This window comes from Emys orbicularis, chromosome 3 (genome assembly GCF_028017835.1).
Source record: "Emys orbicularis isolate rEmyOrb1 chromosome 3, rEmyOrb1.hap1, whole genome shotgun sequence".
NCBI classification, from domain to species: Eukaryota; Metazoa; Chordata; order Testudines; family Emydidae; genus Emys; species Emys orbicularis.
The window spans coordinates 103,785,179-103,837,199 of NC_088685.1; the positions used below are offsets into that span (position 1 = coordinate 103,785,179).

Below are 52,021 nucleotides of genomic sequence, written 5' to 3' on the forward strand. Positions count from 1 at the left end.
GTGCTGGCTTATTTTTGCTCCCATTAAAAGTCAATGGGAGTTTTACCTCCAGTTTAAAAAGTAGCAGGATTGGGTCCTTGATCTCTTTGGTTGGGTTTTTCAAAGGAGCCTAAGAGAGTTAAACATCTATCTCCCTTTGAAATTCAATTTTCTTATCCATTAAATGAGGATAATAATATCCATTCCATATGGATGTTGGGGGACTTAATTCAGTAGTATATGTAAATAATTTGAATACCCATAGGCTGAGAGTAATATAAATATTAATATTTTATACTTATATGTTACTGATTTGGTAAATGATACCATATAGGTTTTAAAGCGATGGAAAAACATTTCTGTTTCGAGTATTGTTAGTACTTCCTAACACACAGAGATGAATTTCACTGAAAAAAATATATTTTTGATCTTTCTTTTTTTGCCTTTGTTTAATTCTGGAGGGCCATTTTATCTTCTAAGTAACACAATTACAACCAATGGACATTGCTTTATTATTATTTCATAGCATAATCTAGTATTAAATTAACAGTCTCTGTAAATAAATTGTCTTGATATGATGTGATAAACCAGTTTTTCACAATGATAAAAAGTTATACAAAGTATAAAATCAAGATGACAATATTTCATCCAGAAAAAGAAATACACAGCCAGATTTTATGAACAGGGCAATGACTGTGAAGTGTGAGGTGAGTAGCTCTGTGCAGGATTGGATAGGTTTTCAGTTTGGAAATAAATTCATTGTTGAACAGTCAAGCCGGAGCATTTTGAAGCTCACAATCACTTTCATTGCTTTTCGAAACCAAGGATAAAAGAGAGAGTAAATCAAAGGATTAATGGCTGAGTTGGAATAAGTGAACCAAACCATAATGTCAAAGAGAAGGGGTGGAGTTATGAAGTTAAGAAAAGCATCAATTATTACACTTATAAAAAACGGTGACCAACATACCAAAAAAGCAATTGCAGCTATACCCAGGGTTTTAGCAGCTTTCCTCTCTCTTTTCCTACCTCCGTCACTGTAATTACCAGATGACTGGATGTTGTTGCTCATCATCTCTATCATTCTAGCTTGTCGTTTAGCCACAGCAAAGATTTTGCTGTAAAGTGCTATCATTGTAAAAAAAGGTATTAGATAAAGGAGAGCGGATACAACCACCCATGTTTTGTTGAAGACAAGTTGACAGCTCCCTACACAGGAGGGGGCATTTACTAATTCTTGTATCCCTTTGTCATTAGCCCCACTGAAGACAACAGAAAAACTGTATACTAATGAAAATATCCAGGCAATAGCTATGAACATGCCTGAAATTGGCACTGTGAACTTGAGAGGGTAAATTAAAGGATCAGTAACAGCAACGTAGCGATCAACAGAGATGAAGCACAAGTGAAATATTGATGAATAACAAAAGGATGCATCTAAACAACTGTGAAATCTACAGAATGTTTCCCCAAAATACCAGCATGTTTCAACAGATCTTATACTGCTGAAGGGCAGCACAGTCAGACCCAAACAAAAATCAGCACATGCCAAGGAGGCGAGCAAGATATTTGTAGGAGAGTGAAGCTGTTTGAAATAAGCAATTGAAATCATTACCATTAGGTTTCCACCTAGTGTAAGAATTGTCAGAAAACCAAGCACAACATACAAAGTTATCCGGATTCCAGAAGACCATGATGTTTTATGGCAAGATCCATTAATATTCTCAAAGCAATATTGTGCTTCTTCATTCTGAAGAAGCGCTGAAGTCATGTTGTGCTTTTGTTGTTAACTATTCTGAACTTTTTAGTTTTTGCGTTTGTATACCAATGGTGATGGTGTGGCACGATTGGTGAAGCTCTTCAGTTTTTAAGTCTTTCTGAAAAAGAGAATTAAAGTAGACATGAGTGAGAGTACAATAATTCCAAAGTGTTCTATTATGTCCATCAATATATTAAAAGTGTATATGTAAATAGGAAGTAAATAAAACATTGCAAAATATCTCTTGTAACTACAGCTTTCAATGGCATTTTGAAATAAAAAAGTAAGAAAAATACTTTATTATTGAAAAGTTTCTCCTGTGCTATAACATAGAGTTTAGTTTTACCTATTTATATTTATTTAAATTTCCTCGATGCCTGATCTTTCTATTAAGTGAATTGCAAAACTCCCATTGACTTCACTGTAATTGGATGGACTCCTAATGCCTTACCTTTTGAGAAGCTTTTCGTCAGATATAATCCTGGATTAAAATGTCAATAGAAGGCAGGAAGAGATGCATGTTTCAGTAGTGCTTTATCCTCCGAGTTGTTTTAGCAAAGTTAATGAGAAAGTACTTGCATGCTGTTCTCTGAAAAATGAGGGATGGGGTGAGGGGAAAAACAGGAAACACAAGGGAAATTTAGTAATCATCCCATAAATTGAAATCCCTCTAGTAAAGGGTGTAAACACTGACAGATACTTAGTCTGAAAAAATCCCATCATTAAGCAATCTACTTTGATTTATCACAAGACAGTCCTTTATTTAAGTATATACTGTCATGCATATGTTTGAACTAAGTCTCATTAGAAGATTGTTCCTTTATTTTTTGAAGGCAAATTTAACTGGTTCCCACAGCTACCAGGTGTTATCTAAGTATTATTACTCTAAATTGCTTTGTCAGGAATACTGACTGAGGAATCTGAGGTCATAGATAATGGTATGTGTGTTAAAGAAAATCTATCCCACCTTTATTAATCTTGCAGTGGGGTATTTTTATTTCTCTCTCTCTCTCTCTCGCTGTCTCTCATATTTTGGCCATTTTTCTACACTGTGGGCCAAACTCTTTCCAGTGCTAAGAATGGAGGAACGATTGAGGCAGCTTGTGTCATCCTGATGTGTCTGCTGTGGTCCAGTCTAGCCCACCGTACAAATTGGGGCAGCCCTAAATTGCACTATAGTTGCCATGGATTCTATGGGCCTTCTGGTACCCTAGCTACACCTGACTAGGTTGCCAATATACCCCCTCCCTCCTCTGGCCTATCCCCAGTGTGCCACAGAAGTTCCCCTGCCCCATGGATTTCTGCAAGTGTAGAGTTGGTGGAACAAGCTCTGATCTTCTCTGGAGGCCACTCGCTGGAGGACTGTGCATCTGCTGTGCTGGTGAGGGCAAAGGAGCTGCGGTCCATATATGATTTAGGTCCTGTCTTCTTTCATGAGTTTGAGTAAGTGGAGAAGTATGGTTGAGATGGCGCTTCCATTCCAAACCTATATTTTCCATGGCTTATAAATTCCTCAAAAATGTAGGTCGATCCTTTAGTAGTGTTCATGCCCTTAGGCCTGGTGTATATTACGAACTTATGTCGGTATAATTTCATCGCTATGGGGTATAAAAATCCACACCCCTGAGCTCTACCTCAGTTAAAGCAATCTCACCTCCAGTGTGGACAGCACTAGGTCGATGGAGAATTCTCTCATCAGCCTAGCTACCGCATCTTGGGGAGGTGGGTTACCTATGCCAATGGGACAACTGCTCCCATCTGCGGAGGTAGCGTCTTCTCTGAAGCCTTACTTTTGCCCCATCCCCCCACCCCCGCTAGCAGGAGGATGTGCTGTCTTTAGCCTCCTTCTGCTAGCCAGGAGGGGGACTCACTGTTTTTACCCAACCCCGCTGGGAGGGGGACATGCTGTTTTCACTCACACACACACACACACACACATCTCTGCCCAAGGAGGGGTTCAAGGTTGCAAACTCATTCCAGGGCTCAGTAGGGAGCTTAGCTGATGCTGAATCCTGGCCTGGAGTGTCAGCTGCTAGATCTGGAGCCCAAACTGTGCTTTGTTCAGAGTTAGAAACATTTCAGAGTTACGGACAGCCTCCATTCTCAAGGTGTCCGTAACTCTGAGATTGTACTGTTCTGCCACCTATCTAGTTTTTCTGCATTTGTTAGTTGTGCATTTGATTTTTTTTCCTTTCTAAGTTAAATACTTTGCACTCGTCTTTATTGAATTTCATCTTGTTGAATTCAGACCGAGTCTCCAATTTGTCAGTCATTTTGAATTTTAATACTGTCCTCCAAAGTGCTTGCAATCCCTCGTAGCTTGGTGTCATCAGCAAATTTTATAAGAATATCCTCCACTCCCTTTTTCAAGTCATTAATGAAAATGGTGAATAGTACTGGACCGAGGCCTAACCCTTACGGGACCCCACTAGATATACCCTCCCAGTTTGACAGCAAACCATTGATAACTACTCTTTGAGTAGGGCCTTTCAACTAGTTATTCACCCACTGTATAGTAATTTCATGTACACTTCATTTTCCTAGTTTGTTTAAGAGAACGTCATGTGGGACTGTGTCAAAAGTCTTATTAAGATGTTTAAAAAAAAGAAAAGAAAAAGTGAACAGAGTTTGAGCATAGAAGTTTCTGGTTATCAGGGAATAACGTACAGATTATCGAGGGTACAAAGTTTGGTTTAAGATCAGGTGGCATAAGGAATACATAATCTGCAATATCCCCAATTGGGGGTAAAGGGTTGATGGGTCAAAGTACAGGCATTGAGATATGAGGGTACTAAAATCAAAACATATCATGTCCACTGCTTCCCCCTTATCCAGTAGGCCAAAGAAGGAAATTAGATTGGTTTGGCATGCTTTGTTCTTGACAAATCCATTTTGCCTATTCCTTATCACCTTATTATCCTCTAGGAGCTTACAAATTGATTGTTTGCTAATTTGTACTAGGGCTGTCAAGCAATTAAAAAACTTATTCTTGATCAATTGCACAATTAATTGCACCATTAAACAATAATAGAATACCATTTTAAAAAAATATTTGTGGATGTTTTCTACATTTTCAAATATATTGATTTCAGTTACAACACAGAATACAAAGTGTACACTGCTCACTTTATATTTATTTTTGATTTCAAATATTTGCACTGTAAAAAACAAAAGAAATAGTATTTTTCATTTCATCTCATACAAGTACTGTAGTGCAATCTCTTTGTCATGAAAGTTGAACTTACAAATGTAGAATTATGTAGAAAAAGTAACTGCATTCAAAAATAATACAATGTAAAACTTTAGAGCCTACAAGTCCGCTCAGTGCTACCTCAGCCAATCTCTCAGACAAACAAGATTGGTGACAATTTGCAGGAGCTAATGCTGCCCGCTTCTTGTTCACAATGTCACCTGAAAGTGAGAACAGGTATTCTCACGGCACTGTTGTAGCTGACGTTGCAAGATATTTTCATGCCAGATGCACTGAAGATTCATAAGTCCCTTCATCTTCAACCACCATTCCATAGGACATGTGTCCATGCTGATGATGGGTTCTGCTCGGTAACGATCCAAAGCAGAGCGGACCTATGCATGTTCATTTTAATCATCTGAGTCAGATGCCACCAGTAGAAAGTTGATTTTCTTTTTTGGTGGTTCGGGTTCTGTAGTTTCCACATCTGAGTGTTACTCTTTTAAAACTTACGAAAGCATGTGCCACACCTCATCCCTCTCAGATTTTAGACTGCACTTCAGATTCTTAAACCTTGGGTCGAGTGCTGTAGCTATCCTTAGGAATCTCAGATTGGTACCTTCTTTGTGTTTTGTCAAATCTGCTGTGAAAATGTTCTTAAAATGAACATGTGCTGGGTCATCATCTGAAACTGCTATAACATGAATATATGGCAGAATGAGGGTAAAACAGAAGAGGAGACATACAATTCTCCCCCAAGGAGTTCAGTCACAAATCTAATTAACGCATTATTTTTTTAACGAACGTCATCAGCATGGAAGCATCTCCTCTGGAATGGTGGCTGAAGCATGAAGGGACAAACGAATGTTTAGCATATCTGGCACATAAATACCTTGCAACGCCGGCTACAAAAGTGCCATGCAAACACCTGTTCTCACTTTCAGGTGATGTAAATAAGAAGCAGGCAGAAGTATCTTCCATAAATGTAAACAAACTTGTTTGTCTTAGCGATTGGATGAACAAGAAGTAGGACTGAGTGGACTTGTAGGCTCCAAAGTTTTACATTGTTTTGTATTTTAGTGCAGTTATTTAACAAAAAAAATCTACATTTGTAAGTTACACCTTCACGATAAAGAGATTGCACTACAGTACTTGTATGAGGTGATTTGAAAAATACTATTTCTTTTGTTTATCATTTTTACAGTGCAAATATTTGTAATAAAAATCATAATATAAAGTGAGCACTGTACACTTTGTATGCTGTGTTGAAATAGAAGTTAATATATTTAAAAATGTAGAATAACATCCAAAATATTTAATAAATTTCAATTGGTATTCTATTGTTTAACAGTGCGACTAACTAAAAAAAAATTAATCGTGATTAAAAAATTAATCATGATTAATCACAGCTAACGCACGCGATTAATCGACAGCCCTAGTTTGTACCAATATCTTTCCAGGTATCAGAGTTAGACTGACTGGTCTATAATTCCCTGGGTCCTCTTTGTTCCCCACTTTAAAGATAGATACTATGTTTGCCCTTCTCCAGTTTTCTGGGACCTCACTCATCTTCCAGGATTTCTCAAAGATAATTGTGAATGGTTCTGAGATTGCTTCAGCTACTTCCTTAAGTATCTAAGATGAACTTGAGTACATCTAACTTATCTAAATATTCTTTAACCTCTGTTCTCGCGGGATGGACTTCACCTGAGTAGGGAAGGAAATAGACTTCTGGGAGGGAGGCTGGCTCATCTCATCAAAAGGGCTTTAAACTAGGAACTTGGGGGAGAAGGTTGGGAGATGTCCAGTTAATCTCCACGCCAGATTCCAACACTGATAATGAGGGAAAAGAGATAAGCACAGATATAGATAGGGGTAGGGAATTGGACATTAGAAGGAGGGGGCGGATGGACACTAGGGGGTCCGTACCAAAGTGCATAACTAATGGGAGAAAGGATAGACAGCATACGGTAAGATGTTTATACACCAATGCGAGAAGCCTAGGTAACAAAATGGAGGAACTGGAGCTCCTGGTCCAAGAAATGAAACCTGATATCGTAGGAATAACCGAAACATGGTGGAACGGTAGTCATGACTGGAGTACAGGTATGGAAGGGTATGTGCTGTTTAGGAATGACCGGAAAAAAGGTAAAGGTGGGGGTGTGGCACTGTATGTGAATAATGAACTAAAATGTAAAGAAATAATAAGTGATGGAATGGATAAGACAGAGACTGTCTGGGCAATGATTACACTGGGTAAAAGAACTACTAGAGCCTCCTCTGAGATACTGCTTGGGGTGTGTTATAGACCGCCGGGATCTAGCCTGGATGCGGACAAAGAACTATTTAATGTTTTTAAGGAAGTAAAAACTAATAAGAGCTGTGTGATCATGGGGGACTTTAACTTCCCGGACATAGATTGGGGAACAAATGCTAGTAACAATAATAGGGCTCAGATGTTCCTAGACGTGCTAGCAGATGAATTCCTTCAGCAAGTAGTAGCTGAACCGACGAGGGGGGATGCCATTTTAGATTTGGTGCTGGTGAGTAGTGAGGACCTAGTTGAGGAAATGATAGTAGGGGACAACCTTGGCTCGAGTGACCATGAGCTGATTCGGTTTAAACTAAATGGAAGGATTAACAGAAATAAAACTGTGACTAAGGTTTACGATTTCAAAAAGGCCAACTTTAATAAATTAAGGCAACTACTTAGGGAAATGGATTGGGCTAACATACTTAGAGAGCTAAAGGCAGATGAGGCCTGGGATTATTTCAAGCTGAAGTTGCACGAGCTGTCCGAGGCCTGGATCCCGAGAAAGGGGAAACGGTTAGTGGGCAGGAGAATTAGACCTAGCTGGATGAGCGGGCGTCTCAAAGGGGCGATTAAGAAAAAACAGAAAGCGTACAAAGAATGGAAGAGGGGGCAGATCGGCAAGGAAACCTACCTTATTGAGGTCAGAGCATGTAGGGATGCGGTGAGAAAGGCCAAAAGCCGTGTAGAGTTGGACCTCGCAAGGGGAATTAAATCCAATAGTAAGAGGTTTTATAGCCATATAAATAGGAAGAAAACAAAGAAAGAGGAAGTGGGACCGCTGAAGCATGTAAATGGAGTGGAGATTAAGGATAATCTAGGCATGGCACAATATCTAAATGAATATTTTGCGTCGGTGTTTAATAAGGCTAATGAAGGGCTTAGGAATAGAGGGAGCGGGACACAGGGGAATAAAGGAGGGGCGATTGACATTACAGTATCAGAGGTGGAAGCCAAACTTGACCAGCTAAATGGGACTAAATCGGGCGGACCGGATGATCTCCATCCTAGAATATTGAAGGAGCTGGCGCGAGAAATTGCAAGCCCCTTGGCGATAATTTTTAATAAATCTGTAAACTCGGGGGTGGTACCGAAGGACTGGAAAATAGCTAATGTGGTTCCTATTTTTAAGAAGGGGAAAAAAAGTGACCCGGGTAACTACAGACCTGTTAGTTTAACTTCTGTAGTATGCAAGGTCTTGGAAAAAATTTTGAAGGAAAAAGTAGTTAAGGACCTTGAGGTGAATGGCAATTGGGACAAATTACAACATGGGTTTACGAAAGGCAGATCGTGCCAAACCAACTTGATCTCCTTCTTTGAGAAAGTAACAGACCTTCTAGATAAAGGAAATGCGGTGGATCTAATTTACCTCGATTTTAGTAAAGCGTTTGATACTGTGCCGCACGAGGAATTATTGGTTAAATTGGAAAAGATGGGGATCGATATGAAATTCCAGAGGTGGATAAAAAACTGGTTAAAGGGGAGACTGCAGTGGGTAGTACTGAAAGGTGAACTGTCGGGTTGGACGGAGGTCACCAGTGGGGTTCCTCAAGGTTCGGTTTTGGGTCCGATTTTATTTAATCTATTCGTTACTGACCTCGGAACCGAATGTAGGAGTGGGCTGATAAAGTTTGCGGATGACACAAAGTTGGGAGGTATTGCCAATTCGGAGAAGGATCGGGATATTCTGCAGAGAGACTTGGATGACCTTGTAAATTGGAGTAAAAATAATAGGATGAGATTTAATAGTGAGAAGTGTAAGGTGATGCATTTAGGGATGACTAATAAGAATTTTAGTTATAAGTTAGGGACGCATAGGTTGGAAGTGACGGAGGAGGAGAAGGACCTCGGAGTCCTGGTTGATCGCAGGATGACTATGAGTCGGCAATGTGACGTGGCTGTGAAAAAAGCTAATGCGATTTTGGGATGCGTTAGGCGAGGTATTTCTAGTAGGGACAGGGAGGTGCTCCTTCCGTTATACAAGGCGCTGGTGAGACCTCATTTGGAATACTGTGTGCAGTTCTGGTCTCCTATGTTTAAAAAGGATGAACTCAAACTGGAACGGGTACAGAGAAGGGCCACTAGGATGATCCGAGGAATGGAAAACCTTTCCTATGAAAGGAGACTCGAGGAGCTCGGTTTGTTTAGCCTAACCAAAAGAAGGCTGAGGGGGGATATGATTGCTATCTTTAAATATATCAAAGGGATTAATACCAAGGAGGGAGAGGAATTATTTCAGCTCAGTAGTAATGTGGACACGAGAACGAATGGATATAAACTGGCCGTGGGGAAGTTTAGGCTTGAAATTAGAAGAAGGTTTCTAACCGTCAGAGGGGTGAAAATTTGGAACAGCTTTCCGAGGGAAACGGTGGGGGCGAAAGACCTTTCTGGCTTCAAGATTAGGCTTGATAAGTTTATGGAGGGAATGGTTTGAAGGGATAACGTGATTACAGTCAATTAGGCATTAACGTGCAATCGCGGGTAAAATGAGGGTCCGGCTGTAGAATCTTGCCTGTATGCTCGGGGTACTGCTGATCGCCATATTTGGGGTCGGGAAGGAATTTTCCTCCAGGGTAGATTGGCAGAGGCCCTGGAGGTTTTTCGCCTTCCTCCGCAGCATAGGGCAGGGGTCGCAGGCTGGAAGATTCTGTTGTGGGTGGGTCAGCTTTTGTGGCCTGCATCATGCGTGAGGTCAGACTAGATGACCGTATTGGTCCCTTCTGACCTTAAAGTCTATGAGTCTATGAGTCTATGAGTACTTTGGCTTGTGTTCCTTCCCTCTTGTTGATAATATTAATTGAGATGAGTATCTGGTCACTATTAACCTGTTTAGTGAAGTCTGATGCAAAATAGGCATTAAATACCTCAGTTTTCTGGATGTCATCAGTTATTATCTCTCCTTCCCCGCTAAGTAGAAGACCAACACTTTCCTTCATCCTTCTGGCACTGGCTGACAGTAATATACAAGTATAAAATATTAATATTTATATTACTGATTTGGTAAATAATGATACGATATAGGTTTTAAAGGGATGGAAAAACATTTCCCTTTCCAGTATTGTTAGTACTTCCTAACAAATGGAGATGAGTTTCACTGAATAACTAATTTTTGATCTTTCTTTGTTTGCCTTTCTTTAATTCTGGAGGACCATTTTATTTTCTCCGTCACAAAATTACAACCAATGGACATTGCTCTATTATTGTTTCATAGCATAATCTAGTATTAAATTAATAGTGTCTGTTCTCTCAGAAAGCACAAGAAAGCAGGTGGAGTATTCACCATTCCAGTCTTGCACTCCTCTTCCTTACTGTGGAGTTGTGACTGCAGAGCATGAACCTGGGAACCCTGGGTGCTGAAGCCTGGTAGTCCTGTCTTTTCAATATTGTTGTTTCCACCCATTGTCTTCTTTTCCGAGTCATCTTAGGCTTCTAGGCAGTTCTACAATTTTATTATTGTTTCCTAGTCGGGATATCAAGAACCTTAACATTCTCATCACTGCCTTTTTATTTTTAGAATAGTTAAAGTGTTCATTCACAGTCTGAAATTAGAGTCTAATGTCCGTTGTATAAAAAAAAATAAGAAAAGAGAAAAACCCTTCCAAATATATGTTATGCTTATGTAAATATAACAGATGTTACTTAACCTCTGAGTTCTTCAGGGCAGAGACTGGTTTTTGTTATGTATTTGTGCATAGCACTGTGAAGCCATGATCCCTGCTTGGAGCCCTTAGGTTCTATCACAATAGAATACTGTATACACAATACAATACACAACACAATACAATACACAATTGCAAATACATAAAAGGTTGTTACAAGAAGGAGGGAGAAAAATTGTTCTTCTTAACCTCTGAGGATAGGACAAGAAGCAAAAGGACTGTCAGAATGGTTAAACACTGGAATAAGTTGCCTAGGGAGGTTGTGGAATTTCCATCATTGGGGATTTGTAAGAGCAGGTTAGACAAACACCTGTCAGGGATGGTCTAGATAATACTTAGTCCTGCCTTGAGTGCAGGGGACTGGACTAGATGACCTCTCGAGGTCCCTTCCAGTTCTATGATTCTACGAATAATACTAAGAGGAAGTTCAAAAATTTAGAAGAAGAAAAACCCAAACAAACAAAAAAAACATTAGCTGAAGTTCTGATGTCAATACTCATTCCACATCACTCTTCCATCTCGTTGACTGTTTCAGACCCGGTGCCCTCTCTTCAATTCATTTAAATAATGTGATAGTGTTTAGTCATACAGTAACTTCTCACTTAACGTTGTAGTTATGTTCCTGAAAAATGTGACTCTGAAACGATGTTAAGAATCCAATTTCCCCATAAGAATTAATGTAAATGGGGGGGTTAGGTTCCAGGGAATTTTTTTTTTTGCCAGACAAAAGGCATTATATACATTTTAAACAAGCAATTTAATACAGGTATAAGTTTTAAACAATTTTAAAGAAACAATTTAATACTACAATCATCACTGCTGAGTATGAAGCTTGGTTGAGGTGGTGGAGTCAGAGAGTGGAAGAGGATGGATTGTCCGGCTGCTCCTCTTGCTCTTCTTGCAAACACAGGCACTGACTTTGCCGGGGGCAGGGGGCTCAACCCTCGGCCCATCCACTCCACCCCTTCCCCCAAGCTCCCACCCTTGACCCGCCTCTTCTCCCCCCCACCTCCTCCCCCTTTACTTCGCACGCTGCGTCCTCGCTCCTCCCCCCTCTCTCCCCTCCCTTCTGAACCCTGCAAGCCAGCTGATTGCCACAGGCAGGAGGCAGGGGAGAGAGGGGGGAGGCATGCCGAGTCCTCGTTCCTCCCCCCTCCCTTCTGCCTGGGGCAATCAGCTGGCTTGTGGCATTTAGGGGACAGGGGGGAGGAGCAAGGACTTGGCGCGCAGGCTCCCGCTCCCTCCCCCCTAGGTTGATCAGATAGCAAGTGTGAAAAATCGGGACGGGGTGGGGGGGAATAGGTGTCTATGTAAGAAAAAGCTCCAAAAATCGGGACTGTCCCTATAAAATCGGGACATCTGGTCACCCTACTCCCCCCCCCCCCCCGCTTCCTGCCCGGGGCAATCAGCTGGTTTGCGGTGTTCAGGAGGCAAGGGAGGGAGGCGGAGCCTGCGCACCAAGTCCTCACTCCTCCCCCCTCTCTCCTGCCCCCTACATGCCACAAGCCAACTGATTGCCACAGGCAGGAGGCGGGGGGAGGAGGGGGAAGGCGCTGATCCGCAGGGTCCACCAGCGGGTGGGAGGCGCTTTGGAGAGGAGGGGTAGGGAGGCTGGCAGCTGTGGAGAAAGCAGGCAGCCAAACAACGTAATAGTGGAGCATTGCACAACTTTAAATGAGCATGTTCCCTAATTGATCAGCAACGTAACAACGTTAACCGGGACGACTTTAAGTGACGAGTTACTGTATTTATTAAAGCATGCCAGAGGGAAATCATCCTAGAGGTGGAACAAAGTAGATTAGCAGGGTTTAGGTGAGGTCTTTATGCCAGCTATTTGGAATTCAGTTGAGCAGGGATAGGTGCTTTTTGATATTTTTTTACATAAAGAGTAATAAAAATAGCGTGTGATAGCATTCCCATGTATCTGTGCTATCACATGCTACATAAATTCTGTATGCATGCTGATTGTGGGTTTAATATTTCATTTTGATTAGCCATTATTTTTATGCTGCTATTTGTATTGCTTTGTTTTTCTTACAGTTGAACTATTCAGGATAACCCAGTATTACCCACTAGATGGCACAACAGTGACATTATCCTGCTCTCCTCTGCTAGCTGAAGATTTTGGGCTTGATTTTGATCTCACATTGGTTTTACACCAATATAACTCTACTGATTTCAGTACAGTCACTCCTGATTTACAGAGACTCAGCTGAGATCAGAATCAACCCTTTCTCTCAAAGCAATATACGTACCAGTATTTTGTTCTGGATTTGTCCTTTTCAGAGATGACTCTTTGTCTGGAACTTGGGGGACAGTTTACTTTGATTCACAGCATATGGACAGCTCTGTCTACATTTCAGAACTGGAAACAGAGTAATGTGCTTTTGAACTGATCAGACCCTGCTGCACGGGCTCGTCATGAAAAGTTTCATTGAACATTCTGCAATATAAAACTCTGTTGAGTGCTTGTTAGAGGTCTCACAATTCATCAGTCACAGCCCTCTTCTCCAAGGAGGGCTGTCATTGGCCCATAAATACTGAAGTATCACATAAGGGTGTGTGGCCCATCCTCTTCCACCTCCCCCACATTCTACAGTCTCCTGCCCTCCAAGAAGACTGGCAGCCCTTTCTGTAGTACATATGGTTCACAGCCGTCTGCCCACATTCTTATTGAACACCTTCTTTTTAGAGCTTAAGTGGTACAGAGGCCTTGTGTACCAGGGTGAATTCTATCCTCTAACATCAAACATTTGATTACACTTCTTTTATCTTCAGTTTTGAACAATAAAATTAATGATACATGCATGAAATGATAAACTGTATAGCAGATGTTTCCAAGGCAGTTTTTATTAGTATGCCTGATCAGAATGAATAACAATAATTTATAATTATATGCATTTATTTATTTATTTGTACTAAAGTAGTGCCTAATAAATTCTCAGCCTTCAGTGTTGTAGGGTCTGTACAAACATATGGTGGAAGCTGGTCCCTGGCACAAACAGTTTACAAGCTAATTACATGTATTGCGAAACCACTTAAACAAATTTACACTTCATAGTGTTTTGCATATTATTTAGAGTGGGACATAATCTTCAACAGAAGCAGAGTTAGGCCAGTGTTGGGTGCTTTTGAAAATCTCACACTACATTCTTAAATCTGTGCTCAAGTATCCTTCAATCTCCCTACCTTGCCCATCCTCTAGTTTGTCTCATCCATCTGTTATATCATATCTATTAAAACAACTTCTTTGGGGGGCAGGGACTGTCACTTATTGTTTGACTGTATATTGCCTAGCACAATGCAGCCCCACTCTGTCTCTTAATCATGCTACAAAATCACTACGACTTGATATTTCAAATTTTACATTATTTCACCTAAAAAAACAACTACACACAGTTTTAGAAAAGATGAAGAGTAGAAATGTGCCCCTCGGGTAACTGGCAGACAAGGATTTAGATGTTGTGCAAACACAGTATCTAGGCAGATTTTCAGTCTGAAATAAATTCGGTTTTCCACAATCACCAGTTATTTAAATTTTTGGACTTATTTGTACTGCATCTTAAGCAAAGATAAAAGCTGGCATAAATCACAGGGTTCACAGAGAATTTATAATTAACAAAATTACCAGCCCACAAGCATGAGCAGGATTATTAGATCAAGAAAAATCATGTATTACAGACATGGGCAAACTATGGCCCGTGGACCACATCCGGCCTATGGACCGTCCTGCCCGGCCCCTGAGCTCCGGGCTAGGGAACCTAGTCCCTGGCCCCTCCCCCGCTGTGCCCCTTCCCCTGCAGCCGGGCCGCGCTCTGGCATGCCGCTCCCACCGGGCAGCGTGGGGAGCACAGCTGGCTCTGGCCATGTGTCGCGGCTGCGAGCTCCTGCTGCTGCTAAGGGGGCGGGGAGCACGGTGGTTGGGTAAGGGAGCAGAGGGACCTGGGGGGCAGTTAGGGAGGAGGGGGAGGTTGGATGGGGCGGAGGTTCTTGGGAGGTGGTCAGGGGATGGGGAACAGGGAGGGTTGGGAGTGAGAGTCCTGGGGGTCCTGTTGGGGTTCCTGTCAGGGGGCAGGGATGTGGATAGGGGTCGGGAGGGCAGTCAGGGGACAGGGAGCAGGGGGGTGGGATCCCAGGGGGCAGTTAGGGACAGGGGGTTCCGGGAGGGGGTGGTCAGCGGATGAGGAGGAGAGGGCGGTTGGATAGGGGGTGGGAGTCCTGTGGGGGGGCTGTCAGGGGGCGGGGGTGTGGATAGAGGTTGGGGCAGTTAGGGGACAGGGAGCAGGGGGATGGATAGGGGGTGGGGATCGCGGATAGGGCGGTTAGGGGACAAGAAGTGGGGAGGGGGTTGGATGGGTTGGGAGCTCTGAGGGGGGCAGTCAGGGGGCGGGAAGTGGGAGGGGGCGGATAGGGGGCGGGGCCAGGCTGTTTGGGGAGGCACAGCCTTCCCTATCTAGCCCTCCATACAGTTGCGCAACCCTGATGTGGTCCTCGGGCCAAAAAATTTGCCCACCCCTGATCTATTATGTTAAAATATGATGATCAAAACCCCAGAAGTGCTCCCCCTGGCTACTAACAGAGTTTTACCTTTCTCCCTTTGCTATTACCTGTTGTGTTTTTTGTGATGGTGACTGGATTTTGCTTGCTATACTTCTGTTCATTCAAATCTGTTGTTCAGCTAGCACAGACATTTTGGAATAAAAGACTAGCCAGTGGATCCTGCCATGCATGGATATTTCCCTGAGCTCTGGGCTTCCCCAGTATTTATGTCCCAGAATGTACCATAATTTTCAAACACTGGATCTTGTGGAGTTGCAGAAAAGTGGTGTTCTGTGAAATACAGTGGTAGGAACCAGTGAAGAGGCTACAGCTGGCTGCTTCCAAAGGGGGTAGGATGAAGTGGGCAACCTGCCTATCCCAATGAAAAGGCTGTGTCATGAGAAGGGGGAGTAGACAGCTACTCTATTTCCAACAGAGGCACTGTTTATATGATATTTGATTAATATTAAGCTAAAACGTTATTTATTCAACTGAATACTAAAAGTCAGTCGTCATCCTATTCCTATGTGTAGCCAAGTATGTTTTTTCGCAGAGGCTGTAAGCCACTGATGAAGTTGGTTAAAGCCTTGAGTCAGTTGGACATTTATAAAATAATGTCTCATGCTCTCATTAATGATTTGGATATAGGCAGGCAGCACAGTTTTTCTGTTGTCCTGATGCAAATTTATCTCTGCCCACACCATGTCTCTGTTGTGTGTGGCTTGTTGTCTCCGCTGTGAGTGTAAAGGAAGTAGGAGTGGCTTTTAAGGCAGAGGGATGTATGGCTTGGGACAGAGAATTCCTACAGGGAGAGCCCTGAGAACTGCCAAGCCAGGGGAGAAGGTTTGGACTGAAATTTATTATTAATTTCTTGTTAATAACAGGGCCGGCTCTGGCTTTTTTGCTGCCCCAAGCAAAAAAAACAAAAAACCTGCGGGGCGGGCCAGAGGCAGGGTGCAGGGGGACTCCCTGCGCTGCAGACGTGGCCCGGGCAGCGAAGTGCGCGCCCCGGCTAGCGGGGGGGAGGGGGAGAGAGCAGGGGGGGAAGAGAGAAGGAGGGTGGCTAGGGCTTCATTCAGCGGGGCGCTCACCACGCGGCCACTCCCGCCACGCTGCCTGCTGGGAAGGCTCCGCGCCTCTCCAGTCGGCGGGCAGGGAAGGACGCGGTCTGCCCTGCCAGGCTTGCTGCAGACCTGGCATCGGCTGGGGCAGACGGAGCGTGCAGCCCGCTCCCAGCAGGGCGCTCCCCTCCTCCGCGCTGCTGCCCCCTACAGGGCCGCCAGAGCGGCGAACCAAAAAGAAAAAAAACCTGCGGGGCGGCCGGAGTGGCAAAGCGCAAAAAAACCCAACCCCCCCACCAAAAAACTGCGGGGCGGCAGGAGCAGCGAAGCAAAAAAAAAAAAAGGATTGGAGGGAAGCCGCCCCTTAGAATCTGCTGCCCCAAACACGAGCTTGCTCGGCTGGTGCCTGGAGCCGGCCCTGGTTAATAACCTCAGGCCTCAGGAAGAGGGAGATTTTCACCCTATACAGACTGAAGCAGGCAGGGAAAATCTGCCACGGAAATTGAATTATTTAAAAAAAAAGTTATTTTTGGAATTTGCAAATTAAACTTTTAGAAGTTTTTATTAACAAAATCCTAGTTAGTTCCTGTGATACACAGTTAACTTGCCTGCTACAGTAAAATCAATGGCATGCTCCTACTTCACTTACAATGTAACAAACCAGATAATAAGCAGTTATTGTTATTATAGAGGAATATTGCAAACTAACAAATAATTCTCATTCACAACTGGCTTGTCCAGGGCTCCTGTAGCAAGTGTTTGAAATCCAGATCCCTTGCTGGCAGTAGGAAATATCTTAGGGCTTGTCTACATGGGAGGTTTACCGGAATTGATATTGCAGAATAACTAGCTATTGCACTTTAAATTCACACCTTATTTTAAACCAAAATAACTTTCAAGTATAGACAAGCCCTTAGAATGTTGCTGTGACTCAAAAAACTGTTCTGTGATTGGATTTTCTCCTGTAATGGAAAGGACAGTTTTCTCTCAAAATAGCAGAGGTAAAATCTTGGTCCCATTAAAGTCAATGGGAGTTTTACCATTGAATTCACAGGTATCTGGATTTCACGTTAGGTTATTGTTTTCTTTTAGTGTCTGTTATTACTAGAACCCTCCCTTGTGTGAGGAATCCTTGTGCACATGAAAGAGTCTTATTTCTACTCAATACTTCCCTGAGAGAAAGGTTGGTCTTGTGGTTAAGGCACAGAGATGAACATTTCCTGTGTGAATATGGGCAAGTCAGTGCTGGCTTATTTTTGCTCCCATTAAAAGTCAATGGGAGTTTTACCTCCAGTTTAAAAAGTAGCAGGACTGGATCCCTAATCTCTTTGATTGGGTTTTTCAAAGGAGCCTAAGACAGTTAAAAGTCCATCTACCTTTGAAATTCAATTTTCTTATCCATTAAATGAGGATAAAAATATCCATTCCATATGGGTGCAGGGAGACTTAATTCAGTAGTATAAGTAAATAATTTGAACACCCATAAGCTGACAGTAATATATAAGTATAAAATATTAATATTTATATTGTTTATTTGGTAAATAATGATATCATACAGATTTTAAAGGAAACCTATTTTTTAAACTTTTTAAACAGAAAAAAAATTCTGTTTCTCAGTATTGTTAGTACTGCCTAACAAATAGAGATGAATTTCACTGAAAAACTGATTTTTGATCTTTCTTTTTTTGCCTTTGTTTAATTCTGGAGGGCCATTTTATATTCTCAGTTCCACAATTACAACTAATGGACATTGTTCCATTATAGTTTCAAAGCATAATTCTGTACTAAATTAATAGTATCTGTAAATCTATTTTCTTGATATAATGTGGTCAAGCCGTTTTTCACAATGATAAAAAGCTGTACAAAGTATAAAATCAAGATGACAATAGTTTATTCAGAAAAAGAAATACACAGCCAGATTTTATGAACAGGGCAATGACTGTGAAGTGTGAGGTGAGTAGCTCTGTGCAGGATTGGATAGGTTTTCAGTTTGGAAATAAATTCATTGTTGAACAATCAAGCTGGAGCATTTTACAGCTCACAATCACTTTCATTGCTTTTCGAAACCAAGGATAAAAGACAGAGTAAATCAAAGGATTAATGGCAGAGTTGGAATAAGTGAACCAAACCACAATGTCAAAGACAAGGGGTGGTGTTATGAAGTTAAAAAAAGCATCAGTTATTACAATTATAGAATAAGGTGACCAGAATACCACAAAAGCAATCACAGCAATACCAATGGTTTTAGCAGCTTTCCTCTCTCTTCTGCTAACTCTGTCACTGTAATTATCAGACGACTGGGTATTGTTGCTCATCATCTCTATCATTCTAGCTTGTCGTTTAGCCACAGCAAAGATTTTGCTGTAAAGTGCTATTGTTGTGAAAAAAGGTATTAGGTAAAGGAGAGTGGATACAACCACCCATGTTTTGTTGAAGAGAATCTGACAGCTCCCTACACAGGAGGGGGCATTTACTAATTCTTGTATCCCTTTGTCATTAGCCCCAGTGAAGACAACAGAAAAACTGTATACTATTGAAAATGTCCAGGCAACAGCTATGAACATGCCTGAAACTGGCACTGTGAACTTGAGAGGGTAAATTAAAGGATCAGTAACAGCAATGTAGCGATCAACAGAGATGAAACACAAGTGAAATATTGATGAATAACAAAAAGATAGTTCTAAAGAACTGTGGAATCTACAGAATATTTCCCCAAAATACCAGCATGTTTCAACAGATCTTATACTGCTGAAGGGCAGCACAGTCAGACCCAAACAAAAATCAGCACATGCCAAGGAGGCGAGCAAAATATTTGTAGGAGAGTGAAGCTGTTTGAAATAAGCTACTGTAATTATTACCATTAGGTTTCCACCTAGTGTAAGAATTGTCAGAAAACCAAGCACAACATACAAAGTTATCCGGATTCCAGAAGACCACGATGTTTTATGGCAAGATCCATTAATATTCTCAAAGCAATATTGTGCTTCTTCATTCTGAAGAAGCGCTGAAGTCATGTTGTGCTTTTGTTGTTAACTATTCTGAACTTTTTAGTTTTTGCGTTTGTATACCAATGGTGATGGTGTGGCACCGATTGGTGAAGCTCTTCAGTTTTTAAGTCTTTCTGAAAAAGAGAATTAAAGTCGACATGAGTGAGAATACAATAATTCCAAAGTGTTCTATTATGTCCACGAGTATACCAGAAATGTGTACGTAAATAGGAAGTAAATAATAGAACATGGCAAAATATCTCTTGTAACTACAGCTTTCAATGGCATTTTGAATTAGATAAACAAGTAGCAAAAATACTTTATAATTGAAAAGTTTATTTAGGGTTTAACTGTATTTTTACCTATTCATATTTATTTACATTTCCTCGATGCCTGATCTTTCTATTTAAGACAATTGCAAAACTCCCATTGAGTTCACTGTAGTTGGATGGACTCCTAATGCCTTACCTTTTGAGAAGCTTTTCCACAGATATAACCCTGGATTAAAATGTGAATAGAAGGCAGGAAGAGATGCATGTTTTCAGTAGTGCTTTATCCTCTGAGTTGTCTTAGGAAAGTTAATGAGAAAGTACTGGCACGCTCTCCTCTCAAAAATGAGGGGTGGGGTGAAGGGAAAATCAGCAAACACAAGGGAAATTTAGCAATCATCCCATACAGTGAAATCCCTCTGGTAAAAGTCGTAAACACTGAAAGATACGTAGAGTCTGGAAAAAAACATCATTAAGCAATCCACTTTGATTCATCACAAGACAGTCCTTTAACTAAGTATACACTGTGATGCATATGTTTGACCTAAGTCTCATTATCAGATCCTTCCTTTATTTTTTTGAAGGCAAATTTAACTGGCTCCCACAGCAACCAGGTGTTATCTCAGTGTTATTACTGTAATTTTTTTTTGTTAGAAATACTGAGTAAGGAAACTGAGGTCATAGATAATGGTACGTGTGTTAAAGAAAATCTACCCCATCTTTATTATTCTTGTGGTGGGGTATTTTTATTTATTTCTCTCTCTCTCTCTCTCTCTCTCTCTCTCTCTCTCTCTCATATATTTTGGCCATTTTTCCAAACTCTGGGCCAAACTCATTCCAGTGCTAAGAATGGAGCAAGGATTGAGTCAGCTTGTGTCATTCCGATGTGTCTGCTGTGGTCCAGTGCAGCCCCCAGTGCAAATTGGGGGGGCTAAATTGCACTCTCGTTGCCATGGCTTCTATAGGCCTTTTGGCTTTGGAATAGCCAGGGTGCAGAACTTCCCTAACTACACCCGGCCAGGCTGCCAAAATCCCCCCTTCCTCCTCTGGCCTATCCCCAGCCTGCCCCAGAAGTTCTCCTGCCCCATGGGTTTCTGAAAGTGTCAAGTTGTTGGAACAAGCTCTGATCTGCCCTGGAGGCCACTTGCTGAGGGACTGTGCAGCTGCTGTGCTGGTGAGGGCAAGGAGCTGCGGGCCATATATGATTTGGTCCTGTCTTCCTCAATGAGTTTGAGTAGGTGTAGGCATATGGTTAAGATGGTACTTCCATTACAAACCTATATTTTCCATGGCTTATAGGTTCCTCAGAAATGCAGGTCGATCCTCTAGTGGTGTTTAGGCCCTTAGACCTAGTCTATATTATGAACTTATGTCGGTATAACTACATCGCTCAGAGGTATGAAAAATCTACACCCCTGAGCCTTGCCACAGTTAAAGCGATCTCACCCCCAGTGTGGACAGCATTAGGTCTATGGGAGAATTCTTCCATCAACCTAGCTACCGCCTCTCGTGGAGGTGGATTACCTACGCCAACAGGAGAACCCCATCCCATCTGTGTAGGTAGCGTCTACTGTGAAGCATTTCTTTGACCCCTCACCCCGCCACCGTGGGAGGACGTGCTGTTTTTCCCTCCTTCCCCCAGCCAGGAGGGGGAAGCACTGTTTTTACCCCACCCCATCCTGCCGGGAGGGGGACATGCTGTTTTCACTCACACACACACACATAGCCAGTTATTGTATGTATGTGTGTAGAAGCTGAGTTCTCTTAGGCTTTGGCCCCTCCTGTTATGGAGGGTCTCTGGGAGGGCAGGTGGCCTCTAACTGCTTCCAGTTGAGATCTATAATATTGGCAGTTGTTGTTGAGTGGGGAAAGGAGTTGGATCTTCTCTCCCTGTTCTCCTGCGTTTTGGATCTGCTTCTGAGGGTCCTCAAGATACCTGGGGGCTGGCTCTTCTCTTCCTTTCCTCTGGGGCATTAACACCATTAGGAGCTCTTTAATGACCTGAAATTCAAATTCAAAAAGAAAGCCTACAAAAAGGGGAAACATGGATGAATTGCTAAGGAGGAAAGAACAGTACAACCATGTAGGTACAAAATCAGAAAGAGTATGGCACAAAGTGAGTTACACCTAGCAAGGGACATACAATACAGGATCTTTAAATACATTAGGAGAAAGAGAAAGATGAAGGAAAGTGTTGGTCTTCTACTTAGCGGGGAAGGAAAGGTAATAACTAATGACATCCAGAAAACTGATGTATTTAATGCCTATTTTGCTTCAGACGATTTGTTAGTTGTGCATTTAAATTTTTCTTCCTAAGTGAAATACTTTGCACTTGTCTTTATTGAATTTCATCTTGTTGAATTCAGACCAATTCTCCAATTTGTCAGTCATTTTGAATTTTAATACTGTCCTCCAAAGTGCTTGCAATCCCTCGTAGCTTAGTGTCATCAGCAAATTTTATAAGAATACCCTCCCTTTTTCAAGTCATTATTGAAAATGGTGAATAGTACTAGACCAAGCCCTAACCCTTGTGGGACCTCACTAGATATACCTTCCCAGTTTGACAACATACCATTGATAACTAGTCTTTGAGTAGGGCCTTTCAACCAGTTGTTCACTCACTGTATAGTAATTTCATGTAGACCACATTTCCTTAATTGGTTTAAGAGACCGTCATGTGGGATTGTGTCTAAAGCAGACGTGGGCCAACTACAGCCTGCGGGCCACATCAGGCCCGCTGGACCATCCTGCCTGGCCGCTGATCTCCCGGCCAGGGAACCTAGTCCCCGGCCCCTTCCCCGCTGTCCCCTCTCCCCTGCAGCCGGGCTTCAATCTGGCCTGCCGCTCCCACGGGGCAGAGTGGGGATCACAGCTGGCTCTGGCCAGGTGTCGTGGCTGCGAGCTCCTGCTGCTGGTAAGGGGGCAGGGAACGGGGGGTTGGGTAAGGGAGCGGGGTGTCCTGGGGGGCAGTCAGGGAGGAGGGGGAGGTTGGATGGGGCAGAGGTTCTGGGGGGGCGGTCAGGGGATGGAGAACAGGGAGGGTTGGGAGTGAGCGTCCCGGGAGCCTGTCGGGGGGGCCTGTCAGGGGGCGAGGATGTGGACAGGGGTCAGGAGGGCAGTCAGGGGACAGGGAGCGGGGGGGCTGGGATCCCGGGGGCACTTAGGGGCGGGGGGTCCTGGGAGGGGGTGGTGAGGGGACGAGGACTAGAGGGCGGTTGGATAGGGGGTGGGAGTCCCGGGGGGGCTGTCAGGGGGTGGGGGTGTGGATAGGGGTTGGGGCAGTCAGGGGACAGGGAGCAGGGGGGTTAGATAGGTGGTGGGGGTCCCGGGAGGGGGGCGGTTAGGGGACAAGGAGCAGGGGGGGTTGGATGGGTTGGGGGCTCTGAGCGGGGCAGTCGGGGGCGGGAAGTGGGAGGGGATGGATAGGGGGCGGGGGCCAGGCTGTTTGGGGAGGCACAGCCTTCCCTACCAGGCCCTCCAAACAGTAGCGCAACCCCTATATGGCCTGCGGGCCAAAAAGTTTGCCCACCTCTGGTCTAAAGTCTTACTAAAATCAAGATATATCATGTCCACTTTTTCCCCCTTATACAGTAGGCCAAAGAAAGAAATTAGGTTGGTTTGGCATGCTTTGTTATTGACAAATCCATTTTGGCTATTCCTTATCACCTCATTATCCTCTAGGAGCTTACAAATTGATTGTTTAATAACACTGCTCTACAGCCAAAATGCTTCTGAAATAAATGTAGTCAAATGGCAGAGGATAAGTGAGTTATAAAGGGAAGGGATCTCAGTTTAAACCAGAAATGACTAAAATACATCTTTGACTGGATCTATGAATAAATCTATGACTGGGTTTGGACAGTACTTGCTTTTTAGGCAAAACAATGAATGATGCAATCTGAAGCTGGTATTGCGTCATACATGATATGAATTGCATCATGTTATTCCTAGAAGTCATGGATGATGCAATCATAACGAAGCTTACATCACTCTGCTGAACAAATTGTCCTATATCAGCTCTACAAATCATAGAGTGTCGAGCTCTCTTATTTGTCAGTGTTTGATTGAGTCTTAAAGCTGTTTTACTGCATAATGGCAATGTTTTGCCATCAATTCCAGTTGGTCATGCAGTTCATATGAAGGAAACTTATGACAACATGAAACAACTTTTGAGGTGCATAAACTATGACCAACATCAGTGGCAGCTTTGTGGTGATTTGAAGGTTGTTGCTCTCTTGCTTGGTCTGCAGACTGGATACACAAAGTACTGCTGTTTTCTCTGCGAATGGGATAGTCGTGCAAGAGATTCCCACTACATCAAGAAAGATTGGCCACTCCGACAGTCATTGGAGCCTGGGAGGAAAAGTGTTCAGCATCCACCACTTGTTGAATCAAGGAAGATTTTGTTACCACCCTTACACATCAAGCTGGGTCTGATGAAGAACTTTGTGAAGGCCATTGACAAAACACAAGCAGCTTTCAAGTACCTCCGTGGAAAATTTCCAAGGTTAAGTGAAGCTAAGATAAAGGAAGGTGTCTTTGTTGGTCCTCAGATTCGTGAACTTCTTCGAGATGATGCATTTGACCATGCACTGCGTGGCAAGGAAAAGACGGCATGGAAAGCCTTCCAGTTAGTGGCAATAAATTTTCTCGGAAACAACAAGGCAGACAACTACAGGTTGTTGGTGGAAAACCTCCTCAAGGCATACAAAAGCCTTGGTTGCAACATGTCAATAAAGATACATTTTTTGCACTCTCATCTAGATTTTTTTCCACCGAACTGTGGAGCAGTGAGCGACGAGCACGGCGAGTGATTTCACCAGGACATTGCAACAATGGAGAAACGCTATCAGGGCAAATGGAGCCCATCAATGCTTGCAGACTATTGCTGGACAGTGACAAGAGATGCTCCATTTAATGAATACAAGAGAGAAGCCAAGAAGCACCGAGTAGACACTGAATAGGACTAAACTATGTACATAATAGTTTTTTGCCTTTTGTTTCATAATAAATTTTATTTATATAACCCTTTTGCTGATTTTTAAAGTGTTCCATAAACAGGACAGGTGAAATATTATCCTGTAAAGCAACCATAAACACATGAAAAGACCTAGGTTTACAATTTATGATTAAAACTCTACTATCTACACAATATATATAGACATAAAATGTAAAAACTTAAATATCTTAGAAACAGTAGCCAATCAGTTGTTTTAATTGTCATATTTGAATTCAGCACATCAAAATACATAATAAATAGCACATTTTATCTCTGAAGCAGACGACTTCTCAAAAATTGTAGACCAGTGTAATTTGTATCAGTATCTTTCCAGGTATCAGAGTTTGACTGACTTCTCTATAATTCTCTGGGTCCTCTTTGTTCCCCACTTTAAAGATAGGTACTATATTTGCCCTTCTCCAGTGTTCTGGGGCCTCACTCATCTTCCAGGAGTTCTCAAAGATAATTGCGAATGGTTCTGAGATTGCTTCAGCTACTTCATTAAGTACCTAAGATGAACTTGAATTCATCTAACTTATCTAAATATTCTTTGACCTGTTTGTTCGCTACATTGGCTTGTGTTCCTTCCATCTTTTTGGTAGTATTAATTGAGTTGAGTATCTGGTCCCTATTAACCTTTTTAGTCTGAAGCAAAATAGGCATTAAATACACCAGTTTTCTGGATGTCATTAGTTATTACCTCTCCTTCCCCGCTAAGTAGAAGACCAACACTTTCCTTCATCTTTCTCTTTCTCCTAATGTATTTAAAGATCCTGTATTGTATGTCCCTTGCTAGGTGTAACTCACTTTGTGCCATACTCTTTCTGATTTTGTACCTACATGGTTGTACTGTTCTTTCCTCCTTAGCAATTCATCCATGTTTCCCCTTTTTGTAGGCTTTCTTTTTGAATTTGAATTTCAGGTCATTAAAGAGCTCCTAATGGTTTTAATGCCCCAGAGGAAAGGAAGAGAAGAGCCAGCCCCCAGGTATCCTGAGGACCCTCAGAAGCAGATCCAAAATGCAGGAGAATAGGGAGAGAAGATCCAACTCCTTTCCCCTCTCAACAACAACTGCCAATATTATAGATCTCAGCTGGAAGCAGTTAGAGGCCACCTGCCCTCCCAGAGACCCTCCATAACAGGAGGGGCCACAGCCTAAGAGAACTCAGCTTCTACACACATACATTCTCTTTCCCAAAGGGTGAGCAGGTTAACCTAGTCTCCAGTTTTGGGAACTTTCTGTACAGCTGGACTCTGTTCCCTCAGAAAGCACAAGAAAGCAGGCAGAGTATTCACCGTTCCAGCCCTGCACTTCTCTTCCTTACTGTGGAGCTGCGACTGCAGAGCATGAGCCTGGGAACCCTGCAGGACTGGTGCTGGAGCCTGGTAGTCCTGTCTTTTCAATATTTAATGACAGTTATTTCACCCACTGTCTTCTCTTCCCAGTCATCCTAGGCTTCTTGGCAGTTCTACAATTTTATTATTGTTTCCTAGTGAGGATATCAAGAACTTTAACATTCTCATCACTGCCTTTTTAATTTTTAGAATATTTAAAGTGTTCATTCACAGTCTGAAATTAGAGTCTAATTCTGCTGTATCAAACAAAAACAAAAAAAGAAAGAAAGGAAAGAAAAGAGAAAAACCCTTCCAAATATATGTTATGCATATGTAAATACAGCAGAGTGACATAGATGTTACTTAGCCTGTGAGCTCTTCAGGGCAGAGACTGTTTTTTGTTATATGTCTGTGCCTGGCACTGTGGAGCCTTGATCCCTGCTTGGAGCCCTTAGGTGCTACCATAACGCAATCATACTAAGAGGAAGTTCAAAAACTTAGAAGAAGAAAAACCGAAACAAACGAAAAAAACATTAGCTGAAGTTCTGATATCAATACTCATTCCACAACACTCTTCCATCTAATTGACTGTTTCAGACCCGATGCCCTCTCTTCAATTCATTTAAACAATGTGATAGCATTTAATCATATTTATTAAAGCATGCCAGAGAGGAGTCATCCCAGAGGTGGAACAAAGTAGATTAGCAGGGCTTAGGTGCGGTCTTTATGCCAGCTATTTGGAATTCAATTGAGCAGGGATAGGTGCTTTTTGAAATTGTTTTATATAAAGAGTAATACAAATGGCACTCCCATGTATCTGTGCTATCATACTCTACATAAATTCTGTATGCATGCTGATTGTGGGTTTAATATTTCATTTTTAGAATATCACATTGTTTAAATTAATTGTATTAGTATTAGGAGCAGCTTTGCCAGCAGATCGAGGGAAGTGATTATTTCCCTCTATTCGGCACTGGTGAGGCCACACCTGGAGTATTGCGTCCAGTTTTGTTGCACCCCACTACAGAAGGGATGTGGACAAATTGGATAAAGTCCAGCGGAGGGCAACGAAAATGATTAGGGGGCTGGGGCACATGACTTACGAGGAGAGGCTGAGGGAACTGTAGGAGGAATAACTCAGTGCTTTGAGCATTGGCCTGCTAAACCCAGGGTTGTGAGTTCAATCCTTGAGGAGGCCATTTAGGAATCTGGAGCAAAAATCTATCTGGGGGTTGGACTATATGACCTCCTGAGGTTCCTTCCAACCCTGATATTCTATGAAGTGGGGTTATTTAGTCTAGAGAAAAGTGAGGGGAGATTTGATAGCAGCCTTCAACTATCTGAAGGGGGGTTCCAAAGAGGTTGGAGCTCAGCTGTTCTCAGTGGTGGCAGATGACAGAACAAGAAGCAATGGTCTCAAGTTGTGGAGGAGGTCTAGGTTGGATATCAGGAAACACTATTTCACTAGGAGAGTGATGAAGCCCTGGAATGGGTTACATACAGAGGTGGTGGAATCTCCATCCTCAGAGATTTTTAAGGCCTGGCTTGACAAAGCCCTGGCTGGGACGATTTAGTGGGTGTTGGTCCTGCTTTGAGCAGGGGATTGGACTAGATGACCGCCTGTGGTCTTTTCCAACCCTAATATTCTATGATTATTTTATTTTGATTAGCAATTATTTTAATGCTGCTATTTGTATTGTTTTCTTTCTCTTACAGTTGAAATATTCAGGATAACCCAGTATTACCCACTAGATGGCACAACAGTGACGTTATCCTGCTCTCCTCTGTTAGCTGAAGATCTTGGGCTTGATTTTGATCTCACATTGGTTTTACACCAATATAACTCTACTGATTTCTGTACAGTCACTCCTGATTTACAGAGTCAGCTGAGATCAGAATCAACCCCTTCTCTCAAAGCAATATACCTACCAGTATTTTGTTTTGGATTTGTCCTTTACATGGAAGACTCTTTGTCTGGAACTTGGGGGACAGTATACTTTGATTCACAGCATACGGACAGCTGTGTCATATCTTCTAATGGTAGTGTGTGATGCCTATGCATTAAAGCAGAGGTTCCCAAACTGTGATTTGCAAGCTACCAGTGGCCCCTGGGGATCTTCCTGGTGGGCATATGATGCTGGCTTCTCATCCTTATCTCCATCAGCTATTTTATGTTACAAGCCAGATAAAAATGCATTAAATAGTTACCTAATATTATTCTTCCATGTAAGGTATTGGGTTTTTTTTGCCACAAGGATGTTACAGGATGGGAGGAGAGATAGATCACAAAACAGACTGAATTGCCCCAGGAGAGGGGGGGGAAAGAAATGCTTCTGAGCAATATTATCTCTCAGACTGTCTCATCTATTTATTTCTAGAGCCTCCATCCCTGTAGCATTTGAGTGCTAAGTTTCGGTTAAGTAACTGTCTGATTATGTACCATCTTCTCTGCTGCTCTTGAGGCAAAATCATGTTTCATGTGCCCATATCAGGCAGAGGAAAACTAAGGGGAATGAGAGGAAAAACAAGGAGGGGGGAGGCTGATTTTCAGAGGTACTGGTCCCCAAAAAATTTTCTGAAGTCAATTGAAGGTGTTGGGTACTCAGCATCTCTGAAATACAGACCCCAGGCCATTCTTTATTCCTCCTTATGGTGGGAAAGGCTGCATGAAGCGGTGTGTCTTTCCCTGCACCCGAAACGAGGCTGAGTATTCCATACAGTGTACGGTGTTCTGAAAGTGAACTGGAAACAGAGTAATGTGGTTTTGAACTGATCGGACCCTGCTGTGCAGGCTGGTCATGCAAAATTTCATTGGACATTCTGCAGTATAAAACTCTGTTGAGTACTTGTTAGAGGTCTCAGGATTCATCAGTCACAGCCTTCTTCTCCAAAGACGGCTGCCATTGGCCCCTGAGTACTGCAGTATCATACGAGGGTATGTGGAACATCCCCTTCCACCTCCCCTTATTCTACAGTCTCCTGCCAGCCAGGAAGACTGGCAGCCCTTTTTGTAGTACATATGGTTCACAGCTGTCTGCCCACATTCTTATTGAACACCTTCTTTTTAGAGCTTAAGTGGTACAGAGGGCCTTGTGTACCAGGGTGAATTCTATCCTCTAATATCAAACATTTGATTACACTTCTTTTATCTTCAGTTTTGAACAATAAAATTAATGATACATGCATGAAATGATAAACTGTATAGCAGATGTTTCCAAGGCAGTTTTTATTAGTATGGCTCATCAGAATTAATAATAATTTATTTATTTATTTCTATTATCTATTTATTTATTTATATTAAAGTAGTGCCTAATGAAATCTCTGCCCCCAGTCTGCTAAGGCCTGTAAAAACATATGGTGGAAGATGGTCCCTGGCCCAAACAGTTTACAAGCTCATTACATGTATTGAAAAACCACTTAAACAAATTTATTCTCCATAATGTTTTCCATATTATTTAGAGTGGGACTTAATCTTCAACAGGAGCAGAGTTAGGCCAGTGCTGGGTGCTTTTGAAAATCCCACACTACATTCTGAAGTCTGTGCTCAAGTATCCTTCATCCTCCAGACCTTGCCCATCCTGTTGTTTGTTGAATTTAAAAAAAGTTATTTTTGGAATTTGTAAATTAAACTTTTAGAAGTTTTTATTAAAAAAATCCCAGTTAGTTCATGTGATACACAGTTAGCTTGCCTACTACAGTAAAGTCAGTAGCATGCTCCTACTTCACTTACAATTTAGCAAAGCAGATAATAAGCACTTACTGTTATTATATGGCAATATTGCAAACTAACTAATATTTCTCATTCACAACTGGCTTGTCCAGGGCTTCCGTAGCAAGTGTTTTAAATCCAGATCCCTTGCTGCCAGTAAGAAATATCTTAGGGCTTGGCTACATAGGAAATTAACTGGAATTGACATTGCAGAATAACTAGCTATTGCACTTTAAATTCACACCTTATTTTAAACCAAAATAACTTTCAAGGATACACAAGCCCTTAGAATGTTGCTGTGACTCAGAAGACTGTTCTGTGATTGGATTTTCTCCTGTAATGGAAAGGACAGTTTTCTCTCAAAACAGCAGGGGTAAAATCTTGGTCCCATTAAAGTCAATGGGAGTTTTACCATTGAATTAACTGGTATCTGGATTTCACCTTAGGTTATTGTTTTCTTTTAGTGTCTGTTATTACTAGAACCCTCCTTTGTGTGAGGAACCCTTGTGCACATGAAAGAGTCTTATTTCTACTCAATATTTCCCCAAGAGAAAGGTTGGTCTTGTGGTTAAGGCACAAAGCTGGACATTTCCTGTGTGAATATGGGCAAGTGAGTTCTGGCTTATTCTTGCTTCCATTAAAAGTCAATGTGAATTTTGCTATCTATTTAAAAAGTATCAGGATTGGATCCTTGATCTTTTTGGGTGGGTTTTTCAAAGGAGCCTAAGAGAGTTAAATGTCCATCTTCCTTTGAAATTCAATTTTCTTATCCATTAAATGAGGATAAAAATATCCATTCCATATGGGTGCAGGGAGACTTAATTCAGTAGTATAAGTAAATAATTTGAACACCCATAAGCTGACAGTAATATATAAGTATAAAATATTAATATTTATATTGTTCCTTTGGTAAATAATGATACCATATTGTTTTAAAAACACTTCTGTTTCTCAGTATTGTTAGTACTTCCTAACAAATAGAGATGAATTTCACTGAAAAACTAATTTTTGATCTTTCTTTTATTGCCTCAGTTTAATTGTAGAGGGCCATTTTATCTTCTCAGTCACAAAATTACAACCAATGCACATTGCTCAGTTATAGTTTCATGGCATAATATAGTACTGTATTAAATTAATAGTATCTGGAAATATATTGTCTTGATATCATGTGGTCAAGCTGTTTTTCATAATGATAAAAAGTTGTACAACGTTTAAAATCAAGATGACAATAGTTTATTCAGAAAAAGAAATACACAGCCAGATTTTATGAACAGGACAATGACTGTGAAATATGAGGTGAGTAACTCTATGCAGGATCGGATAGGTTTTCAGTTTGGAAATAAATTCATTGTTGAACAATCAAGCTGGAGCATTTTACAGCTCACAATCACTTTCATTGCTTTTCGAAACCAAGGATAAAAGAGAGAGTAAATCAGAGGATTAATGGCAGAGTTGGAATAAGTGAACCAAACCACAATGTCAAAGACAAGGGGTGGTGTTATGAAGTTAAAAAAAGCATCAGTTATTACAGTTATACAATAAGGTGTCCAGAATACCACAAAAGCTATCACAGCAATACCAATGGTTTTAGCAGCTTTCCTCTCTCTTTTGCTAACTCTGTCACTGTAAGTGTCAGGCAACTGGATGTTGTTGCTCATCATCTCTATCATTCTAGCTTGTCGTTTAGCCACAGCAAAGATTTTGCTGTAAAGTGCTATCGTTGTAAGAAAAGGTATTAGATAAAGGAGAGCGGATACAACCACCCATGTTTTGTTGAAGAGAATCTGACAGCTCCCTACACAAGAGAGGACATTTACTAATTCTTGTATCCCTTTGTTATTAGCCCCAGTGAAGACAACAGAAAAACTGAATACTAATGAAAATATCCAGGCAATAGCTATGAACATGCCTGAAACTGGCACTGTGAGCTTGAGAGGGTAAATTAAAGGATCAGTAACAGCAACGTAGCGATCAACAGAGATGAAACACAAGTGAAATATTGATGAATAACAAAAAGATAGTTCTAAAGAACTGTGGAATCTACAGAATGTTTCCCCAAAATACCAGCATGTTTCGACAGATCTTATACTGCTGAAGGGCAGCACAGTCAGACCCAAACAAAAATCAGCACATGCCAGGGAGGCGAGCAAAATATTTGTAGGAGAGTGAAGCAGTTTGAAATAAGCAATTGAAATCATTACCATTAGGTTTCCACCTAGTGTAAGAATTGTCAGAAAACCAAGCACAACATACAAAGTTATCCGGATTCCTGAAGACCACGATGTTTTATGGCAAGATCCATTAATATTCTCAAAGCAATATTGTGCTTCTTCATTCTGAAGAAGCACTGAAGTCATGTTGTGCTTTTGTTGTTAACTACTCTGAACTTTTTAGTGTTTGCATTTGTATGCCAATGGTGATGGTGTGGCACTGGTAGGTCAAGCTCTTCAGTTTTTAAGTCTTTCTGAAAAAGAGAATTAAAGTCAACATGAGTGAGAGTACAATAATTCCAAAGTGTTCTATTATGTCTACGAATATACCAGAAATGTGTACGTAAATAGGAAGTAAATAATAGAACATGGCAAAATATCTGTTGTAACTACAGCTTTCAATGGCATTTTGAATTAGATAAACAAGTAGCAAAAATACTTTATAATTGAAAAGTTTATTTAGGGTTTAACTATATTTTTACCTATTCATATTTATTTACATTTCCTCGATGCCTGATTTTTCTATTTAAGACAATTGCAAAACCCCCATTGAGTTCACTGTAGTTGGATGGACTTCTAATGCCTTACCTTTTGAGAAGCTTTTCTTCAGATATAACCCTGGATTAAAATGTGAATAGAAGGCAGGAAGAGATGCATGTTTTCAGTAGTGCTTTATCGTCTGAGTTGTCTTAGGAAAGTTAATGAGAAAGTACTGGCACCCTCTCCTTTCAAAAAGGAGGGGTGGGGTGAGGGGAAAAACAGCAAACACAAGGGAAATTTAGCAATCATCCCATACAGTGAAATCCCTCTAGTAAAGGTGTAAACACTGACAGATACATAGAGTCTGGGAAAAAAACTTCATTAAGCAATCTACTTTGATTTATCATAAGATAGTCTTCAACTAAGTATATAAGCTGATGCATATGTTTGACCTAAGTCTCATTAGAAGATCGTTCCTTTATTTTTTGAAGGCAAATTTAACTGGCTCCCACAACAACCAGGTGTTATCTCGGTATTATTACTTGTAAATTGCTTTGTGGGGAATACTGACTGAGGAATCTGAGGTCATAGATAATGGTACATGTGTTAAAGAAAAACCAACCCACCTTTATTAATCTTGCAGTGGGGTATTTCTCTTTCTCTCTCTGTCTCTCTCTGTCCCTGTCTCTCTTTCTCATATATTTCGACCATTTTTCCACACTCTGGGCCAAACTCATTCCAGTGCTAAGAATGGAGCAAGGATTGAGGCAGCTTGTGTCATCCCGATGTGTCTGCTGTGGTCCAGTGCAGCCCCCAGTGCAAATTAGGGGGGGCTAAATTGCACTCTTTTTGCCATGGCTTCTGTAGGCCTTCTGGCTTTGGAATAGCCAGGGTGCAGAACTTCCCTAACTACACGTGGCCAGGCTGCCAAAATTCCCCCTCCCTCCTCTGGCCTATCCCCAGCCTGCCCCAGAAGTTCCCCTGCCCCCTGGGTTCCCGAAAGTGTCAAGTTGGTGGAGCAAGCTCTGATCTGCACTGGAGGCCACTTGCTGAGGGACTGTGTAGCTGCTGTGCTGGTGAGGGCAGGGAGCTGTGGGCCATATATGATTTAGGTCATGTCTTCCTCAATGAGTATGAGTAGGTCGAGAAGTATGGTTGAGATGGCACTTTCATTCCAAACCTATATTTTCCATGGCTTATAAATTCCTCAGAAATGCAGGTCGATCCTTTAGTAGTGTTCAGGTCCTTAGGCCTGGTCTATATTACGAATTTATGTCGGTATAACTATATCGCTCATGGGTATTGAAAATCCACACCCCGAGCTCCGCCGCAGTTAAAGTGATCTGACCCCCCAATGTGGACAGCAGTAGGTCTATGGGAGAATTCTTCCATCAACCTAGCTACCACCTCTTGTGGAGGTGGATTACCTACGCCAACATAGAGGGAGAACCCCTCCCGTCTGCGTTGGTAGCATCTTCTCTGAAGCCTTTCTTTCACCCCTCGCGTTCCCGCCAGCAGGAGGTCATGCTGTTTTTACCCCCTTCCCCCAGTCAGGAGGGGGACGCACTGTTTTTACCCCACCCCATCCTGCCGGGAGGGGGACATACTGTTTTCACTCACACATATACACCTAGCTAGTTTTTTCTGAATTTGTTAGTTGTGCATTTGATTTTTTCCTTTCTAAGTGAAATACTTTGCACTCGTCTTTATTGAATTTCATCTTGTTGAATTCAGACCAATTCTCCAATTTGTCAGTCATTTTGAATTTTAATACTGTCCTCCAAAGTGCTTGCAATCCCTCGTAGCTTGGTGTCATCAGCAAATTTTATAAGAATACCTTCCACTCCCTTTTTCAAGTCATTAATGAAAATGGTGAATAGTACTGGACTGAGGCCTAACCCTTGTGGGACCCCACTAGATATACCCTCCCAGTTTGACAGCAAACCATTGATAACTACTCTTTGAGTAGTGCCTTTCAACCAGTTGTTCACTCACTGGATAGTAATTTCATGTAGACCACATTTCCTTAATTTGTTTAAGAGACCATCATGTGGGATTGTGTCTAAAGTCTTACTAAAATCAAGACATATCATGTCCACTGCTTCCCCCTTATCCAGTAGGCCAAAGAAGGAAATTAGGTTGGTTTGGCATGCTTTGTTCTTGACAAATCCATTTTCCCTATTCCTTATCACCTTCTTATCCTCTAGGAGCTTATAAATTGATTGTTTAATAATTTGTACCAATATCTTTCCAGGTATTGGAGTTTGACTGACTTGTCAAAAATTCGCTGGGTCCTATTTGTTCCCCACTTTAAAGATAGGTACTATGTTTGCCTTCTCCAGTGTTCTGGGACCTCACTCATCTTCCAGGAGTTCTCAAAGATAATTGCGAATGGTTCTGAGATTGCTTCAGCTACTTCCTGAAGTACCTAAGACGAACTTGAATATATCTAACTTATCTAAATATTCTTTAAAGTGTTTGTTCTCTGGCTTGTGTTCCTTCCATCTTTTTGTTAGTATTAATTGAGTATCTGGTTCCTATTCACCTTTTTAGTGAAGTCTGAAGCAAAATAGGCATTAAATGCCTCAGTTTTCTGGATGTCATCAGTTATTATCTCTCCTTCCCCGCTAAGTAGAAGACCAACACTTTCCTTCATCTTTCTCTTTCTCCTAATGTATTTAAAGACCCTGTCTTGTATGTCCCTTGCTAGGTGTAACTCACTTTGTGCCATACTCTTTCTGATTTTATCCCTGCACGCTTGTACTGTTCTTTTCCCTTAGCAATTCATCCATGTTGCCCCTTTTTGTAGGCTTTCTTTTTCAATTTCAGGTCATTAAAGAGCTCCTAATGGTGCTAATGTCCCAGAGGAAAGGAAGAGAAGAGCCAGCCCCCAGTTATCCTGGAGACCCTCAGAAGCAGATCCCAAACCCAGGAGAACAGGGGGAGAAAGTCCAACCTTTCCCCTCCCAATGACAACTGCCAATATTATAGATCTCAGCTGGAAGCACATATTGGCCAGATGCCCTCCGAGAGACCCTCCACAACAGGAGGGGCCACAGCCTAAGAGAACTCAGCTTCTACACACATACATTTCTCTTTCCCAAAGCGTGAGCAGATTAACTTAGTCTCCAGTTTTGGGATCTTTCTGTGCAGCTGGACTCTGTTCTCTCAGAAGGCACATGAAAACAGGCGGAGTATTCACGTTCCAGCCTTGCACGGTTCTTCCTTACTATGGAGCTGTGACTCTAGAGCAGGGGTCGGCAACCTACGCCCCGCATGCTAAAGGTGGCACGCGAGCCGATTTTTGATGGCACGTGGCGGCGGGTTGAGCCGCTCAGCCCGCCGCCGCTCTGGGGTTCCCGCTGCTTGCCTTGCCAGCCGGGGTCCCGCCGCTGGTCCCACTCAGCACCCGCTGCTGGCCTGGGTGAAGGAACCCCAGGCTGGCAGCGGGCTGAGACCCTGGCTGGCAGGAGCTGGCGGCCGGAACCCCAGAGCAGCGGCGGGCTGAGCCGCTCAGTCGCTGCTCTGGGGTTCCGGCTGCTGGCCCGTTGCCAGCTGTGGTCCCCGCCGCAGCCCCACTCCCCTTGCTTTCGGTGGGAGTTCCAGTGCAGGCCCCCTGCCAGACAGGATCCAGGCCTCCGGCCCTGCTCAGCCCTACCAGCCACCAGCTTCACTCACCTCAGCTGCCGATCTGGGGTTCCAGCCACTGACCTCCTGCCAGCCGGTTAACAACGGATCACTCAGAAGCCTGTGTGCAGCTTAAAGTATCCAAATACGTGCCAGACATTGGAAAACTCAGCAAGGAAAAGCAAGAGCAAGGATCACACTCAACTGATAAGATCTGCATTTTAATTTAATTTTAAATAAAGCTTCTGAAACATTTTGAAACCCTTGTTTACTTTACATATAACAGTAGTTTGATTATATAATAAATAGACTTATAGTGAGACCTTCTAAAAAACGTTAAAATGTATTACTGGCACGCGAAGCCTTAAATTAGAGTGTATAAATGAAGACTTGGCACACCACTTCTGAAAGGTTGCCCACCCCTGCTCTAGAGCATGAGCCTGGGAACCCTGCAGGACCAGTCCTGGAGCCTGGTAGTTAGCAGAGCAGTTCACACCTCCACCCTCTCCTGTCTTCAATATTTAATGACTCTTGTTTCCACCCACTGTCTTCTTTTCCCAGTCATCCTAGGCTTCTAGGCAGTTCTACAATTTTATTATTGTTTCCTAGAGGGAATATCAAGAACCTTAATATTCTCATCATTTTTTTTTTAATTTTTAGAATATTTAAAGTGTTCATTCGCAGTCTGAAATTAGAGTCTAATATCCGCTGTATTAAAAAAAAAGAGAGAGAGAGAGAGAAAAACCCTTCCAAATATATGTTATGCTTATATAAATATGACATAGTGACATAAATGTTACTTAACCTGTGAGCTCTTAAGGGCAGAGACTGTTTTTTGTTATGTGTTTGTGCCTGGCACTGTGGAGCCTTGATCCCTGCTTGGAGCCCTTAGGTGCTACCACAATACAATCATACTAAGAGGAAGTTTAAAAAACTTAGAAGAAGAAAAACCCAAACAACTGATAAAATATTAGTTGAAGTTCTGATATCAATACTTATTCCACAACACTCTTCCATCTCATTAACTATGACTAAACGGTATCACATTGTTTAAGTTAATTGAAGAAAGGGCACAGAGTTTTTCAGATTCTGTGCCCTTTCTTCAATTAATTTAAACAATGTGACAGCGTTTAGTCATAGTTATTAAAGCATACCAGAAAGGATTCATCTCTGTAACAAAGTAGATTAGCAGGGTTTAGGTGAGGTCTTTATGCCAGCTATTTGGAATTCAGTTGAACAGGTATAGGTGCCTTTTGATATTTTTTTACAAAGTAATGAAAATGACACGCCCATGTATCTGTGCTATCATACGCTACATAAATTGTGTATGCATGGTGACTGTGGGTTTAATATTTCATTTTGTGTAGCAATTATTTTAATGTTGATATTTGTATTGCTTTGTTTTTCTTACAGTTGAAATATTCAGGATCACCCACTAGATGGCACAACAGTGATGTTATCCTGCTCTCCTCTGATAGCCGAAGATCTTGGACTTGATTTTGATCTCACATTGGTATTACACCAATATAACTCTACTGATTTCAGTACAGTCACTCCTGATTTACAGAGACTTAGCTGAGATCAGAATCAACCCCTTCTCTCAAAGCAATATACCTACCAGTATTTTGTTTTGGATTTGTTATGATCAAAAATGTCCTTTTCAGAGAAGACACTTTGTCTGGAACTTGGGGGAGACAGTTTACTTTGATTCACAGCATATGGACAACTATGTCTACATTTCATATCTTCTGATGGTATTGTGTGATTCCTATGTAAGCAGGGGTTCCCAAACTGGTTTGCCGGCTATCAGTGATCCATGGAGATCTTCCCAGTGGGCACATGGTGCTGGCTTCTCCTCCTTATTTTCAGCAGCTATTTTACATTACAAGACAGATAAAAATCTATTAAATATTTACCTAATACTATTATTCCTTGGAAGTAATTGTTGTTGTTGCCACAAGGATTTTACAGGATGGGAGGAGAGGTAGATCACAAAACAGGTCACAAAATTGCCCCAAGAGAGGGGAAAAGGAAATATTTCTGAGCAATATTATCTGTCAGACTGTCTAATCTATTTATTTCTAGAGCTTCCATCCATGTAGCCATTAGGGTGCTCAGTTCAGGGTTAAATAGCTGTCTGATTCTCTGCTCCTCTTGAGGCAAAAACATGTTTCATGTGCCCATATTAGGCAGAGGAAAACTAAGGGAACGAGAGGAAAAACAAGGAGCAAGGGGGGGAGGGGGAGGCTGATTTTCAGAGGTACTAGTCCCCAAAATACTTTTTGAAGTCAATGGAAGGTGTGTGTACTCAGCATCTCTGAAATTCAGACCCCTGGCCACTCTGTATTCCTCCTTACTGTGGGAAAGGCTGCATGAAGAGGTGTGTCTTTCCCGGACTTTGAAAAGAGAATGAGTATTCCGTACAGTATACGGTATTCTGAAAGTGAACTGGAAAGAGAGTAATGTGCTTTTGAACTGATCAGATTCTGCTGTGCGGGCTGGTCGTGTAAAGTTTAATTGAACATTCTGCAGTATAAAACACTGTTGAGTGCTTGTTATAGGTCTCAGGATTGATCAGTCACAGCCCTCTTCTCCAAGGAGGGCTGCCATTGGCCCATGAGTACTGCGGTATCATACAAGGGTGTATGGCTCATCCCCTTCCACCTCCCCCCATTCTACTGTCTTCTGCCAGCCATATGGTAGTACATATGGTTCACAGCCATCTGCCCACATTCTTATTGAACACCTTCTTTGCAGAGCTGAAATGGTACAGACTGCCTTGTGTATTTTATCCTCTAATATCAAACATTTGATTTACGCTTCTTTTATCTTCAGTTTAGAACAATAAAACTAATGATAAATGCATGAAATGATAAACTGTATACCAGAGGTTTCCAGGGCAGTTTTTATTAGTGTGGCTTATCAGAATGAATAACAATAATTTATTGTTATATGCATTTATGTATTTATTTGAATTAAGGTAGTGCCTAATGAAATCTCAGCCCCCAGTGTACTAGGGTGTATATAAACATATGGTGGAAGATGGTCCCTGGCCCAAATAGTTCACAAGCTAATTACATGTATTGAAAAACCACTTAAACAAATTTACACTCCATAGTGTTTTGCATATTATTTAGAGTAGGACTTAATCTTCCACAGGAGCAGAGTTAGGGCCAGTGCTGGGTGCTTTTGAAAATCCCACACTACATTCTGAAGTCTGTGCTCAAGTATCCTTCATCCTCCCTATCTTGCGCATCCTGTTGTTTGTTGAATTTTTTAAAAAGTTATTTTTGGAATTTGTATTAACAAAATCCCAGTTACTTCATGTGCTAAACAGTTAGCTTGCCCACTATAGTAAAGTCAGTGGCATGCTCCTACTTCTGTTACAATTTAGAAAACCAGATAATAAGCAGTTATTGTTATTATATGGCTCTATTGCAAACTAACAAATATTTCTCATTCACAACTGGCCTGTCCAGGGCTTCTGTAGCAAGTGTTTGAAATCCAGATCCCTTGCTGCTAGTATGAAATATTTTAGAGCTTGTCTACATGGGAAATTAACTGGAATTGACATTGCAGAATAACTAGCTATTGCACTTTAAATTCACACCTTACTTTAAACCAAAATAACTTACAAGTATAGACAAGTCCTTAGAATATTGCTGTGACACAGAAGACTGTTCTGTGATTGGATTTTCTCCTGTAATGGAAAGGACAGTTTTCTCTCAAAACAGCAGGGGTAAAATCTTGGTCCCGTTGACATCAAGGGGAGTTTTACCATTGAATTCACTGGTATCTGAATTTCACGTTAGGTTATTGTTTTATTTTAGTGTCTGTTATTACTAGAACCCTCCCTCGTGTGAGGAATCCTTGTGCACATGAAAGAGTCTTATTTCTACTCAATACTTCTCCAAGTGAAAGGTTGGTCTTGTGGTTAAGGCACAGAGCTGGACATTTCCTGTGTGAATATGAACAAGTCAGTGCTGGCTTATTCTTGCTCACATTAAAAGTCAATGGGAGTTTTGCCACCAATTTAAAAAGTAGCAGGATTGGATCCTTAATCTCTTTGGTTGGGTTTTTCAAAGGAGCCTAAGGGAGTTAAACGTCCATCTCACTCTGAAATTCAATGTTCTTATTCATTAAATGAAGATAATAATATCCATTCCATATAGGTGTTGGGGGACATAATTCATTAGTATAAGTAAAGAACCCATAAGTTGACAGTAATGTATAAGTATAAAATATTAATATTTATAGTGTTCATTTGGTAAATAATGATACCATACAGGTTTTAAAAGAATGGAAAATCATTTCTGTTTTTCTTTATTGTTAGTACTTCCTAACACATAAAGATGAATTTCACTGAAAAACTAATTTTGATCTTTCTTTTTTTACCTTTATTTAATTCTGGTTGGCCATTTTATCTTCTCAGTTCCACAATTACAACTAATGGACATTGCTCTATTATTGTTTCATACCAAAATCTAGTATTAAATTAACAGTATCTGTAAATAAATTGTCTTGATATCATATGATAAACCAGTTTTTCACAATGATAAAAAGCTGTACAAAGTATAAAATCAAGATGAAATATTTCATCCAGAAAAAGAAATACACAGCCAGATTTTATGAAAAGGGGAATGACCGTGAAGTGTGAGGTGAGTAGCTCTATGCAGGATCGGATAGGTTTTCAGTTTGGAAATAAATTCATTGTTGAACAATCAAGTCGGAGCATTTTACAGCTCAGAATCACTTTCATTGCTTTTCGAAACCAAGGATAAAAGACAGAGTAAATCAAAGGATTAATGGCAGAGTTGGAATAAGTTAACCAAACCACAATGTCAAAGACAAGGGGTGGTGTTATGAAGTTAAAAAAAGCATCAGTTATTACAGTTATAGAATAAGGTGACCAGAATACCACAAAAGCTATCACAGCAATACCAATGGTTTTAGCAGCTTTCCTTTCTCTTTTGCTAACTCTGTCACTGTAAGTGTCAGATGACTGGGTGTTGTTGCTCATCATCTCTATCATTCTAGCTTGTCGTTTAGCCACAGCAAAGATCTTGCTGTAAAGTGCAATTGTTGTAAAAAAAGGTATTAGATAAAGGAGGGAGGTTACAGCCACCCAAGTTTTGTTGAAGAGAACCTGACAGCTCCCTACACAGGAGGGGGCATTTACTAATTCTTGTATCCCTTTGTCATTAGCCCCAGTAAAGACAACAGAAAAACTGAATACTAATGAAAATATCCAGGCAACAGCTATGAACATGCCTGAAACTGGCACTGTGAACTTGAGAGGGTAAATTAAAGGATCAGTAACAGCAACGTAGCGATCAACAGAGATGAAGCACAAGTGAAATATTGATGAATAACAAAAAGATACTTCTAAAGAACTATGGAATCTACAGAATGTTTCCCCAAAATACCAGCATGTTTCGACAGATCTTATACTGCTGAAGGGCAGCACAGTCAGACCCAAACAAAAATCAGCACATGCCAAGGAGGCGAGCAAAATATTTGTAGGAGAGTGAAGCTGTTTGAAATAAGCAATTGAAATCATTACCATTAGGTTTCCACCTAGTGTAAGAATTGTCAGAAAACCAAGCACAACATACAAAGTTATCCGGATTCCAGAAGACCACGATGTTTTATGGCAAGATCCATTAATATTCTCAAAGCAATATTGTGCTTCTTCATTCTGAAGAAGCACTGAAGTCATGTTGTGCTTTTGTTGTTAACTACTCTGAATTTTTTAGTGTTTGCGTTTGTATACCATTGGTGATGATGTGGCACTGGTAGGTCAAGCTCTTCAGTTTTTAAATCTTTCTGAAAAAGAGAATTAAAGTCGACATGAGTGAGAGTACAATAATTCCAAAAAACAACAAGGAGTCCGGTGGCACCTTAAAGACTAAAGACTAGTCTTTAAGGTGCCACCGGACTCCTTGTTGTTTTTGTGGATACAGACTAACACGGCTACCCCCTAATAATTCCAAAGTGTTGTATTATGTCCACCAGTATACCACAAATGTGTATGTAACTAGGAAGTAAATAATAGAACATAGCAAAATATCTGTTGTAACTACCGCTTTCAATGCCATTTTGAAATAGGTAAACAAGTAGCAAAGAATACTTTATTATTGAAAATATTCTCCTCTGCTATAATATAGAATTTATTTTTTACCTATTCATATTTATTGATTTAAATTTCCTCAATGCCTGATCTTTCTATTTAAGTCAATTGCAAAACTCCCATTGACTTCACTGTGGTTGGATGGATTCTTAATTCCTTACCTTTTGAGAAGCTTGTCTTCAGATATAGCCCTAGATTAAAATGTGAATAGAAGGCAGGAAGAGACGCATGTTTCAGTAGTGCTTTATCCTCTGAGTTGTCTTAGCAAAGTTAATGACACAGTACACGCACGCTGTCCTCTCAAAAATGAGGGGTGGGGTGAGGGGAAAAACAGAAAACACAAGGGAAATTTAGTTATCATCCCATAAAGTGAAATCCCTCTGGTAAAGGGTGTAAACACTGACAGATATTTAGAGTCTGAAAGAACATCATTAAGCAATCTACTTTGATTCATCACAAGACAGTCGTTTAACTAAGTATATACTGTCATGCATATGTTTGAATTAAGTCTCATTATAAGTTCCTTCCTTTATTTTTTTGAAAGCAAATTTAACTGGCTCCCCCAGCAACCAGGTGTTATCTCGGTATTATTACAGAATTGCTTTGTCAGGAATACTGACTGAGGAAACTGAGGTCATAGATAATGGTACGTGTGTTAAAGAAAATAAATCCCACCTTTATTAATTTTGCAGTGGGGTATTTCTCTCTCTCTCTCTCTCTCTCTCATTTTTCTACACTCTGGGCCAAACTCATTCCAGTGCTAAGACTGGAGGAACGATTGAAGCAGCTTGTGTCATCCTGATGTGTCTGTTGTGCTCCAGTGCAGCTCCCAGTGAAAACTAGGGCAGCCCTAAATTGCACTCTAGCGCCTATGGCTTCTATGGGCCTTCTGGCTTCGGAATAGCCAGGGTGCAGAACTACCCTAACTACACTGGCCAGGGTGCCAATATACCCCCTCCCTCCTCTGGCCTACCCCCAGCCTGCCCCAGAAATTCCACTGCCCCATGGGTTTCTGCATGTGAAAAGTTGGTGGCGCAAGCTCTGAACATGGCAGGGTTCGTCTGCCCTGGAGGCCACTTGCTGGGGGACTGTGCATCTGCTGGGCTGGTGAGGGCAAGGGAGCTGCGAGCCATATATGATTTAGGTCCTTTCTTTCTCAATGAGTTTGAGTAGGTATAGACGTATGGTTGAGATGGCACTTCCATTCCAAACCTATATTTTCCATGGTTTATATGTTCCTCAGAAATGCAGGTCGATCCTTTAGTGGTGTTCAGACCCTTAGGCCTAGTCTATATTACGAACTTATGTTGGCATCATTCTATTGCTCCAGGGTATGAAAAATCCACACCCCTGGTTGCCGCAGTTAATGCGATCTCTCCCCCACTGTGGGCAGCAGTAGGTCGATGGGTAGGTGGATTACTTACGCTGACGGCATAGGTAGCATCTTCTCTGAAGCGCTACAGTGGCACCACTGTAGCAGTTTATGTGTAGACAAGCCCATAGAGACCCTTATTCAGGTGGCATAAGTTAAAGCAGCTGAGGGCGCAGGATTGGCACAGGCTCAGAAAGCCAGAACCATCTCCCTGAGAACATGTAATGATTTGGGGAATTGTCTGTACTGTCACCAGGGCAACTGCAACCCATATCCCACCTCTGTGGTTCCTCCAGGGCACCACTCTAGGCTCCCAGCACCTCAGCCACCACCTAGCTTGGGAAGAGACTTGCATCTTTCTTCCTCCTGACCAGGGTTTTTCCAGGCTGCACATTTCCCTGCTTACACTATGATATCCCCAGCAAGCCAGGCTGCCTAAATAGGCCAGCATCTGTGCTTTGCTGTCTCTCTGAAGGCTCTGAACATCTGTAATTGCCAGCTGTTACAAGTTACCACACAGGTATTTATAAACAAGCACTTTAGTCTTAAGGTGAAAGTATTACCGAGAAAACATATTAAAAACAATGAAAGTTAGGTAATGCATGTTAAAAAGCTTCCTAGAGGACACTCCAACTCCATCCTTGGGATCAGTCCTTCAAAACCCACAACTAGGGTTTTCCCTGTGCCTACTAGTTAATAACTGTCTCAGATTCAGAACCAGAACAACCATTTATAGTTTAGTCTTGCCTTATATAGCTTTGGTCTTTGAGCTTGGCCTTATGTGATCAACAGACAATGGCTCACTCCTCAGGACATAGCTTCAAAAGGCTGGGTTGTTGCATAACCAGAGGTGGGGAATTTGCATACACCTCTTCTTTATATCCCAGGAAGTTCATTTCACACATATTATCCCCAAAGTCCATTTTTGTCATGAACATTGTCCAATATAGTCTCTTGATCATCCGGGCCTTACATCACATCTCCCAACTAGAGAGGTTACATATGATCCTGGCCCAAAATTATACATAAACCATTATTTAACACAATGGATCCCAAAGATACTTAAACTTAATTCAGTAAAGGTTTTCAAGGATTTTGCAGGATATTGCTGTATCTTTAACATGTGTGAGATTATGAGATCTCTGTATGTATCCTTAGCACGCTGCAAAATGCATTTTGAAGGTGCAGCCTTTTGTGTTCTTTGTTGTACTTTCACCTCCATGTGTTGGACTGAAATTGCAACAAGTTTAGTGGCAAAGGCCTAATAATAGAGGGTCACTAAATAGTGATGGTCTTCTATTCAAAAAGAAAATACCCTAGACAAAAGACTGGCTTCTACCCTGGAGAATTGGTTTGTCAGGGGAGAAGTTGCCTGATAACAAAGTTACTTGGTATAACCCTAAGGTCATCTGTTAAGGCTGACCAGGGAGTCACAAGTTTGAGGGACTGGAAGGTTATAAAAGGGCAGAAGCTGCTCTGTTTTGGATTTGTTGGCCATTTTCACAAGCTCAGGATAAGGAAAACTACTGCAAGAGCCTGTGGGGGGTGGGGGGGGGGGGTGAACTCTATCTACCTGAATACTGGTCCCCTAAGGACTTCCAAAGGAAGGGTGAGCTAGAGTGAGGAGCATTGTGTTCAGGATGTTTGTTGTTTTCTATATGATCTGTAATCTGTATTTTCTGTGCTTAAATAAAGAGCAATAATGCATTAGAATTCTGTGAAAGGTGTTTTTGTGTTATATGCTATACCCACCACGTGGCCCTTTGAGGAGGTAACCCATAAGGCTCACACTTTTGAGTGGAGTTCTGAGAGAGGGTGTGTTTTAAGCTACAGAGGAACCTGAGGAGTCAGCACAAAGCCCAGGTGCTAGGCAGCTGGGCCATGTGGTCACAGTTCTCAGGAGGAGATGCTAAACAGACAGCTGCCATGGCTCCCCAAGAGTGTGCCTAGAGACTCCAAGACAGGGGCAATGACTGGACCCTGTTCAGAGTCTGAGGGGCTTAAAATACCTGGAGTCCAGTGGCTGGGTCACCTCACAGCTGGCTGAGCCACCAGTAGGTGAAGCCCAATCAGATCTGTGCCCAGGCCCTCTTCTGTTCCTGTGCCCATGCTCATCATTGTTATTACTCATCTGCATATGTGTTTATAAGTTTGGGGCCTATGCTTCAGTGTTCCAGGTAAGGATAGGTTTGTTTGAAATGACTGAGACAAAACTCAGTATTTCAGAAAGTCATTCCAAAATGTTACAAGTCCAAGCCAAAATCTTATGTGCTGAGAATAAACATTGTTAAAGAAAAAATGGTCTTGAGTTAGCATCTGTACCTACTCATGACACCACTGCATGAGTTTCCTTTACATTAGTAAACTACATAAGAATGGCCATACTGGGTTAGACCAATGGTCTATCTAGCCCAGTATCCTGTCTTCTAACAGTAGCTGATGCCAGATGCTTCAGAGGGAATGATCAGAACAGGCCACTTATTGTGTGATCCATCCTCTGTTCTCCAGTCCCAGCTTCTGGCAGTCAAAGGCTCAAGGACACCCAGAGTATTGGGTTGCATCCCTGACCATCTTGGCTAATAGCCATTGATGGACCTATCCTCCATGAACTTATTTAGTTCTTTTTCAAACATAGTTATACTTTTGGCCTTTACAACATTCTCTGAGAAGAAGTTCCACAGATTGACTATGTGTTGTGTGAAGAAGTACTTCCTTTTGTTTGTTTTAAACCAGCTGCCTATTAATGTCATCAGGCAATCCCTGGTTATTATGTTATATGAAGGAATAAATAACATGTTCCTATTCACTTTTTCCACACCAGTCATGATTTTAAAGACTTCTATCATATCCCCCCTTAGTTGTCTCCTTTCTAAACTGAATGGTCCGACTCTTTTCAGTCATTCCTCATATGGAAGCTATTCCATACCCCTAATCATTTTTGTTGCCCTTCGCTGTACATTTTCCAATTCTAATATAACTTTTTTTAGATGGGGTGACTAGAACTGCACACATTATTGAAGATGTGGGTGTACCATGGATTTATATAGTGCCATTATGATATTTTCTCTTATTATCTATCCCTTTCCTAATGGTTCCTAGCATTCTGTTAGCTTTTTTGACTGCTGCTGCACATTGAGCAGATGTTCTCAGAGAACTATCCAGGATGAATCCAAGATCTCTTTCTTGACTGGTAACAGCTAATATAGACCCATCATTTTACATGTACTGTTGGGATTGAAAAGGATCCTAAAAGGAGCAGGTAAGAACCCCTTGATCATCCTTCACGTAGGAACGAATGACATGGCTAGGTTCTCGCTAGAGAGAATCAAGGGAGATTATGCCAGGCTGGGGAAGACGCTTAAGGAAATCGAGGCTCAGATCATTTTCAGTGGGATTCTGCCTGTTCCTAGAGAAGGGCAGCAAAGGGCTGACAGGATTGTGATGATAAATAGTTGGCTAAGGGAGTGGTGCTATAAGGAGGGCTTTGGGATGTATGGCCACTGGGAGGCTTTCGGGGACAGGCAACTGTTCTCACGGGATGGACTTCACCTAAGTAGGGAAGGAAATAGACTTCTGGGAGGGAGGCTGGCTCATCTCATCAAGAGAGCTTTAAACTAGGAATTCAGGGGAGACGGTTGGGAGATGTCCAGTTAATCTCCACGCCAAATTACAACATTGAGAAGGAGGGTGACGAGACAAGAACAGACATAGCCGGGGGGAAGAGATTAGACATAAGGAAGACGGGGGGGATGGATACTAGACTAATAGGTCATACTGGCTGTACAGTGTCCGTACCAAATCGGATAACAAATGGGAGGGAGGCTAAACGGCATAAATTAAGATGTTTATACACCAATGCGAGAAGCCTAGGTAACAAAATGGAGGAATTGGATCTCCTGGTCCGATAAATGAGACCGGATATCGTAGGAATAACCAAAACGTGGTGGAACGGTAGTCATGACTGGAGTACAGGTATGGAAGGGTATGTGCTGTTTAGGAACGACCGGAACAAAGGTAAAGGTGGGGGAGTAGCATTGTATGTCAATAATGAGGTAAACTGTAAAGAAATAATAAGTGATGGAATGGATAAGATGGAGTCTGTCTGGGCAATACTCACATTGGGTAAAAAAACTACTAGAGCCTCCCCTGGGATAGTGCTTGGGGTGTGCTATAGACCGCCGGGATCTAGCCTGGATATGGACAGGGAACTCTTTAATGTTTTTAGGGAAGTAAATACTAATAGGAACTGTGTAATCATGGGAGACTTTAACTTCCCGGATATAGATTGAGGAACAAATGCTAGTAACAATAATAGGGCTCAGATTTTCCTAGACGTGCTAGCTGATGAATTCCTTCATCAAGTAGTTGCTGAACCGACGAGGGGGGATGCCATTTTAGATTTGGTTTTGGTGAGTAGTGAGGACCTCATTGAGGAAATGGTTGTAGGGGACAACCTTGGCTCGAGTGATCATGAGCTAATTCGGTTTAAACTAAATGGAAGGATTAACAAAATTAAATCGGAGACTAAGGTTTACGATTTCAAAAGGGCTAACTTTAATAAATTAAGGCGACTAGTTAGGGAAGTAGATTGGACTAACATATTTATGGATCTAAAGGCGGAAGGCGCCTGGGATTATTTCAAGTTGAAGTTGCAGGAGCTGTCGGAGGCCTGTATCCCGAGAAAGGGAAAACGGATCGTAGGCAGGAGATTTAGACTGAGCTGGATGAACGAGCGTCTCAGAGGGGTGATTAAGAAAAAGCAGAAAGCGTACAAAGAGTGGAAGAGGGGAGGGATCAGCAAAGAAACCTACCTTATTGAGGTCAGAGCATGTAGAGATGGAGTGAGAAAGGCCAAAAGCCGTGTAGAGTTGGACCTTGCGAGGGGAATTAAAACCAATAGTAAGAGGTTTTATAGCCATATAAATAGGAAGAAAACAAAGAAAGAAGAAGTGGGACCGCTGAAGACTGTATATGGAGTGGAGATTAAGGATAATCTAGGCATGGCACAATGTTTAAACGAATATTTTGCATCGGTCTTTAATGAGGCTAATGAAGGGTTTAGGAATAGAGACAGCGTGACAGAGGGGAATAAAGGAGGGGGGGTTGACATTACAGTACCCGAGGTAGAAGCCAAACTCGAACAGCTTAACGGGACTAAATCGGGCGGAACGGATGATCTTCATCCGAGAATATTAAAGGAACTGGCGAGAGAAATTGCAAGCCCGTTAGCGATAATTTTTAATGAATCTGTAAACTCGGGGGTGGTACCGTTGGACTGGAGAATAGCTAATGTGGTTCCTATTTTCAAGAAGGGGAAAAAAAGTGACCCGGGTAACTACAGGACTGTTAGTTTATCATCTGTAATAGGCAAGGTCTTGGAAAAAATTTTGAAGGAGAAAGTGGTTAAGGACCTTGAGGTCAATGGCAATTGGGACAAATTACAACATGGTTTTACGAAAGGCAAATCGTGCCAAACCAACCTGATCTCCTTCTTTGAGAAAGTAACAGATTTTTTAGATAAAGGAAATGCGGTGGATCTAATATACCTCGATTTCAGTAAAGCGTTTGATACGGTACCGCATGAGGAATTATTGGTTAAATTGGAAAAGATGGGGATCGATATGAAAATCCAGGGGTGGATAAAGAACTGGTTAAAGGGGAGACTGCAGCGGGTCGTACTGAAAGGTGAACTGTCAGGTTGGAGGGAGGTGACCAGTGGAGTTCCTCAAGGTTCGGTTTGGGGTCCGATTTTATTTAATCTATTTACTACTGACCTCGGAACCGAATGTAGAAGTGGGCTGATAAAGTTTGCGGATGACACAAAGTTGGGAGGTATTGCCAATTCGGAGAAGGATCGGGATATCCTGCAGGGAGACTTGGATGACCTGGTAAACTGGAGTAATAGTAATAGGATGAAATTTAATAGTGAGAAGTGTAAGGTGATGCATTTAGGGATGACTAACAAGAATTTTAGTTATAAGCTAGGGACGCATCGGTTGGAAGTAACGGAGGAGGAGAAGGACCTCGGAGTCCTGGTTGATCGCAGGATGACTATGAGTCGGCAATGCGACCTGGCCGTGAAAAAAGCTAATGCGGTCTTGGGATGCATTAGGCGAGGTATTTCTAGTAGGGATAAGGAGGTGCTGCTTCCGTTATACAAGGCGCTGGTGAGACCTCATTTGGAGTACTGTGTGCAGTTCTGGTCTCCCATGTTTAAGAAGGATGAACTCAAACTGGAACGGGTACAGAGAAGGGCTACTAGGATGATCCGAGGAATGGAAAACCTGTCGTATGAAAGGAGACTTGAGGAGCTCGGTTTGTTTACCCTAACCAAAAGGAGGCTGAGGGGGGATATGATTGCTCTCTTTAAATATATCAGAGGGATAAATACCAGGGAGGGAGAGGAATTATTTCAGCTTAGTACTAATGTGGACACGAGAACAAATGGATATAAACTGGCCATCGGGAAGTTTAGGCTTGAAATTAGATAGGGGGTGAAGTTCTGGAATAGCCTTCCGAGGGAAACGGTGGGGGCGAAAGACCTCTCTGGCTTTAAGATTAAGCTTGATAAGTTTATGGAGGGGATGGTTTGATGGGATAATGTGATTTTAGTCAATAAGTCAATAACGTGCCATCGCTGGTAATTAGTATCAATGGTCAATGTGGGTCTGGCTGGAGAATCTTGCCCGCATGCTCGGGGTTCTGCTGATCGCCATATTTGGGGTCGGGAAGGAATTTTCCTCCAGGGTAGATTGGCAGAGGCCCTGGAGGTTTTTCGCCTTCCTCCGCAGCATGGGGCAGGGGTCGCTTGCTGGAGGATTCTCTGCGACTTAAAGTCTTTAAATCATGATTTGGGGACTTCAACAGCTGAGTCATGGGAGAGAATTATTCGAGGAGTGGGTGGGTCAGATTTTGTGGCCTGCATCATGCGGGAGGTCAGACTAGATGATCATAATGGTCCCTTCTGACCTTAAAGTCTATGAGTCTATGAGTCTATGAGATTGCTTCCCAATGTGCATTACTTTGCATTTAGCAACACTGAATTTCATCTGCCATTTTCTTGCTCAGTTACCCAGTTCTGTGAGATTTCTTTGTATCTCTTCACAGTCAGCTTTGGACTTAACTACCTTGAGTAATTTTGTATTGTCTGCAAACTTTGCCACCTCACTGTTTATCTCTTTTTCCAGATAATTTATGAATATGGTGAACACCACTGGTTCCAGTACAGATCTTTGGGGGACCCCATTACTTACCTCTTTCCATTGTGAAAACTGACCATTTATTCTTACCATTTGTTTCCTGTCTTTTAACCATTTACTGATACAAGAGAGGGCCTTCCCTTTTATCCCATGAATGCTTATTTTGCTTAAGAGCCTTTAGTGTGTGACCTTGTCAAAGGCTTTCTGAACGTCCAAGTACACTATATTCAATGGATCAATTTGTCCACGTTTGCTGACTCCCTCAAAGAATTCTAATAGATTGGTGAGGCATGATTTCCCTTTACAAAAGCCATGTTGCCTCTTTCCCAGAAAATTGAGGTCATCTATGTGTCTTATAATTCTGTTGTTTATTATAGTTTCAACCAATTTTCCTGGTACTGAAGTTAGGCTTACAGGCCTGTAGTTGCCAGGATTGCCTCTGCCGCCTTTTTAAAAAATTGGCATCACATTAGCTATCCTCCAGTTATCTGGTACAGACGCTGATTTAAACGGTAGGTTACATGCTACAGTTAGTAGCTTTGCAATTTCATATTTGAGTTCCTTCAGAATTCTTGGGTGAATACCTTCTGGTCCTGGCAACTTATTGCTGTTTAATGTATCAATTTGTTCCAAAACCTCCTCTACTGACACCTCAATCTGGGAGAATTCCTCAAATTTGTCACCTACAAAGAATGGCTCAGGTGTGGGAATCTCCCTCACATCCTCCACAGTGAAAACTGATGCAAAGAATTCAAGTAGCTTCTCCGCAATGGCCTTGTCTTCCTTGAGTTCTCCTTTAGCACCTCGATCGTCCAGTGGCCCCACTGGTTGTTTGGAAGGCTTCCTGCTTCTGATGTACTTAAGAAAAATTGCAGTTAGTTTTGTGTCTTTTGCTAGTTACTCTTCAAATCCTTTTTGGCCTGACTAATTATAATTTTACACCTGACTTGCTAGAGTTTACGCTCCTTTCTCTTTTCCTCAGTATAACAGTATTGAAATTCATATTGTTTGTCTACTCTGACAAAAACCATGAGCGAATTGTTACAAAAAAGATAAAAACTGGGACTAGTAATTGGAATGCCAAAAACTTATCTGAGGCAGTTAAGGAAGCACTGTCACTCACATAGGAACTAGTGTATTTTAGTCACATTTTATACATAATCTGGTTTGTGAAGTCTGTTCATTTGGATCAGGAAATGTGATCTCATA

General features: G+C 41.8%; 4 protein-coding genes across 4 annotated transcripts; all 4 read right to left on the bottom strand.

Moving 5' to 3' along the window:
* Positions 1 to 718: 718 nt before the first annotated feature.
* On the bottom strand, positions 719 to 1,747 carry LOC135876331 (trace amine-associated receptor 7a-like). Its single transcript, XM_065401509.1, has one exon. It carries the CDS (start codon positions 1,745 to 1,747, stop codon positions 719 to 721), a length of 1,029 nt encoding a protein of 342 aa, XP_065257581.1.
* A 16,733-nt stretch (positions 1,748 to 18,480) lies between these two features.
* On the bottom strand, positions 18,481 to 19,509 carry LOC135876082 (trace amine-associated receptor 7a-like). The gene has a single exon (XM_065401242.1). The coding sequence runs from the start codon at positions 19,507 to 19,509 to the stop codon at positions 18,481 to 18,483; it is 1,029 nt and encodes a 342-aa protein (XP_065257314.1).
* Positions 19,510 to 31,122: 11,613 nt separating this feature from the next.
* On the bottom strand, positions 31,123 to 32,151 carry LOC135876061 (trace amine-associated receptor 7a-like). Its single transcript, XM_065401205.1, has one exon. The coding sequence runs from the start codon at positions 32,149 to 32,151 to the stop codon at positions 31,123 to 31,125; it is 1,029 nt and encodes a 342-aa protein (XP_065257277.1).
* Positions 32,152 to 40,801: 8,650 nt separating this feature from the next.
* LOC135875667 (trace amine-associated receptor 7a-like) lies at positions 40,802 to 41,830 on the bottom strand. Its single transcript, XM_065400619.1, has one exon. The coding sequence runs from the start codon at positions 41,828 to 41,830 to the stop codon at positions 40,802 to 40,804; it is 1,029 nt and encodes a 342-aa protein (XP_065256691.1).
* Between the last annotated feature and the right edge of the window lie 10,191 nt (positions 41,831 to 52,021).

Excerpts from the sequence above, each read along its gene's own strand:
- LOC135876331 (XM_065401509.1), bottom strand. The coding sequence starts at position 1,747 with ATGACTTCAGCGCTTCTTCAGAATGAAGAAGCACAATATTGCTTTGAG.
- LOC135876082 (XM_065401242.1), bottom strand. The coding sequence starts at position 19,509 with ATGACTTCAGCGCTTCTTCAGAATGAAGAAGCACAATATTGCTTTGAG.
- LOC135876061 (XM_065401205.1), bottom strand. The coding sequence starts at position 32,151 with ATGACTTCAGTGCTTCTTCAGAATGAAGAAGCACAATATTGCTTTGAG.
- LOC135875667 (XM_065400619.1), bottom strand. The coding sequence starts at position 41,830 with ATGACTTCAGTGCTTCTTCAGAATGAAGAAGCACAATATTGCTTTGAG.